The sequence below is a fragment of the Gossypium hirsutum genome, chromosome A09, assembly GCF_007990345.1.
Source record: "Gossypium hirsutum isolate 1008001.06 chromosome A09, Gossypium_hirsutum_v2.1, whole genome shotgun sequence".
In the NCBI taxonomy this organism is placed as follows: domain Eukaryota; kingdom Viridiplantae; phylum Streptophyta; class Magnoliopsida; order Malvales; family Malvaceae; genus Gossypium; species Gossypium hirsutum.
In genome coordinates this window covers 2,705,956-2,766,903 of record NC_053432.1, presented here as the reverse complement: position 1 = coordinate 2,766,903, position 60,948 = coordinate 2,705,956, and the positions used below count along the sequence as shown (strand labels likewise).

Sequence of the window (60,948 nt, the reverse complement as noted above, 5' to 3'; positions counted from 1 at the left end):
AATCACTTAGATAATATTTGAAAAGTCACCTAATAATTGGATTTAAGTATACTTGTAATTACACGTGGGTTGCATGTTTGGGTGGTAACCATTATAATTTGTGAGTCCACCGAATTTGGTTTAATTGAAGCACCAAAATACATTTTCCAATTATTAGGGGAAGGTGAGAATTAAAGTAATTACGCAGGTAATTTACACCTAAATCCAATTATCCATATGACTTTCCAGAACAAAATAATATTTAATATTTTAACTTTATCATTTCAACTAAAATCTCATTTGTTAATAACATTAATTTTTAATACTAACAAGCCTTGGTGCAGCATCTGTAATATCTCAAACTCGGCCTAAACATTATGAACGGATCTTGAGAGAATTAAATTAATTCGTTTAAAAGCTTTTGACTTAATCAACTTTGTTGTGCGTTTCAAAAACTTAAAATTTCGTAGTACTCTCACAAATATTTAGGAAAAACTTAAGTCCAAAAACACTTATTTCAAACCTAGAATTTGAAAGTATCAATTTTGGCAAATCATTTCCAATTAACTCTAACTTTTGCTAAAAACTATTTATTTACAAAAAAAAACACCTAGGTGATTACTTAATTATGTAGTAGAAAACTTTCAAAGTTTCAATTTTGAAATATGAATCTTAGTTTGTTAACACGTGTACTTTTTTCAGTTTTTACATTTAAAAATAATAAATACTGATGAATAAAATCAAAACCAAATCAAAGCCCAAAAAATGGATTACAATCCCAAAATTCCAGATCAATTACTAATGTAAATCACCATATTTAATTAGCCGAGAAAACAATCAGAGCTCCCGCGCACCGTTCAGTCCTAAGTATGAATATCACTTGAAATATATTAAACAAACGAGTAAGCTAGAAGCCCAGTGTGTGACTTGACACCACAAACAAAATTTTCTTGTAACATACACAAATATAAATACCAACACAAAATTTTACTTATAATGTTCACATATACAATATCATATCAGAATGTCAGATTACCAGAAACATATATCAAACCAAAATGTCATATTTCCAGAAACATATACTAGATTAGAATGTCATATTTTTAGAAACATATAATATATCAAAATGTTATATCATATCAGAACAAATCCTACCCCATCCAACTACACACCAGCTCCAAACAACCAATCACACCAAATAGGACTACAAGAGCTCATCCATCCAATCACACCAAGTCGTGGTGGTATACCACTTATGATGGTGCAACTAAGCTACCAGATAAACATTGTAATTATTGTCAAAATTGCAGTAATATTGCCAGAATATACTTTCTCCATCATATCAAAACTCACCCCAATGCCCATGTATAACAATAATAACATACATACATATCACATGAACAGTACGACATGCATACTTAACCATATCTTACAGATCATAACATATCATAGCTTATACTAACAGTTATTCCACATACCAGTGTCATGCATGTTTTTGCACTTAATATACTTTCAGAGTTATCAGAACACAGATCACATATAAGTTTTTCAACTACCTTAACCATATCACAAGTAACAGATATCACATTTCGAATAATATTTAAGCCAAATGGACCCTATAGAAGGTCTAATTACTCATTTCTAAGTCAAATAGGCCTAAATAAAAAATTGAAAAATGGGCCCACAAGGCCTGAATAGCAAGCCTGTGTGGCCCACATGGCCTACCTAACCTACCTGTGTGATCACACACGTCCATGTGTCCCATTCAGCCTACAAAAATTGCCCTTGTAATCACACAAACCTGTGTGCTCCACACGGCCAACCATACGCCCATGTGGTGCACACGGCCGACCACACGGCTATGTGACACAGAGTAGTTTCGAAACAACCTCTATTTCCGAGTTTTTCTAAGTTCTAATCGAAATTTCAGGTTAGAATCATACACCTGGTGTTATTTCTGATTGACCACACAATAACGCACTTTGAATCCTATATATGAAACCAAAACGCATTGATTAGCAAACATGAGTTAAACCCAATACTAATACCGAAGCTTAAATTTGACAAACACTACTTAGAAAAATCAGTCCCCGAATTGATATTAACCCCCTTACCGCGGAATTGACAGTAACTCCAAGCCGTATTTGACTACCAGAAGAGTTGATGTTTCACGAACTTTACCTAAAAGAACCCAAAACAATTAAATTGAATGTTTACAAGAACATCATAAATTCCTTAACACAATAATAAAACTGAATTAATTCACCTTACCAACAAAGAACACACTTACGAGACTTACATTAGATCAAAAATACAAATTCCTCGCTCAGAACTCGGCACCAAAATGATGATTCGCCAAAAAAAACAATAATAGGGAAACAACAATAGATGAACAACAATAGAACTTGAAAATCTGAACCAAAAAAAAAAGAAAAAAAATGAGGGGAAGGAAGAAAGAATGCCAAAAAGAAATTTACAGACACAAAAGAAAAATGGATAAAATAAAAAATGGGAAAAATAACGTAAACAAAAATGAGACAACAGATTAATGGAAAGAGTGGGGAGAGATTTTAAGGTTAATTCAAAACTACCCACATCCCACTAAATCACATCAACTAACCACCCATCAGATTCGCTTAAAGTTCAAAATAAAATCAATTTCCACTTTGCACGCTTAAGGACTCGAACACAAGATCAAAAGGGTAAGCTGAAGCCTTACCACTGAACTAGCAGGCTCATTCTTGTTTACAATCAAACAAAAATAATTTATAAACTAGATGTTCAAAAATAGGGTTTTAGGCAAAATTTAGCAAAAATGCAAGGCAAATAATTCAAACTCAAAACTTCTTACACACAAGTATAACACTTAATCACTGAACCAAATCACTTCACTTATTATAATTTCCACAACCTTTACTCAAAAACATGATGTGAATTGAATTGAATTAAATTGAACATAGATTGTATTAAATTGAGCTAAATTTACTCGTATAGATCCAGATAGACCAAATACGGAGCTAGATCGAGGTAAAGAAAAAGTAACGGATTAGTAGCATACAAGTTCACGAACATCGTCGAGGTAAGTTCGTGTAACTAAATTGTATATATTTATATGATTGAATTTAATATTGTGTATGTGATTGTATTGTTGCTATGAATATGAAATTAATATTATATCTAACAATGCCTGACAAACATCAAGTCCCGATTGAATAAATGAAATTCGATGGATACCTGATTTCCCATATTTGTTGTGGTCCTGCATATGTTGCGGACACACTATAGCTTGAAAGAGCGTCCCATTATTAGCCCTCTTGAGCTTTCCATTATATGGTTCTTGCGAGCTTCCCGTTAATAACTCTTAGAAGCATCCCAATCGATTGTGATCCTGCATGTGTTGCGGACACGCTACAGCTCTTATGAGCGTCCCGTTATATGGCTCTTCATGAGCTTCCCGATTAAAGGCTCTTTGTGAGCTTCCTGATTAATGGTTCTCCAGAGCTTTCCGATATGGCTCGCTTGAACTTCCCAATACATGGCTATCCGGAGCTTCCTGTTTAATGGCTCTTTGGAGCTACCTGTTATTGGCTCACATGAACTTCCCAATTATGGCTCTTATGAGCTTCTCATTATATAACCCGGATAAGCTTCCTATTTATGGCTCACTTGAGCTTCCCAATTATGGCTCTTATAAGCTTCCCGTTATATAGCTCGGATAAGCTTCCTATTATATGGCTCTGATGAGCTTCCTATTATATGGCTCAAGAGAGGGCTTCCAGATTATATGCTTTAATGAGCACTTCAGAATATGAATTGACGAATTACAGATTTATACACTTCTTGTGTATTATCGTGTATCCATCAATATTTTAAATGGTTCAACGGAAAAAGTTTTTATATAAGTTAAGGTGAATTTTGAATGAGATATTAGCTGTATACACCTGAAATCACATGGCAATTTGATATTTGATGAACTAATCCGTGATTCTTGATATACACATGAAATACATGACTAACATGTTGATGAAGTTTTGTGCTTAGGCTATTAGCCAAATTGCTTGGATGCATTTTGTATGCTTACCTTAAATGTAAAAAATTAGTAAGTTTATTTCCTATTATACAAACTTAATAAGCATTAAATCTTACTCTATTTTATTTCCTATATTTTTTAGTAGCTCGAAAACTCGTTAAGGTTGGAAGCTGGTCAGAGACACATCGCACTATACATCAGCTCATTTCAGTATAAATAGTAAATTAATTTTTTATTATAATGGCATGTATGGGTTTAAATAGCCAATGTTGGCATATAAATGTTTTAGTTGTAATTAGCCATTGGTATGGCTTATGATGAATGTGTTTTGACGTGTATATATATATAAGAGACAACGTCATGTTTGATATCAGTGTTAAGTATGAATAATTGATAGTAAATTTCATATGTCTAAATGTATTTTTGGTCAAATAGGTAAGTTTGGATATATGGATTTATGAAGTAATATGTCATGCATAAGACTTGATTTTTGGCTTGGTTTAAATGGCTTGGATTGGTTTGTGTATGTGTTAAAGCGTTTATGTAGGTGGAAGACTAATTGGGTGAGAAAAGTGGCCTATTTTTGTCCACACGGGTAGAGACACGAGCGCGTTTCTCAGCCGTGTGTGACACACGGCCTAGCACATGGGCGTGTGGTTTGGTCGTGTGTTCCCTGCATCTTTAAAATTTAAAACAGAATGCTCAGGACTTTTCACACGGCCTGGCACACAAGCATGTAACTTGGCCGTGTGACCTCTACACCTACACACGGCCTAGCACACGGGCGTGTGACTTGGTCGCTTGACCTAAGTCAGAGAGTTACACAAGTACAGACACGGGCTGGGACACGGTCGTGTGCCCTATTTCGAATGCCCACACGGCCTGTGACACGGGCATGTCTCTTGGCCGTGTGAGCCACACGTCCTGACCACACAGGTGTGTGTATCCTGCATCTAGGAAAAACTTTGAAATATCGCGAAAAAATTCTTTGAGTACCCGGTTTAGTCCCTACTTGTTACTAATGCATATTTTGGATCTCAATGGCTAATTTAAGGGATAACATAAGTCATTATGAATGATTTATGATATGAATGTTAAATGTTATAAAATATTTGTATTTGATTTGTAAATTCCAGTAATGTTTCGTAACCCTGTTTCGGCGATGGATACGAGTTAGGGGTGTTACAATAACATTATTGGGAGACATGATTTTTTAATATAAAAAATACCAAAAAGTAATGGTGTCTATGGGTCGGGCCGGGCTGGGCCCAACCAAAATCTTAGGGTCATTTGTTAGTCTCGGCCCAAAAAATGAATTTAAAATTTTGTCCAAGCCTAGCTCTAATAAAAATGCTAAATCACAGGCCTGACCCGCTCGTATTATTTATATATATATTTAAAAATATATAATACATCAAATACACTAAAAATATTAAAATAAATGTTTCCCAACAAATTGAAAATAAATTAAAAAAATATGTATACTTAAATAACACTAAGATAAGTACAACTTAATAAGCATATGCCTCTAAAATAGTAACAAAATTAACAATAAAACAAGATTTATACAATATCTAAACAATAACAACAAATAGTAGTAACAAAATAATGAAATGGTAACAAAATAGTGAGAAAATGCAGCAAAATAGTAAAAAATAGCAAAAAAAAAGAATTTTTTTTTTACAAATTCAGGTCGGGCCAAGCCGGGCTTAAGCCTTTTTTTTTGTCCAAGCTCATTTCTCAAACTTATATTTTTACTCAAATTCTCCCACTCTTTGAACGAGCCTTTTGCCCAACCCATAAACAAAAATACAAAAAAATAAACATTATTTTTAATAAATATATTTATTACATAAAATTTTCATTAAAACCCTAAATTTCGAAATGAATTTAACAAATTTATATTCAACCAATAATATATATAATCAAATAAAAAAAGTAACATTTAAAAACGTAATTTTTTTTTGAAAGTTAAATTCTTTTATTAAATCATATATAAATTTATATTAAATTTATCCAAGACAATTAAAGCCAATTTTACTTTTTAAGTAACATAACCTTTATTTATTTTTTTTGTTTTTCTAAGGAACAACAACAAAGTTGAAAATCAATGACTCAAATTAAATTCCTACATTGCAGTTTTACTAAGCCAAATCTCTCTCTCTCACTCTCTCTCCCTTTCTCTCACCTAAACATACAAAACAGAAAAACCAAACACTTTACTTGCACCATGCCTTACCAAATCCAAACCCTCCATTCTGTTTATATTTCAGTTGCCTTCTCCCACCTTTCTGCTTAAACAACAATAAGTTGGAGAAGATAAAAGAGAGTTATTATTACTTGGCCTTTTTATATACCAAAAAAAAGAAAGGTATAACTTATTATTATTAGCATCTCTTATCCAAAGTGCTGTTTTTCTTTTTCTTTCTTTTTTTGGGTTTTATAAGTGAATATATAATATGGGGTTCACTAGGTTTCTTCCAAACCAAACTGTGAATTCTAAAGTTTTGGCACTAGATCTCACCTTTTATTCTCCTCCTCCTTTGCATTGGTAGGTTTTCTGTAGGTAAAAAGTATAGTAGAAACATGTATTAAATATGTATTAAATTATCTAGTTATTCCGTTAATTATATTTAGATTTGGAAGGTTTTCTTTTATTTAGTTTTGATCGTATATATGATCGACTGACTATTAATTACATGCATAAATAATATATTTATGCATATGAATGTTTATGTAGTTAATAAAATCTAATTGACTACTAATGATATAGATTTGGATTGGATTTCAGGGTTTTTGTTCTAAGCTTTTTTATTCTCTTCTACTACATATTTGATGGCTGCGGAGAGTGTCGGTTCATCAAGGACACCGGAAATTTCCGGGATCAATGGCGGTAATTCGAGAAGGAGCTCGTTATCATGTCCTTCTAACAACAAAGAAAGAACACTTTCTCTTTATCGCCGAGCTTCAACCGGTTCTTGCCATGATATCTGCAAACCGAAGAAGAAACATGAATCCGAAGAGAAGGCGCCTAAACTTCCCTTTCAGAAAAGGATCACAAAAAAGGCGTTCGATGAACCAAAATTGTTTGAGAACTTGGAGTTGCCACCCAAGAAGAAGATCGTCAAGCCGGAAACGTCGACCAACTCACCGAGTAGAAGCAGTTCCGCTGTAAATAAAGTTGTTTCGATGAAAGAAAAGGCGTCAATGGCAAAGGTTAGGGCCAAATATCCCCCTAATTCTAGAAGGCATTCCATTGATACCACTGATGTTGTTAACTTTGAGGATAAAAAGACATCTATGACAAAGCTTAAATCTTCACCAAAGTTGAAACCCGACGTATTCGATGCCGGTAAAGTCGTGAAACAGGACAGATCATTACCTTCGAAGAAAGTTCCATCAAAAGCTAATGAGAGAAGTTGTTATAAACGTTCTATTACTTGTTTGAAACCGAAAAATCAGGCCGAAAGAAAGAGTGGAATCGATGATATGAAGACGGGAAAAAGGAATGTAATAAAGGAACTTGCAGCATCACAAAAAGCTTCTTTAACGGGAGCTACGAGCCTTATTACAAGACAGTACAGGAATTTGAAAGTTGTACCTAAGCAGAAGGATCGGTACAAGGTCGAAAATGGCGAAACCGAGCAACTTCTCGATGAACACGACACGCTCCAGGAGAAAACCTTGTATGTTATCAAGTTGGAGACAGAAAATATGATGTTGGAATCCGATAAAAACGAAAATTGTGCTGCTGAATTGTCTCCACCTATTGTAGATGAATCCGGATATGCTGTGACCAAAGTTGATCATGACTCTGTCACTGAATACGGTGAAGATAAAACTGTAAATACGGAAGCTGCGGACAATTCGGGCAATAATGGTCCGTTGCGTCTCAAGTCCGGTCGAGGAAGAGAAACCGATGGTGACACAAATGACATTGTTTCAAGACACAAAGATGTGCAGGGGAAGATAGATGGAAAGAGTTTATTCAATAATGTGATCAAAGAAACCGCGAATAAACTTGTCGAAACCCGGAAAAATAAAGTTATGGACATAGTTGGTGCATTCGAAACCGCAATTTCTCTTCAAGACTCGAAACCGTTATCGAATGTTGCCAGTTGGTGAGCTAAGGATGAACTTAAACAATCGATTTATAGTATGATATTAAGAGAATAAATTGGTTATGGAGCTTTGGTCTGATTTTTACCATCTTTGGAAATGGTTCATCTTGTATCATAGAGTTATATGAAGGGTTTGCTTTTGTTTTGGAATTTATGCTATGTTGTGTATCATAAGTAAATAAAATAATACTAGAAGTCAAAATTTTTGTATAAAAGAGTCGAGATAAAATTATAAAATTTTGGAGGGAATAATACTAAAAATTTATGTTTAAAAAGTTTAGATTTAATAATTAACTTTCACAGTCTAAAAATGCAATTATTCCATTTAATAAAAGTTTAACAATTTTTTTTTAATGTTTTAACTTATGGAAAGGACTAAAATAAAATGTTCCCGTCTAGCCAAAGCCCCTTTTTGTTTCTCTCTAACAATGTCCTTGAATCTAATAATTTTTTTGGCATATTTAAAAAAAATGACGTTACGGTAAATCTAAATTTAATAAAATGATTTTAACAGTTTTAATAGATCTCAAATTTTGAAATCTGAAAAATAAATAGTCTAAAATTTTAAAGTAATACTACATGGATTAAATTCAAAAATTATGAATAGTATAAGGACTGATGGCATATTTTAATCAAATAAGTTTATGTTTTAAAAAATAAATTAAGAAAAAATCAATAAAAATAAGAAAAACAAACAAGTTCTTGAGGTTGAGAAAATGGAGAAATGGAACAGCCAATGAGAAGGTGCCACCGAAGCTAAAAAGATCAACTAAAATCCCAAAAAATTCGTTTCGCCGAGAGGGCTTTAGAATCTTTTTATACAGTATATTACTTTGTCATTTTACCGCTTTAGGTCCCGACAACTAACTGTAAAAAAACTAAAATCTCGGAACACTACAATTTTCCATCCCTTAAAGCACTTCCAATGATTCAATGCCACGTAATAAAAAGCACTCCAGCTAAAAATATTTTACATTTCAATAGATTGTACGTGGACTGATTTAATTGGTCGTTGATGCATGAAGGAATATGTTAATTCTATGATTAAATTTTCTAAAAATATCTTCAAGTATTTTCCCCTTCGGTTCTTTCTCCTAGATTCAACACTAAAAGCAGCCCTTCTTTTTGCTTCCTCTTCATTTCCCTTTCTTTGCCATTTGATTTCTTTGGGAGACTACTTTTTTTTCTTTTAATTTTATATAAATACCCTTTTTTTTCAATCATTGATTGAAACCCATTTTGAATTTCTCAATTAATTTTTCTTTTCAAAAAAATCTTGTTTATTGATTCAATTTTTTGTGTTGGTTTTTTTTTAGTATATGCTGAAAACCCTAATTTATTTTCTTCCTTTATTTTTTCCTGCAGATTTTGGTCTATATGTAAAGTTCCAAAGTCTATACTAAAGAGGAAGCTTCGTTCAATTTAAAAGTGAGAGAAAGAGCTTTGCCTTTGATCTTGCATTTTTTTTTCTTTTTACATTTTTGCTTTTAATGGTGTTTTTTTTTTCCCTTCAATTTAAATTGTGGATTTTGGAGAATTTAGTGAAGAATTGAGATGGGTTTTGTTTGGTTTTAGTGATTTGAGCTCAATTAGTACATTGGCTTTCATATTGAAGTGTCTTCCTTTTAGATCTTACTTTAGTAAGTTAAATGGCATGCATTGTTGTATTAAATCTTAAGAATCTAAGTTAAGTTCTTTCATTAAGATATGCAAACATTTGTAAAGGTAGTTATTGATAAAGTTTGTTTATGGAATATGAAGATTTTTGAAGTTGAAATGGAAATTTTAGTGTAATAATGATGGTTATTATAGCTTATTCCGAGCTTTCTTGTTCTCGAAATGGATGTTCTGAGGTACTAAAATGTTGCGGTTAACAATGATGTCTTGTTGGTTTGTACAAAACAGGACATATGATCATTGTTTCTTTTGCACGTATCAAGTGGGGGACGATACAATGATTATAACGAAGCAGTATCATTGCGTACACTCGTCTAGTTGTCAATGCACGAAAGGGCATCTAAGTGAAGATGTGATTTTTCTAGTGTTTCAACAATTGAATTGGAATCCCAAGTTGATCGCCGCTCTTTCGTGTGTATGCAAATGGTTCGATGATCTTGCTAAGAGAGTATTATGGAAGGAGTTTTGCAAAACAAGGGCCCGAAAAATGATGCTTGATCTGCAATCTTGTGGAAGTCACAGTGTTGATGGGAACTGGAGAGCACTCGGAAAGTTGCTTATTTATTGCTCGGGATGTAGTGGTGGTCGATTGTTCAATAGTATTCAAATCCCAGGTCATTTTGTTTATAGGACTAGGTTCTCAAGGACATCGGGGAAGAGTTTCCTTTTACCACAATGCAGAACGGATGTTTTATATGTGTCCGACCCTTGTGAACATCTCGACCAAGGGGATGATGGGGATGTGGGATTTTTCCGAGGTGTGTTCAAGTCATTCATGGTTTCAAAGGTTCGGAGGATGTTGATCGACAGGGGTGCCCAGCTTCATCCAACAGCGGTGTGCCCCTATTGTAAGGCAAAGTTGTGGAACATGTTACAAGCTAATATGGTACCGCTGACTGCAAGCTGTAAGTTAGGTGCTTACGAGGATTCTGTTGAGTATTATGTCTGTCTTAATGGACATATGCTTGGCATTTGCACCCTTTTACCTTTGTCTGATTCCGAAGAGGCATCTGAATCAGAGTGATATGTTGAATGCAAATCCCGTAATCTCTCACAGGGAGATTGTTTATATTGTCATTTGCAGATAGATCTCGTGGTGGATTAGAGACAAGATCTTCATGTTTTCCGGACCTGAAATCGAGCATCATAGCTTGGTCTCTACACTCTGGTATCTACTAGAATGAGTTATAAGCTAAATTGCTCTAACCATTTGCTTTTTGAATTATCCACCGGTTAACACAAGCATGCTTTTGTACATTTATGTGTGGCTTCTATAGTGTTTGAATAGCTGATTGGTATCAATAAATCATTGAGTTAATGTTTACATGATTTATTCCCTTCTCTGTGTACTCATCTTGATTTTGAGGTTGTTTTCCGCAGACCTCCGGACCGGATTTGCAAGAGCCGAGAAAAGTGGTTTCCCGATTTTATCAAAATAGTAGTTTGAGTTTGAGTTCGAGTTAGACTTGAAATTGACTTTATAACTTAAGATCTCAACATAAAACTTGTGTCATCTTAATCACTCTATGCTATAATTGGGATAAAGTACCATGGTGTCCTCTTAAGTAATTAGGAAGCATCAGATTGCATTTTATTCCTCTTACTGAAAAAAATGGTAAATTAATATTTATACGATAAATTAAAGAGTAAATTGGTTCTTTTTATTAAAATTTACATCTATTTGTATAGTTAAAAATGAACGTCACTCACAAAATAACCAAATTCCTCATGTTGAGATCAATTTTTAATAGTAAAAATAGATTTTAATGGAAATATTTTAATGAAAAGTCAAATTATTTTATTAGACGTACTTTGAGTAAGGCTTAGTTTAATATTACTTTCTATTAGTGATTTTAGGCAAAAAAATCACTTTTGAGTAAAAGTTAAAATTTTCTACTTCTACTTTTGGCTAAAAAAATATTTTTATAAATTATTTTATTATCTCAAAAGCATTTTTGAAAAACTCAAAAGCACCTTGTTTGCCAATATTTTTATTTTTAAGTATTTTTTGTCGTACTTTTTAGAAGCAATACTAATCTAATCTTAACTTGTGGATTTAATACATATACTTTAATCTGTTGTAGTCTCTATACTTTAATTTTCAATTTAGAATTTGAAAATTTTAATATTAAACTATGGTTGCATGCATTGAAATTCAAAAATTATAACCATTCAGTTGATGAACGTGAACTAAATTTATAATTTTGTACACGATACAAGACTAATAACATAATTTAACCAAACAGATTTACTAAATTTGACCCAAATCCTTAATTTACACAGTATAGGGCTTGATTGTAGAATTTAACCTTGTGATAATATTTACAAATAAAAAATTTCATCCCACCTGTAAAACCAGCCCAGTTGATACTGGGTTACTAAATTAACGTGATAGCAGCTAATTTTGAGTTTTGACAGCCGTTATTCGATTTTTCATTTTCCTAATTGCTCAGAGCCTCTTAATTTGTAAAATTACGAATCAAACCATCACTTTCAACTAATACATACATACAATGCCCATAAGCCTAATACTGAGTTTTTAATTTGTAATATTATTATAATATTTGGGGTTATGGTGGTGGTTTCTAGCTATATATATCAAGCAGTTGATAAATCCTGCTTAGAATCTGCTGTTTCTGCTTCAGAGTCCACCCCTGATATGCTCATCCTTCCAATATTAACTGCATTGATTCAAAACTATGGAGTTAGGGGTTTTACCTGGCAACTTCAAGCTGCCATAAAAGTTTACATAAAAACAAATAAAAGGCAGCAGCAGATATCCAAACGTTTTACAGATTGATCACAAACAAGAGGTCGTTTCAGCTAGAAGTTTCAAAATGTTGAGGGGGCATCGGCTTTTTTAAAATAAGTCTTCAAAGTGTAGTCCTCCAGGCAGTCGATCCGGTCCGCCAACAACCGAAAATATTATCTCTGCGAGGGAGGGTTTTGTTTTCTGTGCTCTTTTGAGAGCCAACGTACTGTGAGCGGCTGCCCTGAGGGCCTGGCCTGGTTCACAGAGCCAGGGGCATCTCGACTGTACGTGGGTGTATGGCCACCTATGCTCAAGTGGTACCATATACCCCAACAGGTGACCTATATGACATAGGTTAAGGGTTCGAATTCCACCAAGGGCAAGACACTCATGTCATTTCTTGGTAGGTGGTTATACGCCCATGTACAATTGAGGGGCTCCCGGATCCGTGAACCAAATCCTCAAGGCAACTGCTCACGGCACGCTAGCTCTTCCGGCAAAACCCTCTCAAGAAAGACAATACCTTTGATTGTTGGGGGAAACCGGATCAGCTGCCTGGAGAACGACACTTCCAAGACTTTTCCCTAAGGAGCCAATCCCCCTCTAAACAAACAATATGGAAAATGAAAATGAAGACTTAATTAGCTGAGGTTAAAACTGAAGTTGCCATGAAATCTAAAACATGTTGCCAAGTTCCATGTAGACAAATTGCAGCATTGTAAACAGGAGTTTCCCAAGGCCAGATTATTATTACATACCAACAGCATCAAGTCCAGATAATTTAGGCATGAACTGCTTTATATGTTCTTCAGCTGCTTTGTCGGATTTCAATGTCTCACACTCGAATGAGACCAATATCTTTTTCTTCAACCATATCCACAACATCCTTCTCCCAACTGTAACAAATATTAATATAAATTATACCCCAAAACAAGTACACTTCAAGAAAGTAGAAACCATGAACATTCCAAATGCATGTTTAGGGTTTTTAATTTTCTTATAAGCTTATTTGAAAAGCGTATCTAGAGAATGATAACATATCATATAAAGTCTACAAGATACAACCAATAAGAATGTAAAAGAATGCCACATTTATAACATTAGACATGGATAACTAATAGTAAAAGTATCATGCAGGCTCTTATATTAGGGGTCGAATTGCATTTTGCCCCTTTTACTAAAAAAAATGGACAAATTAGTCTCTACACATTAGATCAAAGAGCAAACTGGTCTTTCTGTTAAAACTTCCATTCATTTCTACTATTAAAAATTGATCCTTGTACATTTACATGAGAAACATGTGGTATGTCAACAACATCAGTTTTTAATAGTAAAAATAGATAAAAATTTTAATAAAAAGGGTTTACTCTTTGATCTAATGTTCAAGGACTAATTTACTCATTTTTTGAATAAATGGTACAATATGCAATCTGAATCATAATTCATGGGCCTCCATGGTACTATTACCAATAACTAACCTATGTTATTTGGACATGGGATGAGTATCGGGTACAAATACATCCCCATATAGATACTTAAAATTTTCTAACTTTTTCATAGAAAATCATAATCCGATATTCACGTCTGAGTATATAATGAATATAGGCGTCGGGTACATATACTTTTGAGTTAAATAAAGAGTTAGAGCAACATAGTAACTGAATATGCTACTTCGACTCAAGGTAAAAGTTACATAAGGGGTACAGGTTATGTATCCTTAAAGGTATACTCGATTTCTTTTTTTGCAAGTTTTGTGATATAATTCGAGGGTTATACACTTATACTTATGTCCAAATATATGTTTGATATGGATACTTAAAAAGGAAAAATATTGAGCCAAAGAATTGTGTTTTAACGTTGGCTTACCCATGAGCATGGCTGATGTTGTGGAACCGAGCTGCATCATGCCCTCTACACTCCACCACCACAGTATGATCTTTCTTATTCTATCATATACTCAAACTAATTAGAGAAAAACTGAATAGATATATATATATGGCAAAAGTATTCTGTACTAGGAATTAGATTGCCTTTTGCGCCCTTTACTCAATCATTTTTACTGTTAAAAACTTATCCTCTGAGGTACACGTGACACTATGTGATTATTCCGTCAACCATGCCAGTTTTTAACATTAGAAATGGATAAAATTTCTAATAGAAAGGACTACCATATATATATATATGCACACGTGTGTGTGTGTAGAGAGAGAGAGAGAGAGAGAGAGAGAGAGAGAGAGATTTTGTGGAAAAGATTCATACATTGTAGTCTATGATTGTAAGCTTGATCAAGCGGTAATCCTCACCCCTGCTGCACTCCATCTCACAAGCCAACTCTTTAATCATGGAATGAGAGTTATAGGAGCAGTGCATAATTCCAAATCAAAATGATTTAGAAAAATTCATCAAATTAAATCCTAATGTTATCCAAACTCAGGATGAATGTTCAAGATATGTGCTTGACATGGATCAAATTTTTTCAAAGTTTCCTTGAGGATTTTACTTTCCATGTTGAAATATGTGTGGGACATAAATGTGATGTCATTTTAAAATAAAAAAGAAGTGTGAAACATAACATTGATGATATCCATTATCCTACATCTCAACCATCTGCTACTTCTAGTATATTTTTGGAGGCTTAATGAAATGGCTCTAGAAAATTAAATTACACTCTCCATAGATACTATACATGCCCCTTTTCAACATTGCTTTGTGGCATTTCAGATTAAAAGCTGCATTGCACTTTTTATTTATTTTTCTTGGAAGTATCCGAATTTGACATCCATCTCTAATGTATATTCGAACATAAGCATAGAGATAAAGGTAGGTTAAAACTACTTGAAAGGTCCCTGTATTATAGAGATAGACCAATTTAGTCCTTATACTATTAAAGGAATCAAATAAGTCCAAACTGTACTGTAGAAAAAATTTGGAATGTTCTATATTCCAATTTCCCTTACTTGATTCCTTTTAATAGTAAAAGGACTAAATTGATTCATGTAATAGTAGAGGAACCAATTGATTCACCTTCTTAGAAGTGTAAGGCAATCTAGCTGCACTTTTGCATTACACAACTTAAGTTACTAATAGACATTTGCGTAACTAATGAACCAACACAAAACAAAGCAAAGGGAATAAAAGTACTAAACAAGCAATTTAACCCTTTTTTTTTCATTGGTGAATTCATACAAGCCATTTGGATGAATATATAGAAAAAAAAACTGATTTATACATGAAATTATTGAAAACCAAAAAGAACCCAGTTATTAGCAAGTTGAAAGAGAAGCAATGAGGATAAAACAAGAAGTAAAAAGGAAGTACCTGTGCCATGAAGACCATAACAGATAGATTGAGGAAGCTGAATAAAATGCCCTGAAAGGGACCCATTCGGCAATAATGCTATTGATGCTACTCCTTCCTTTACTTCCTTTGATTCTACTCCTTCCTTTACTTCCTTTGATTCTTCATCTTTTCCTTCTTCAAAATCATCTAAATCCCATTAATAAAAAAGGTAAAAAATCAATTCTAAAAAGAATAAATAAAGAAGCAAGAAAAAAATAAAATATACCCATTTTTGTATAATTCTTTGGAGACTGGAAACTGTTTTGTCAATATTCATTATTTGTAGGGTTGGTGAAGAGCTTAATACGGTGTGTTTCAAGAGCCTATCAAAGTTATGTCGTGTTGGTTAGGTTCTGCTATTAATCCCTACACTTTACAAAAGTTGTGGATTTTGTCCCTATACTTTAATTTGATCAATCTTATTTTTTTACTTTCTTGGCCAATTTTAGTCCCTATATTTTTTGAATTTTAAAATTTTAGTATTCATCCAAATAGTATCCAATCACTAGTCATGTATTATGCCTACAATTACAGATTTAGTATATATTCTCTAATTGAGTCGTTCTATATCTCTACACTTTTTAAATTTTAAAATTTTAATCTTAACAGAAAAATTTGTGTTAATCTATTAAATAAATTTTTAGTGAGTACCATGTAGCACATATGATCAAATATTTAAACAAATGAATTTAACAATTATCATTTGTTGTGAACTTAAATTTTAAATTTTGAAAAGTAAATGGACTAAAAAATATCAAATTAAAGTGCAAGATTAAATTTACAACTTTCGTAAATCATAGGGACTAGTTAAAGAATTTAACCTTTTTGTTATTATCTTTATCATTAAAAAGAATTGAACTTTCTTTCAGCTCCCACCGCTGGCTCCGAATGGTGTATCTTTAGAATCCCATAGATCTTTTTGCAGGTAATTGAATTTCAAGCTTTAAACTTGAATCGGGTCTTCTCCATTTGCTTATATAAGCCTCAAAGTTGAATTTTTTTGTTGTGTTCATGCCAAAATAATTCTCTGTTTCTGGTTTCAAGCTTCAAACTTGAAATGGGTCTTTTCTATTTTCTTATGTAAGCCTCAAAGTTCAAACTATTTTTCGTTTTTATGCCAAATTAATATACTTTCTTGGTACAACAAATAATGGTCTATTTGTTAAATAGTTAAGATGGGGGGTTTTGCTCAAGTAATTTGAGTATTATTTAGTTATGGGGGAATGGTTGAGGAATTCAGCCTCTTTTGCTATAATAGCAAATGGGTTTGGATTGCAGTTTCATTCATGTAACCAAAGTAGAGATACTGTTTGCTTTAGGTGTTCTAATGGCAGCTTCAATGGCGGTTTGCCTTTGAAAACTCACAAAAGGCTTGTACTGAAATGTAGGCTAAACATGGTTTTGGTGCCAGTTTATGAATATGTTCGATTTAGTCCTTTTCCAATGAACATGCCAAGGATCAATTCGCAATTCAAGTCCACCAAGATGGGTAATAGAGTTAAAGTACTGAATATGACTGCTAGTTTTGAATCTGAGTTGGATTCTAGTCAAAATTTGCCTTCAACAAGTTCAAATGGGAAGGACCTTGTTTATGATAGTAAGGTACATTTTTTGGAAGAAAGGAATGAAGAGGAATTATCAAGAAGAATATTGATGCTTAGTAGGTCTAACAAGGTTAGAAGTGCATTGGAATTGTGTAAATCAATGGAGTTTTCGGGTCTTAAACCTGATGTTCATGCATATAATTCTCTTCTCTCTTGCATGCTTAGAAACGGGTTACTCAATGATGCTTTGCGAACTTTCGAGTTTATGAAGAACAATAAAGTCATTACAGGACATACTTACAGCATAATGCTGAAAGCTATTGCTGATACTCAAGGTAATGATGCAGCTTTAGATATGTTTGCGGAATTGGAAAGGGACTCAACACTGAAGAAAGATTTTGATATGGTTGTTTATAATACAGTTATATCGATTTGTGGAAGATCGAATAATTGGGTTGAAACCGAGGGGTTATGGAGAAGAATCCAGGAAAATGGTTATATAGGAACACAAGTCACATATTCCTTGCTAATTAGCATTTTCGTTCGTTGTAATCAATGCGAATTGGCAATTGATGCTTACACTGAGATGATTCGAAACGGAGTCGAACCCCGTGATGACATTATGCATGCTATGATTAACGCATGTGTGAAAGAAGAGAAACGGGATTTAGCGTTATCTATATTTCAGAAAATGTTGGATGATGGATTGAAACCGAATCTAGTAGCTTGCAATGCATTGATTAATTCACTTGGAAAAGGCGGAGAGATCAAATTAGCTTTTAAAATCTATGATATTATGATATCTTTAGGTCATAAACCAGATGATTTCACATGGAATTCATTGCTTGGTGCTTTGTATAGAGCAAACCGACATGCCGATGCTCTTCACCTCTTTGAAAGAATAAGACAACAGAATGAACTCATAAGCCTTCATCTATACAACACCGCCTTAATGTCGTGCCAGAAGCTTGGTTCATGGGATAAGGCCTTACAGCTTTTATGGCAAATGGAAGGTTTGGGATTGTCGGTTTCGACCACATCGTATAATCTTGTCATCGGTGCTTGCGAGACTGCGAGGAAACCGAAAGTTGCATTGCAAGTTTATGATCACATGATTCATCAAAAGTGTGTTCCAGATACATTTACTCATTTATCACTAATAAGAAGCTGCATTTGGGGATCTCTTTGGGCTGAAGTGGAAGAAATTTTAGATGTAAGCTTACGTTTTCAATGTTTCGTTGTTTGAATGAATTTAGTGGCATTTTACCTCTTTTACTCATAAAAAGGACAAATTACTCTCTGTATGTTAGATCAAAGAGCAAACTAGTCTCGTGTCACATGTACCAGTTTTTAATAGTAAAAATGAATAGAATTTTCAATAAAAGGGTCAGTATGCTCTTTCATCTAACATAAATGAACTAATTTGTCCATTTTTTGAGTAGAAGAGATAAAATGCAATCCGATTCTTAGTACAAGAGCCCTCGTGGTACTTTTATCGAATTTAGCTTGTCCTCGTTTACTTAATCTTCAAGCAATTTTTCACTAAATTTGGTGTTCAAAAGTCATTTAGAAGAAGGGTGATCTAAGTACCAATCCCAATTGAATTCTAAAGCTTGACATTTTAACATTTACCTTCTTTCTCTTTTTGTGATTTACAGGGACTTCCACCAAATGTATCTCTTTACAATGCTGCTATTCAAGGAATGAGTTTGAGAGGCAAAGTTGAATCAGCAAAGAAGCTGTACTTCAAAATGCAAAAGAATGGTCTTAAACCTGATGGCAAAACAAGAGCTTTGATGCTTCAAAACTTGCGAAAACATCGATTTAAAGCGAAGAAGTTGACCTGAGGCCGGATTTTTCTCCGGTTATTCATTTTTTGCGTCCAACATCCATATCTGATACATATCCACACATGATAGCAAAAACAAGAGCATTGATGCTTCGAACTTCTGAATGCATCGATTTAAAGATCAGAAGTTGCCCTAATGTAACTTCGATCTTTTTTTCTTTTCTGAAATATTCTTGTCCGATGCATATTTAGATACGATGACAAAACAAGAACATCGATACTTCAGAACTTGCAAAAAGACCGATTTAAAGCAAAGAAGTAGCCTGGTTCTTCATTTTTCTTGATATATATCCAGATATTGGTACGTAAATATGGCAATTTAAGGACTTGAATACATGTTTGTATCTGATACTTATGTAGAGAGCTAAGAGAAAGATGATCTGACCGTAGAGTTTTGTTCAGAAATCTCATGGTGTTAGGTTTATGGGCATTGTATGCATGCATGTTTGTATGTTTTGTATTAGATGAAAGCAATGGTGGAGCTAGAAATTTTTTTTGAGGGTTCGGAATTAAATTATATACTTTCACAATAGTAAAAATACAATTTTATTATTTTAATAGTCTATATTTTTATAATTTTTAAAGTGTTGAATTAAATTTTTATCATTTTAAGGGTTAAAATTTTTAAAATTTTATAAAATTTTATCACAAAGGCACTTGATGAAAACTATTAAACAAAGAAGTGGTTGTCAAAACTGTTAAGAGTTAAATCATTATTTGGGTTTAAATTTGACAATAATTTTTATATTGGGGTTTGAAATTTTCTTTATTCAAATTAATCCCTAAATTTAATAATTTTTCTCACATTAAGGTTTGAATTAGGTAATTATTTTCATATTAGGGTTTGAATTTTTTTGTCCATGTTAATCTTGAACTCAACATTGTTTTCACATTGGACTTGAACTTTAAAATCTTCAAAAAATATCAAGGGCTAACTTAGACAAAAAAAAACTTTAAGTACTAATGTGAGAATAATTATCAAATTTAAGGATTAACTTGAAAAAAATATTCAATCCCCAATGTAAGAACAGTAACTTAGTTCATGGACTAACTTAAATAAAAAAAATTCAAACCACAAATAGCTACCAAATTTAAATACTAAAAAATGATTTAACCCCTAAATTAATACAAATTATCCTAGGAATTTAAGCCAATAACAGTACCATCATTATATTTAAGGTTAAAATATACTATAAGTCCCTATATTTTTCGTAAATTTAAAATTAATTTTTACACTTTTATTCTTAGAAATTTAATCCTACTTTTTTAGATTTCAAAATTCAAACTCAATCTTTAATTCTTTTAAATTATTTTATTAAATTTAAATTTATTACATCATGTTTTTTACTTCCATTATTACTGAGTTTTTTTTTTATTTCAAAACATTACACTAATCAATTTAACAAGAAAACTTAATAATATTAATAATTAGACTAGAATTTTGAAACCTAAAAAATAAAAAAAATACAAGCCACAAGAAAATCATCACTTAAAAGAATATATAGATATAGATATAACTGTTGATTTGGGACTTACAGAGAATTCATATACAATGCAAAACTGTGTAATACTTACACCATTTAGGGAAAAGAAACTTAAAAAGTTATTCACTTTCAGACAGTTTGTGATGAAGCTTCTCGACTGCCGGTTGCTCAAGTATCCAAATCATTGTCTGAGTTTCTTCCAACTTTCAGACAGTCTGAGATAAAGCTTCTTGACTGCCAGTTGCTTGAGTATCAGAATCATTATCGAGTTTCTTGAAGACTAGCTTTTGCTGGGGGAGTTGACCATTTGCGAATGCAGTTAGCTCGGTGTCTACTAAGATCGTATCCTCATCTTTGAACTCTCCTCTCAATATGCCTTTGGCAAGTTCGTTTTCAACGTTCTGCTGAATCACTCGTTTCACCGGTCTAGCACCGTAATTTGGATCATAACCAAGATTTCCGAGAAGTTCAACGGCACTGTCTGTTACCTGAAGTTTTATTTTCCTATCTGCAATCCTATTTTGCACACGTTCCAGCTGTAAAACAAATATGGATACGAGGTTAAAGCGGATAAGCACAGATAAATGACATCATCGGCTCAACGGTGTAAAAAGGAACCGATAAACTTACCTGTAATCTCACAATACTGTTTATTTGTTCGCGGTCCAAAGGTTGGAACACTATATACTCGTCAACACGATTCATGAACTCAGGTCGAAAGATAGCTCTTGCAGCTTCCATTACCCTCTGCTTGATAGTTTCATAAGCTAAGTCTTTAGGTGTGTCTTCGTCCGAGTTTAGAATGTATTGTGAACCCACATTCGAAGTCATAATGATGACAGTGTTGGTAAAGCTCACGGTACGACCTTGTGAATCAGTGACTCTCCCATCATCCAAAATTTGAAGGAAAACATTAAATACATCACCATGAGCTTTCTCAATCTCATCAAAAAGAATTACAGCATAGGGCCTCCGGCGAACTGTTTCCGTCAGCTGTCCTCCTTCTTCATACCCAACATAACCAGGTGGAGCACCTATAAGTCTTGAAACCGCATGTTTTTCCATATACTCACTCATATCGATTCGAACAAGTGCTTCTTCCGTATTAAACAAGTAAGATGCAAGTGCTTTAGCTAGTTCCGTCTTCCCTACACCAGTAGGACCCATAAACATGAAACTGGCAATTGGACGACGGGGATCTGAGAGACCAGCTCGAGATCGTTGAATGGCCTCAGCTACGGATCTGACAGCAGGATCTTGACCTACGACACGTTTATGCAACACTTCTTCTAAATATAATAGTTTCTCCCTCTCAGATTGTTGAAGCTTGGAAACCGGTATGCCAGTCCATTTACTAACTACTTCGGCAATATCGTTTCCGGTAACTTCTTCTCTTAGCATCGATTTTCCAGATTTCATATACTCATCTAATTCTTTTTCAGCTTCAGCAAGTTGGCGCTGCAAAGAGTTCAGACTTCCGTACTTCAGCTCAGCAGCTCGATTGAGATCATACTCCCGCTCGGCCTGCTGAATCTCAACATTGACCCTATCAATCTGTACCGAGTAAAACAGTTAGTTGACTACCTCTCAAGGACAATAAACGGCAAAATGTATGGTGGCTGAAAATAAAGCTTTTTACCTCTTCCTTGATCGACTGAATGTTTGTCATTACAGACTTCTCATGCTCCCACTGTTCAGTCAACTCGGACTGTCTCTCCTTTAAGAGCGCCAACTCAGCTTCAAGGCGGCTCAGTCTATCTCTTGAAGCTTTATCAGTATCATTTGTGAGAGACAACCTCTCCATTTCCAACTTCAGTACCGAACGATTAATCTCATCGAGGGCAGTAGGTTTTGAAGTGATTTCCATTTTCAATCTAGCAGCTGCTTCATCAACTAAATCAATAGCTGCAAATCCAAAAACCATATATTAGTCCACAAATACAAGCATCGCCAACTCAATAATACCTGTTTATTTATGTTCGCTCATATATTACCTTTGTCAGGTAAAAATCGGCCACTAATGTAACGGTCAGACAAGATTGCAGCCTCCACGAGTGCACTGTCAGAAATACGTACTCCATGATGAAGCTCATATCTCTCACGAAGCCCCCGGAGTATAGAAATTGTATCTTCTACTGTTGGTTGATCAACATAAACCTGCTGGAAACGACGTTCCAGGGCAGGATCTTTCTCAATGTATTTACGATATTCATCTAGAGTCGTTGCCCCGATACATCGCAGTTCTCCCCGACCAAGCATAGGCTTCAACAGATTGCCTGCGTCCATTGCACCATTGGTGGCACCTGAAATAGAATACCATTTTCCACAGTACACAAATCACATATTATCAAATATTGGATAAACAACCGATAAATCTAAAAACACAATGAAAGCCTTACCTGCCCCAACAACTGTGTGAATCTCATCAATGAAGAGGATAATTTGGCCTTCTGAATCAGTGACTTCTCGAAGTACAGCCTTCAGTCTATCTTCAAACTCTCCTCGATATTTAGCCCCAGCTATGAGCGCACCCATGTCGAGTGAGATAAGCTGTAGAAAGAAACCGGTTTATTAGCATCAGCAACATTGTGATTCGAACACCCACCCCCACCCCCAACCTGGGTTTTCTTCCTGGAAAGAAAGGGCTAGATAACTTCACCTTACGGTTCATCAAAGCCTGAGGGACATCCCCTTGAACGATTCTTTGGGCAAGCCTGTTAAAAGACAGAATGATAATGTAGATAATGTAGAAATTAAGCTAACACTAACTGCAAAATGCTAATTTCTGCAAATTGACTTATGTTGGGACTTTTTTTTTAAGGACCAATGTCTTACCATCGGTATCCGACGCATAGCTAGATACAGATTTGGGAATATGATCTCTAAAGACTGAATACATAGACGTCTCTTAAAATTTTGAACTCTTAAAATTTTGAACATATCCATGTCAGACCCAAACCCAAGTCCAAGTCCAAGTAACATAGCATATACTGAAAGTTCACGGTCTTGTTTCATTGCAAGGCCATTTACAACTATGAAGCTGAATCTTAAGTGCTTACCCTTCAGAAATTGCAGTTTTACCGACACCCGGTTCACCAATGAGCACAGGGTTGTTCTTTGTCCTCCTAGAAAGGATTTGAATGCACCTACGTATTTCATCATCTCTTCCAATAACTGGATCAAGCTTTCCTTCTCTCGCCATTGCTGTTAGATCTTTCCCATACTTCTCCAACGCTTCATACTTTCCTTCGGGGTCTATATTCGAAGTCGAAACGTCAGGAAAACAGAAAACGTGCAGATAAACCCCAAGAACAAATGAGCAACCAAAAACACCAAAGCCTCAAGAAGCAACGTTATGACATTGAGAATTGAGTCAATCCCATAATCCACTAAAAGGCACCGATATACGAGGATAAACAAAAAGGTCATACCAGTCATCCATGTGGGTAAAAAGAATATGATTCAGACTCAACAAATCAAAAATGTTGAGACATTTTTGCACGAGACAAATGCAAATGGTTTGGTTAATAGGATATAAAGAAAGAAAGGGGAAATTCTGTAACCTTGGTCGGTAACTGACTGACGTCCCCTAATAGATTCTATTGCGGATTTCAAGGCTTGGTTGGATATCTGGAAATCCTTGAACAACTGCTTCCCGAAACGCCGATCTTGTGTAAATCCAAGAACCAAATGCTCGACAGAAACAAACGAATCCCCGTACTCCTTTTTGTACTCTCTTGCTCGCTGGATCAGTGCTTCCAAATCACGTCCTAACATTGAACCAGCAGATTCACCCAAAACCTAGTAAAGCAGAGAACAGATATTATCAAAAAACAGCACTACCTAATCCACAGATGAAACTAGGAAAACGGTGAAACGTAGAGGCAAGCAATGTAGTAAAGTTCAAGTATCAATTGGTTAAGGTTAGATACAAACATATGTGAGAGGAGTTACCTTCGGCTGGCGTTGGATGAACTTATCAGTCGCTTCAAGAAGGCGAGTATTGTCAACTCCGACTTTCAAAAATATTCGCCGAGCAAGACCGTTCTTCTGCTCCAATAGAGCTTTCATCAAGTGTTCAGTCTCCACTATTTGATGCTTGTTCTCTTTAGCCACATCTGGTGAAGAAACAATGGCTTGCCAGGCCATTTCAGTGAAGTCCTGTTGTGTAATCTGTCACAACATCCCAACCCCAACTCAGCAAAAAGAATTCACAAAAACAATTACATAATAAAGCAAGCTACTTCACACTAAGTTGACTAAGCCATATTCAAAAATGGATACGAGGATATAATCAAGATATCTCAAAACACATGAAAATATAAGAAAACTATTGAAAATTCTTGAGGGGGGTCGGCTCTCTTTCTGTAGAAGTCTTTGAAGTGCTGTCTGTGAAGAAACCAATTGAACCCTCAAATAATGAAGGTATTATGCCCTGGTGTCTATACTTGGTTTTAGCCCCGGATTTGTCTCTTTACTCCGAGGAAAGCACAAAGGGATTCAAGTCGTTTGGCAGGAGCGTTAATCCATGAAAGAAATGTTTAGCCTTTAGTCTTGGTGGGTTTCGAACCCCACCAAGGCCAAATGTTAAACATTTCTTTGGTGTACTAGAGGCACTCCATGAATCCGTATGGCTCTCCTCGGAATAAGGAGACAAAACCTGGGATTAAAACCGAGCATAGACATTCTAGGCACAATTTCTCCACTGATTGAGGATCTGATCCGCTGCTCGATGAACGACAATACTTCTCCCGAAAGAGGGCAGACCCCTCAACAAACATACTCGTAACCAACAATTACAGACGAGTACTAGCATCTCTACATACAACATTCGCACTGAACCAACGAAAATCACTGAAGAAGCAACTCAAAATCAATACAGATTCAGTCTCTTTAACACTAATTAAACTAGAATTATTAAAACAAATCATGTTTCTCTACTTAAAAAGAAAAAATCCAGACGATGCATCTAGAAATAAAAAAATAAAGAACTATCGGCTACTAACAAGCCTACCTTCCCAGTTGAAGCTTCACAACGAACAACGAAAGGCCTTGAAGAAGTCCTTGAAAACCTCTCAAAAACCCCATTTTTCCTTAACTGAAGTGGTTTAAAGGATTTCAATGAATTGGGTTTTGAAGGAAAGCTCAAAGAAAGGCGTGGGTGAGTTAAAAGGAGATTGTTTATATTAGAAACAGAACGTGTAGCACATAAACTGAAACCATTAACAGACGCCATTGAAGTAGTAGAAGAAGAAGCCGCCATTGTTGGACTGATTTAAGTTCAGATTTCAAAAAGATGAAATAAGTTGAAATGAATTTAACAAAAATAATCGATGGGCTTTGCGTGGAATAAGGGGGAAAAAATGAACTTGTAGCGTTCTAGTTGCTGTCTCTCGGCTTTTCTCGAAATCCCTCGGTTTTGGTTGGTTTTACTCTGCGTTTTCTGTAGTATGGGGATGTCGTTTTAAGAAATGAAAGTTCTGTTCGGACATATATAAGGTTTAAGTGGAGAGAATATCGGTAATCATCTATGTTCTTACACGTGGCTCTTATTTTGTGGATATGATGAAATATAATAATTATTATTATTTATCATGTTTTATAGATAAATTCATTTTTTTAAAAATTATGTATAATTTTCAGGGATTTCAAAATTTAAGTGCGATTATACATAGTTCTAAAATTATTTTTTTTAAGTAAATTTATTACTGAATTAATGATCTAATTAAAAATTATATTAACTCAATAAAATATTTAAATATAATAATAAGTTATTTAAAATTCTCGTGTTTTATATAATAAGTAAAAGATATTCATAAATAAGGTATTATTATAGAATTTTTCAAAATTTTGAAAAAAAAATCTAATTGTAATACAAGTTTTGTGTTTAACTGAAATTTTGAAAGGAAAAAAATACTAATTTTTATTTAAATAAATATTCAAGCTCTTAAGGTTTAATTTCGTGAGAAATTACTTAAAATGTGAAAAGATTTTAAGATATTAAAAGTATAATATTTTTAAATATATGTAATAGACTTATTTCATATAGCAGGCAACTCACTTGTTGTAGTAAGTCTGACCCAATTTGATTTAGGATTAGGAAAAGATTTTCATTTCCCAATATGTCTCGGCCTAAACCGACCTAAATTTGATTTATATAGTAAAAGTAATTTTAAATTTAAGTTTAATTATAAAAATAAAAAAATTAATATAAAAATATAATTTTTTATTAATATTTAAATAGTGAAACGAGCTAACAGGTTAGGTAGAGCTGACCAAAAAACAAGAGCGAGTTTGAATTTTTTTAAAACCGGGTTGTAGCCCAACCCAACATCTATATGTAAATGATAAAATATTTATTATTAAAATTATGAAATTATATTTTATTATTTAATATTATATAATTATTATTTATTTAATCATATAAATATTTTAAGGGCAAATCTAAATATATATATTTCCTATTCAAGGTAACGTCATATCACTAAAGAACTGTTATTACTAAGGAAAGTAAATGGAGGGGTAAAAGCTATTTCATTGAATGAGCCATTCTTCCAACCAAACTATTGAATTTCTATTCATCGTTGAATAAGGAGGGAATGAAATAGTCATTCCCCCAACCAAACATGATATATTGGGTAAATACGGAACGAAAATCTCAGATCTTTAAAATTTAAAATTTAAAATAATTCTTAAATCATAAAATCATAGATAAATTCTTTTTCAGAAAATAAATTACGCTTTTCAAAAGAATAAGTCATTTTACAAAAACATGTAAACAAACGAACCTTATATATTTGAATCCATTTCCCCCACTTTTTTTAATAAAACAATTTGATTTTGTTATGAAAAAATTAGCTTTCTGCAAATTACTTCTTTAATGAAATTTTTTTGTTGATGCAAGCACTTATTTTAATTTATAAAATAATTTACATAAATATTATTTATTAAAAAAAACCACTAAATTCAAGCTTACATCATATATTTAAAGAACTAAAATTAAGGCATACATCACATAGATCGCAAGTGCTGGGATAATGATAAAGCACATTATCTTCTTAAAGAGAAATTTAAATTCGAATTTTAAAAACGACATTGTTGAGAAGAGTAACTACAAAACCTCGAACATAGACTATAAAACGAAAATAAAAAATATAATAAATTTAAAAGAGAAATATTACAACTAAGAAGACGTAAGTTCAATCCCAAACCTAAAAATTTTAATTAAAACCCTCTGCCCCGATATGAATCTATAAGAACATTTCAAGTCGAAACCCCATAGGTCCGGATTATTTTGCCATCCCTAAGACCAAGCCAACATGGAACTTTTCTGAACAATGGTGGCATGCAAAAAGGAACAATTACTAAGGCAACAACTCCATCTCAAACTCTCACAACATTTATTCTTGGTAAAACTATGAACAAAGACACAAATTCGAGTTCCGAGTCGGGTTACACTATCAAAAAGAAATGGTAATGTACTATACAAGGGAAGATGATTCTGAAACATAAAAACTCCGTGAAAACGCATCCTACGAGATGTATTTGGACATGAAATCCGAGATTAAGTTGCTTGATAGCAGCAGAGTACAATTTATGTGAAAATAGAACAAAGTGAACAAAATGGATGGACAATCATCAATTACACATATAACTTGTAGGGCATAGACCAGCAGAAGGAAAAAAAACAAAACAAAACGAAACAATCATATGACCTATATGATTACTGTGCATGATGCCATTGCCAACCACCATCATCGATCCGCAACTTCAGTTTCGACACTCTTCATCTGAGGAAAATTTGTTTGCATGTAACTTGGTCTAGAGTACTAGGGCGTGACTCCGACAAGGGTATGCTCAATTACATGTTGAACATACGCGTCAATTATAACTACTTGGGGAAAAAATGAAGAGTCTGAATGACATAAAATTAACGGACCACCTGAAAATTATGTTGTCCCCTTTCAGGTTGCAGATTATAATATGACACACAAACATTTGTTCTGCTTCGGTTGGCTTATTGCTTTCTTCTCTGCTCATTGGTGAAAGATAACAAAAGTTAATTTAAAGGAACACACACAAAAAGCACCATCAAAAAAGTTCCAAGTTCAGAAAAGGACAACACGAGAAGGTAGCATGAATGCATGGTTGGTTTCAGCCCAGAACCTAATACTATAAACAAGAAATGGCCAAGCAAACCAAGTTTTCAATTTGACCTAAAAAGCAGAAAAGCTCTACCAGCGGGAAAAGTACCATGATTGCCCTTATACTAGGAGTCAGATTACATTTTGCCCCTTTATTCAAAAAATGGGTAATTTTGTTCCTATATGTTAGATCAAAGATCAAACTAGCCCTTTCTGTGAAAAATTTCATCAATCTCTACCGGTAAAAGCTGGTGTGGCTACCAAAATAACCTGATAGTTATACAAAATGATCACATGTACCTCATTTTGATGTACATGAACCAATTTTTAACATTTGAAATGCGTGAAACTTTTAACAAAAGGACCAGTTTGCTCTTTGATATAGAGACTAATTTGTTCATTTTTTACATAAAAGGGACAAAATGCACTCCGACTCCTAGTACAAGGACCTCCATGGTACTTATACCCTCAAACAGCAAATTTGAACAATTTCTGAACAAACAGGTTTTCCCTTTTTAACCTAAAGAGCATTATCACAAAATGACAAAAGGAAATAGATGTTTATTGCTTGTTATGGAAAAGGATTTCCACTTATATATATATATAACCTTAAAACGATGAAATCGTTACCGCTTGTTATGAAAATTTTCATATTATCATTTTCGAAATCCTACCTTTCTCCAGAGGAGGTTGAACAATGACATGCATAGTCGTCACCCCACCAGGAATACTGCAAAGAGGGCTCTGGCATTCTCCCAATGTTTTGTTATTCTCCAGTATTTTTCCTGCACTAATTAGCTTGACATCTTTCATTGTCCTTGGACCATTCTCCTTCTCTGCCAAAATTAAATTCGTATATTTACACATGGAATTTTAGTGACTGAAAAAAAAGAGCAGAGATATCTTGTAGTATATAGGAATGGTTAATGCCATTCAATCAGAGACAATTTGTGTGCTTTACTAAAACGCTGGCTGCTGCATTTTACGGTTTTCCTCATGTGTCAAATGCAAGGTAAACCAAGAGCTAGATGGCAGAACTTAGCTCGACCTAAGCTTTTAGTTGAATCGAGTAACTTCAATTTACAATTAAAACTAACTGCAAATACTTCCATATGCTGACAAAATATACCAAAAAAACGCAAAGCACCTAAGAGCGAGAATCGAGAAAGAGAAATTGACAAATTTCTAGATCATCTCAGCTTGGAATTAGACTATAAAATATTCAAAAAAAGTGCCTCATAGTGTTCGAAAAGGACACATCTAAAAGCCACATTTTCCAACAGAAACCCTATGATGCAATGAAGCAAGCCAAAAACCTTATAATATGTCAATTTATCTGCCGACTTCTTTGGATAACTACAAACATCATTTATCAAAAGAAAAAAAACAATGAGTTTACTGGGAAAAAAAGCCCAAAAACATTCTTAATTCATATATTGTAGCATGTTATCTTGGTTGCCTTGGAAATATTTCATTCATAAAGCAACAATGGTAAGGTAAGAATACCATGGAGGTTCTTGTACTAGGAGTCAAATTGCATTTTGCTCCCTCTATTCAAAAAATGAACAAATTAGTCCCTGTACGTTAATCAAAAAGCACATTGATCCCCTGCTAAAAGGTCCATCTCTACCATTAAAAACTGGTCACCGTATGCCAAAATGAGGTATTCATGACACGCCACATATAATGGTCTGGTTATTCTACCAACCATGCTGGTTTTTAATTGTGGAAATGGATGAGATTTAACAAAAAGGACTCATTTGCTCTTTGATCTATTGTATAGGGGCTAGTTTGCCCAATTTTTTAGTAAAGGGGGCAAAAATGCAATCTGGCTCCTAAAATAAGGACCTTCATGGTACTTTACAGCATTTCTAATCAATTTACTGATCAAAGAATGTAATTTTGTCCTAAGGAAATAAAGTACAATAGAATTATTCTATTTTCTTGAGTCGTTTCTCTCATCTGAATATTAAACCCACAATACAAATATACTATACAAATTTCGGAAAGCAACATCATATGGAACAATGAAACATCAAGAAAAAAACAATTAGATGAACATATAGAAGATACAATATTCATTTGGATTTAATCAAACACCAAATAGTACAAGTAAACTATCCAAACTTTGAAAAAGCAATATCATGTTTCATGATCCTATACTTTCAAACCAAATAGAACAACAAAACATGAACCAATAAAGGTAAAAGTACCATAGAGGCCCTATACCAGGAATCAGATTGCATTTTGCCCCTTCTACTTAAAAATTGGGTAACTTAGTCCCTGTACATTATATCAAAAAGCAAATTGATCCTTTTTGTTAAAAATTTCTTAAAAATTGACTTGATTGATGGAGTAACCATATAGTTACCACATGTACCTCAAGCTGACATACAGATCAGTTTTTAACAGCAAAAATAGATATAATTTTTAACAAAATGATTAATTTTTGCCCATTTTTTAATAGGGGCAAAATACAAATTGACTCCTAGTTTAGGGGCCTCTATGGTACTTTTACCACCAACGAACAATTAGACGAAAGGCAGATAGCATATACAGTATTCATTCGGTGTTAATCAAAGACCAAACTGACCTTTAGGCCACTGAGCAAGAACACTTTCCTTCAAGGTTGAAACACTGGTTGCAGCAGGAAAGGTTTTAGGTCCAATATCTGATCCGTCAATCAATCTAAACTTGATTTCTAGTTGATCTTGGACGCTATCCATCTCCAGAAACTTTAAAAGACTTCAAAATCTGAAACCTCGAGATCTTTACTTAGGCCTTTTTCTCCTTAATTGTATACAAAAAAGCTCAATATGGATTGCTGTAATAGATACCAAGAGTCCTCTTCAAGTACTTGGTTTTCTCTATTTCTCAACTGGAAATTCTGCAAAATTGAATCGCTTGACTCAAAGATATATTTGAAACAGATATACAGGCAATATATTTGAAACAGATATACAGGCAGTCTAGTTTAAGAAGGTATGTTAAAAGGCAACAACTTAAAAGAGAAAACCAAATAAGCAATCATCCACCAATAACAAAAGAATAACAAATCTCCATATTGTAGTCTTTTAAGATCACAAAATTATTTTCTCCAAAATCAAAACAAAATTAGAAACCTTGATGGGTTATCTTACTTGAGCCCAAACCGGACTGTGTCGGTTACTTTTTGCTGAAAAACTCCTAGCTTTGAATAAGAGAAAAAGAGAAACCGGTAAAATCAGCAAATAAGCAAACACCCACCAATAAAAAAGAAGAACAAATCTCCAAACTATATAGTCTTTTAAGATCACAAAATCAGCTTGAAATCCAAAATAGGTCACTCGAATAAACAAAGAAGTGAAAAAGCTTGATGGGTTATCTTACTTGAGTCCAAAACCGATCTTGGTCGATTTGAAAATTTCAAGAAAATGAAGAAAAGAGTCGCTGCCGCTGCTTTGATATACTGTTTTGATCATATCAAAGTCAATAATGAAAAAGAAAGAGAGAGAAATAAGACGAAGAAGAGATCAAATGAGAAATCTCCTTCATAATCGAGGCTGTTTCGGAGTTTTCAAAGTCTTCTAAATGCATGGTCAATGCTTCCATTCTTGCCTTCTCCTCCCAATTTCCTAAGACAACGAAAATGGACAGATTTCTTTCTTTTCCTTCCTCTCCTTCACAAGGAATAAATATTAAAAAAAAACCACTTTTTTAGTTTTTTTTAAAACGACCACTCTAGTCCCTCTCAATTTTGATATTAAGCAAATTGGTCCCTCTTAAAAAATCAGAACAATTTATTGCATGTGGATTTTGAAAGTGAGAAACTAATGACAATTAACCACAAAATTAATATTTTTCTTCAATTTTAGATAAATTTGACTGGTATGGTAACAAATTTAGCTCTCATAATTTACATATTCTATTAATTTGGTCATAATTTAACAAATTTAGCCCACAATATTATCATAAATATGTATATGTTGAGGCTAAATTTATTGAATTTTTTAGAATCAAGAATAAATTAACAAAATATGTAAATATTTAGTGCTAAATTTTTTATTATACCAATTGAATTATGCACAATTGATAAAAGACATTAACATCGTGATTAATTGTCTTTTATTACTCATTTTTAAAATTGACAAGTTGCTCCAATTTTTTTAGAGGGACAAATTTGCTCAATTTTAAAATTAAGAGGGATTAGAGAGATCTTTTTCCTAGTTTTTTAAATTACAATATTATAAAAAAATTTATGACTCAACTATGAAAAGTTACAAAATAATTACCCAACTATTCACTTTGATTTTTTTTTACTAGTTGGCTAACAATGGTAGCTTTTTAAATTCGCATAACAAATTTAACTGTCAACATTTATAAATTATATTAATTTAGTCTTGATTCTAAAAAACTGACCCTCAACATTTATAAATTGTTTAATTTGATCTCTCTTTTTTCACTTATGTTTTTCCTTATAACGTTGAGAGTTAAATTTAAAAGAATGAGAAAAGATTAAAGTTATTATTTTTAAATTTTGGATGTTTCTATTATTTGTATATTTCCAATTAATTTTTGCTGATAAATTTGTTTTTTAGCTCTTTAGGTGAGAATGTCACCAAAAAAAGTAAAATTACAAAAAGATCAAATTACGCAATGTGTAGTCGGTTAGATTGTTTAGAATCAAGGCTAAATTGGCACAATGCATGAATGTTGAGGGGTTAAAGTTGTATTATGCCAATTTAAAAATCTACCACCATTAGCCCTTTGGTGACCAAAAGAGAAAATATTAAATAGTTGGGTGACCATTTTGTGGCATTATTTGATTGGCCACTAGGTTTTTTTAACATCTGTTAAAAGACTGAAAAACATAACGAAAGCATACTTCAAATACTTAATTTGAAAACAGGTATACTTTAAATACTAAATTGGACCCAAAAAAATTTACTTACCAAAATGAGAAAACGAGTATATTTTAAAAGTTAAATCGTGAATTAAGTTTTTTTATAAGCCACACTAATTTTCTTGCTTTTGGAATCTATTTGCAAATAGAGCAAAAAAATGCATATATGATTTAAATTTTATTTGCAAAAAAAAAAAATCATTGAAGCAATAGTATTCTATAAATGTATTGGTGTATATATTCAACATATATAAAGGAATAATAACTAAACCTAAGTTGTATTTTTAATCTAAAGCAACAAATACAAATTGGATCTAAATATTTTTTTAGAGATATAGACATTGGCCACGAGTTTAAGGATTGAATTTATTTTCATAAAATTAATAAAACAAAAGTCATAAAACATAAAATTCCATATTTCAAAATAAAGATTAATGAGGAATATAACTTAATGTCATTGTAACATTTGTTTAATCAATTTTTGTGCATTTCATAATTGAAGCGCTTCATAACACTATATTAATATAGATTATCAGCTATAAAAATATCAGTTAATTAAACCTCAATTCTTAACCTAATGCAATGAATATAGAACTGTTGATACATGATATCAACGAAGTTGGAGAAAGAGGAGGGGATTGTGATGAAGAAGGTTGATTCACACACGTCAAGGCCGAAAGTCGAAAAAGTAGGAGAGTGGAAGGGAGAATCAAGAGGAGAGGATGATGGCTTGGCCTTTTAGGCTTTGTTGAAAGGAAAGGAGAGACCCCATTTCTATGTAGTGCTTTAAGGGTATTTATAGGAAATGTGATGGTTCCTAGGTGGTCCCCTCTTGAGGACAGTGCACCTAATAATAACAGATGGCTTAACAGAGGACTCAACTGGGTGGTGAAGGATAGACAGTTCCTTTTGTGTGGGGGTTAGCTAGTCAGTAAATGACCATTTGAACGGTACAAGGTGGAGGGTTGCTCACGGGTCTCTTCAATTGGTTTTCATTTTGCACGTGTCCTCATCGGGATAAAGGTATAACAATAGTCCTCTCCCCAGTCGAGAGGTAGGTTATAAAGTGACTGTGCATCGAGACCATCTACAAGTTGCCCCTACAATGGTAGTTGTTGCAAATGAAGCAACAGGACGAAAGATGCAATTATTAGCTTGATGATTCGAGAATGTATGATGCCTTGCAAGGTTATTGAAATTCATGTCTACCCATTTTAACAATGTGTTGGTGGATTCCAAAAAGAGTATATATAGGGGGTTTTAGTGGAACCTACGTTATGGTCAACATTCATGTCTATAAAAATTGTCCCTGCTTTCCTAGTCAAAGGAAATGTTATAAAATGACCTTGCCTGAGACGAAAAGCAATGGTAAGATTTCTATGCCGTGAGTAAGGTTAATTTGGTTTAAGTAAAATTTGTTTGTATTTCTTCTTACAAAAATGGTGGTATTTTGTAAATATTTGGAATTGTTAAAACTAATATCGATAATGGCAATATAGAACGATCACAAAGCAGAAATAAAAGAAAAATAAGATACACAGATTTTACGTGGAACCCCTTTCGGAAAAAACCATGGGCAGAGGAGGATAAATTCACTAATGTTGAAAACTGAATGATTCAAGAGCAGTTTCGATCCTCGGCCTTAAGCCCTACACAGATCCCCTAGTTTTACCACTGTATTTTCTTTAATAAGAATTTGGGTCACACAACTCTAACAGGAATTGTGCTTACATCATAGGCATTGCAAATGTTTGTAGGTATTTAAAATTATGCTAACGTTGAAGGTAAAACGACCATTCAAAAGTAAGCTTGTCTCGAAGGTGATAGCAACCATTCGAGATTATACAGATGTAATAAGATGAACCACCACTTGATGAATTAATCCTTAGTGGAATGAAAGTGAACCCTTAGTGGAAAGGTGTGAGAACTACAACTTGGGTGGTTCCGTGGAAGGGTACTTTGGGAGGTAGTCGTGGGAAGGTACTCATGGGAGGGTACTCGTAGGAAGGTATCGTAGAAGGGTACCGTGTGTCGATTTTTGAAGATGCACCTCACCTTCGCGGAGAGCAACTAAACGATTCACAAAGCGGCTCGAATGTTAATTTTTGAAGATATGCCTCACCTCAGTAGAAAGCCATTGAACGGTTCATGGAAGGGCCCAAATGTTTGCCTTGCCTCAGCAGAGAGTTGTTGAATGGTTCATGGAGGGGCCCAAATGTTGATCACAGGTTGATCACACTACCATCAGCTCTCACTGCTCAAAATTACATAGAAAGTAACAAATGTCTTACTCCCACACATGAGGGAGGCTTATGGAATCATTTGTCGATCACATTATTGTCGACTCTCGCAACCAAAAATCACGTAGAGAGTGATTTTACTCCAGCGAACCACAATCATCAACCAAATTTACTCACTTTAAATTTACATGATTAATGTCATGTTGACCTCTCCTATATTGAGCAAAACTACCAAATAAAAAATGACAATATAAAAAATTTTATGAAAATAAAAACTGATTTACCACTTGATGAATATGTAGAATTTTAAATATAATATAAATGTAGGCGGTAGATATGCCCACTATGGATTTCTTTTATGAACTTTTAGCCTTTTTTTTTTTTGCCATATTACGCCACTATCTTTTCTTTTATACATGCGTACCGATACATCTCATGGGAACAATCCGTGCTCACTAGCCATTCGTGGACACTTTCTCTTACCACCATATATATATATATTATTCATATGGAGGGAACCCCTCGTAGGTTCTTGCTTTACCCTATATATTTATTCTTTTAACAAATAAAATATACACATACATGAATTGGAAATTCTGTCTTTAGAGGTAATCCTTCGTGGGGCCTTTTTCTATTCTTCTCTATGTATACTTGCTTTTATGTAATATAATATGCATACTTTATATGCGTATAGGTGGGAGGTTAGTAGCTCCCTATATTCTATCATCAAAATTCATACAAAATATATACAAGTTTGGGAATGTTGAACACTCTCATCGAGTTTAAACTCTACCGTAACGCCATCTTCAATTATATATATATTTTTATAACACGTACATATGAAGAACAGATAGTGGGTTCATACCCCACTTTCACTTATGATAATGTAATTCAATATATTTAAATTTATATTTTTTTATATTAATAGTAATACCGATATTAATTGAATTAAAACTCAATCGATCGTTATTTTTTTTTTAATACCTATATACATGCAAGTGAGGGTATACCCCCAATTGGACCTTTTGTTGGTCTTTATCACTTGTTATCATTTCTTTTTTCTTTTTTTTTAACATATAAACATGGGAAGCTAACCTATCATTTAACAATGCTTGGGTTCATGTTCATCTCTACTTCAAATTTATTTCTCTTATATATGGTGACCCTTCGTGGTTTCTTTTTAACAACTTTTATTATTATTATTTATAAAATATAAATACATGCATGTATGTATGTGACCCTTCGTGGGTTCCTTAAACCCCGCTTCATGGGATTGCTATTGCTATTCTTCTATTATACATGTATGATTAATATGCTTGTATGTAGATGGAGGGTGTAGCCACCCTATGTGCTTCTCTAACTCCGTGGGACACCTCCTGCGGGAGTCTAGCTTTAATTTTTTTTTTATTTAGATAAAATATAAACGAGATGGGTGGGTGTTGGACACCCCGATGAGTGAAGCATATTATACACATGACATTGGATAATATATATATGTAAAGGAAAAGAAAGATCTGACCTGCGATAGGGATGGTGGGTTAGTGAAAAGGAAATGGAGGGGATGTCCATTGAGTTTAGTCATCAACTAAAGCATTCTAAATTCTAAACATATCAAGCTCACAACACAATCAAATAAGAAACCAAACAGCATACACGATCCAACCATGCATTAACTTAAGGATCATTGTGAAAGAGCTCAAAGAAAGCAATTGTAGGGACGAAATTATACAAACCAACAAAGGAAAACTAAAATGAAAAATGCAGGGAATGAAGCAAACAGCGAAAAAGAGGGGAAAATGAGTGATGGAGATGGATCTATTATGTTCTTGGCTGGAACAAGCTAATTCAATCTATGCTCACCGCACTATTGTTGATATAAGATATCAACAAGGTCGGTTCACCCACGCCGAGGCTAAGAGTCGAAAAAGTGGGAGAGTGAAAGAGAGAATTCAAAAACTCATATTTAATTTAAACATAATATGCAGAATGAATATAGAAAAAACCATATATATACCCATCTTAATAACAAATAGTATCAAATACAAAGTATGTAATTGAAATTGAAATAACATTAAATTGCTGTTAGTTGAAGTGAAAAATCATTAAAATTTGTGATAATAATATATTTAGTAAAGCTAAAGAAACCAACCAATTTAAATTTAGAAGAAGAAAAAAGAGAAAGTAAATCCAATATTAATATATATATATTGACAGGGGCGAAGCCAGAAAATTTTTTTAGGGGGCTGGATAAAATTTTAATTTTTTATAGTTTATATTTTTATAATTTGTAAAGGATTAAATTAAATTTTTATAATTTTAGGAGGGCTAAAGTGTAATTTTACCTTTATTAATTTAAAATTTTTAAAAAATTTCAAGGACTTAAAATGAAATTTTCCATTTTAGGGGGCAGGGGCCCATGCCAGCCCCTGGCTACGCCCCTGTATATTGATACATATATAATAATAGATTTATTTCTTTGAATAATCCTAAAAATATTTTGTTTTTTAGTTACCTTTTCCTTTAAAAACATCAACTTACTATTTAAATTTTTTATATACATTTTGTGCATATAAATTCTTGGAATATAGAACTTTTTTAGAAGTTACAAAATGTTAAAATAAAATTAATAAATTATTAAAAATAAAAATTATTAATTAAGCATAAATAAATTCATTTGGACATAAAATAGTAATTTAATCACAAATAATTAAAATGGAACAATAAATTTTAAATGTTGAGCCCCAGTCAAGAGGTAAGTCATAAAGTGACCTTGTCTCGAGACCATCACTACGTTGTCTCCACAGGTGATAGTTGTTGCAAATAAAGTAGTGGGTGACAATTTGGAATGGGTTACGTTTAAAGGGTGATGCGACCTCGGCCGCATCATGTTTTGAAACAATTCGACGACATCGAGATTGGCCCAAACTCGAGGAGCTTAAGTGCAGAACGAAGCTTTTAATTGCAGTTTGTTAATTTAGTTGATGGAATAAGGACTTTGATTTATTTATTTTAGTTATTATAATATGATACTTTAATTATGTCTTGTTTATTAAATGCATCTTTAATTAATGTTTTCCATTATTGATCTACATCTTTTAATTATGACATGCATTATGTGTTCTGCATTTAATAAAGTCATGCATTATGTAACTTCCATGTTAATTAAAGTTTGCATCTTTTTAATGAAGTCGTGCATTAAGTAATTCATTGTTCATTTAGTTTATATCTTAATTAAACCAAGCATTTAAGCATCCTAGTTGTTAAATATGTTTGAGTTTGTTTATATAAGTATGTTATTTAATTTGACTGTTATTTTTTTAATGCTTAAGTTTTAGTGTATTTAATTTTTCTTAAATAAATTGATTGTGTGATTGTTGTAGGAAAGTCCAAAAGGCTGGTCACATAGCTACAAAAGGGCTGTTTGTTTGCCAAGAAGAATCAAACGCTGTCACATTCAATTAGCTGTCTAGTTTTGGCATAAAAGAGTATGCATTTGATCACTTAATTGCTGGTGCATATTTGGAACACCTTTTGTGGGTATTGAAAGCACTCAAAGCTCATAATGGTGACATTTCAAATGGACTAAGAGTGACTCTTCAAGTCTAATCGATTTATGCACTCAAAGCTAGTTATGGTGCCAATACACAAGCATTAAGGCATTTGGTTAAGGGGGAAATGAAGGGACATCAAGCAGCACATTTAATTGACCATTAAGCCTTCATCAAGTGAAGAGGCATAACTTTTCAACTATGCATGAATCAAGTGAAAAGACATGACTTTTTGGCTGCCCATTAAGAGTTATAATTGAATTTTAATATTTTCTTAATAGCTGATATGAATGTTGAATTTGAATAGTCATAATAATGCCTATAAACAGTTTGTAAGAAAACATTGTTTTGGGGAAACTTCTTTTGCCAAATTTATGAAATATTTGAAACTTGTGAGAATTCAAATTTCCTTGTTCTTTTTGGGATTGATCTGACTTATCAAGTTAGGTTTGTGGCGTTTTATCCTTCCTTTCTTTTTCGAACTTATCACTGCAAAGTGTGGCATTCGTTATACCTTTGGTTCCTTTCTCGTTAGATAGTGGGTCAAGGTTTATTTGCTGATTTTACTTTTCATTATCCATCTAAGTGCTTACAAGTCTTAGGTCAACAATCTCTATATTGTTGGTTTAGCCTTTGCCTTTGCCGAATTTCCTCTATCCATCTTCCAAACTCTTTGAACCTTTGTTTGAACCTATCTTCTATCCATTTTCAGCCTTTTCTTGTAACAAATCAAACTTACTCAATTTCTAGATTGGGCACACACATCAACTCGAAACCACATCAACCGAGTTCGTATCAAAGGGCGGATAGTCGTCAGTGATAAAGGGAAAGTATAGGGAAGTGCTTTTACTGGTTGAAAGGTGAAGAGAGGAAGAAACCCCCCAAAAATTCACTTTGTAGTTCGATTGATAGTTATTAGCTCGATGATTCGGGAATATACAATGCCTTGCGAGGCTATTAAAATTCATGCCTACCCTTTTTAACAATGTGCTGGTGGATGGTATTTTTATTCGTAGTTGACTTGTATAATTTTTGCTTTGTGATTTAACGGGTGGTATGCCCATTAACTCGACAATCTGAGAATGTATAATGCATACTCTTACTAGTGGTGTAGTTGTCGATTAAAGGATATGAAATTATATTTTTGGAGATACGCCACACCTCTGTGAGAAGTCGTTGAACAATTCATGTAGAGGCTTGAATGTGCTACCGTTGGCCTGTGGCTTGAAATTATGCTATGGATACATGTCGTGTGTATATTGTGGATGCAACTATTGACAATGTAAAATGGTAGAGTTTCAAGCCATTCGTTAGCAATATAAAATGTAAGAAGTGCAAACTGTTTGTTGTCTATGTATAAGGTCTTACCATTGTTCAAGGGCACGAGTTTTTAGGACAATGATCCTGCCTAACTCATAGGCCCGAGCTTACGAGAGATATTGTTTGGCTCAACAGTTTATCAAACACATCATTATTTTTATAGAGTAGTAGTAGTTTTTTTTTTTTTCTGGATGGAGTATTTTGATACAAATACGTGTTAAGCATGGATAAATAGTTGATAACATTTTGGATTATTATTTAATACACTAGCAATGTAGTTTTTTTTTTAACTTCACAAGTGAGCTTAAGAAACCATCATGTGTCTTATTTATTTAGTTTTTATTTTTTAAAATATCAATTAAGGACACTCAACGGTTTCTTACGTCTATTTGTAGAGTTAAAAAAACTCCACTACGAATGTATCAAATAATAATCCTAATATTTTATTATTCAAAAAACCTAATAAATTATAATTATTAACAAATACTTGTGCTATAAAGACGTAATGTTACTTATAAAACAACAAAATACTATAAAATTATATCTTATTAAAACATACATACATATGAAAAGGTATGTTATGAAAAGACTTCTCTATAGTCATTTCAACAAATTTGCTTGGAGAGCATTGTTGTATATTAGCGCCATGTATATATATATATTCTATGCACCTTAAAACCATCATAATTTACTAATATTATTTTTGTCTTATTTATATTTTTTTTTGTTCAACTGGTAAAAAAGTCTAATTTTATTAAAAAATTAATTAAATCCCTCACGAAAAAGACACTCAATTAAAATTTTAAATTCTCAAATTGTATCAATTAAGCTCTTTGAACAATATTTTTTAGCTTTGACCATAATGTCGCTAATGTGATAATTAACAATTTTGATGTGACAATTTATATTAACAACAAATGTTGACATGGCACTTCAACTGCCACGTTAGTAAAAAAATAAAAACTATTTGAATTTTTTGTCTGGAATAAAATTAATAAAATTAAATTTTATTTATATATTTTTTTGAGTATTTTTATATACCCTAAAAGGTATATTAGAATTAAAATATTGATACATATCTCATATTTTTAAAGAAAAATAATTTTTTTATATTTTTTATATTTAAAAAAAACTAAGTTTGTAATGAATTTCTCCAAGTCCAGACATAAAAATGTTAAATAGTTTTTCTTTTTCTTGTTGCTAAGATGTACTTTCACATCAAGGTCATTAATAGTCATGTCAGAAATAAAAGTTTTTTGTAAAAAACTTATTTAATGCAATTTAAAATTTAAAAAACTTAATTAAATGTGTTTTTACAAAAAGGTTTAATTAAAATTTTTACCAAAATTCAGGGACTTTTTTTTTTCACCTATTAATCCCTTATTTTTCTAACAAAGTCCTCAACTCTTAGCAGCGAAATTGCTACATCTGAAGTCGCTAGCTACTGTGGATGTATTTTGAAAACTCCATCTCCTGTCGGCTGCCTTCGAAATAATTTAACAATACATTTAAAATCAAGTAGAAAATAGCTGATTCAAAAATTTTAATCCTAATTAAAGGGTAATTATTAAATTTATTAAGTTATGCTATTTTAAAATTTTAATACATCAAATATATCATTTCAGATATTACTTACAAAAAAATTAATTGCTAGATATAACGTTTATCGTTTACATTAAGACTGAAATTTTGAAATTCAAAAAATATAGAGATTAAGAATGATCCAGTTAGGGAATATGGGCTAAATTTATAATTTTATACATAATATATGACTAATAGCATAATTTAACTAAACATATTTAACTGCTACCATTTGGCTACGACTAAAATTTCAAAATTTGAAAAGTCAAATTAAAGTATAATTACTAAATCCACAAGTTATACAAAATATAGGGCCTAACAGCAGAATTTGACCTGTTTCTTTTCCAAATATAAAATAAATTAATAATAAATAAATAAAATATTGATTGTTATGTTACAAAGTGAAAGAATAGAATTCCATGCCCTATGCTAATAATGGAAGTCCTTCCTACAAAATGTTAAAGATCTCTTACCCAGTTTTCATTGGTTAAATTGCTCGAAGGGTCCTTCACTATAGGTTTATGAACAAATTAGCTCCTTTACTATAAAAATAAGCAATTTAATCTTTGTACATTTAATTTTAAAGCAAATAGGTCAAAATTGAACATTAAAAGATGTTGATTCATCATGTTTTTAAAGTGACTTGAGAGAAGAAAATGAGCAATTTAGTTCTTGTCCTGTTTTAAATGTACAGAAATTTTTCTTTTTTTAATAAATGTCACTTTAAAACACGACAAGTCAATTAAATATACAGGGATTAAATTGCTCAATTTTATAATAAATGGACTAATTTAATCTTCAGCCTAATACAAGGACCCCAAACAATTTAACCATTTTTCATTTCACCTTGACTTGCTAGTGTGTTGTTCCGAGGTTATTTAATTCTAGTCCTCTAATTGTTTAACTAGGAGTCCATAATATGGCAATTCCTAACAAAATCATTGGAGTAGTTGACATACTTGGTCCAAAATGGCCGAAGATGCTCGAGGCCGATCGGCAGCCATGGTTTTAACTGGCCATTGTAATGAATAACGGCTGCTTTTTTCACGTTCTCAATATCGGTTTTACTCTGATAGCCTAAGCCAAGCATATGCCATGACGGGTCAATTGGATGAACATGACCTTTAAATGCAATCAGAGCGGGTGGTAGAGTTCCAAACTTCCACAATGTCAGGTTTGAATCCAGGTTCTGCCACAAAAGAAACCAAACAATAGGGTGAAACATGCTGTTGTTTACCAACAATTTACTATAAATGCTGCTTACCAAGACCTGGACCTGACCGATCAGTTCAACTAATTCTCAGTTCAAACAGTCAAACTGTCAAATAAAAAAGTTGAATTAACCAGTCTGGTCGGCAAAAGTACTATGAAGACCTCTATATTTGGAGTCATAATAAATTTTGACCCCTTCACTTAAAAAATGGGCTAATTAGTTCCTGTTCATTAAATCAAAGAGCAAACCAACTCTTTCTGTTAAAATTTTCATCTATTTCTTCTATTAAAAATTGGCGTGATTGACAAAATAACCAAATGGTTTCATGTGGCAGGCTACGTGTGCCTTATGTTAACGTATAGGGACTAATTTTTAACAATAAAAATGGATGGAATTTTTAATAGAAAGACCAATTTGCTTTTTAATCTAACTTACAAGGGCTATTTTGCCCATTTTTTGAGTTGAAGGGGCAAAATACGATCTGACTCCTGGTATAAAGGCCTCCATTATACCTTTAACTAGTCTAATCAGATTTTTTTAATCCATGAAAGTACCACTGTCCACATTCATGTGTGACAAGTGAAAATGAGGATATGATCTATAAGTATTCAAAAATACATAAAAGTTTTAGAAAAATCCAACCATACTCGTGTTGGATACAAATTGGTATTCAAAACTCACATCTGAGTCCAAGTAACATACAAAAAAGCTAGGTAAAAGTACCATGGAAGACCCTATATTAAAAGTTAGATCGCATTTTACCCCTTCTACCCAAAAAATGGCAAATTGGTTGTTAAAATTTGTTCTGTTCTGTTAAAATTTTCATTCATTTATACTGTTAAAAACCAGCATGACTAACAAAATAACCAGATGGTGATACGTGGTGTGTTATATGTACCTCATGCTAACATGCACAAATCAGTTTTTAACAGCATAAATGGATAAAAATTTTAACAAAAGAAGCAATTTGCTCTTTGAACTAACATACAGGTACTTAATTTGCCCATTTTTTGAATAGAGGAGACAAAATGCAATCCACCTACCTTTACCAAAGAAGTTGCTATTTGCTAACAAAGAGACTAAACACAAGTCAATTACGGTCTACTTTTAGTTGGCATGTGATAAATTACCTCTTTAAACCAGTGATGATACGTCTCTATTATATTTGTCTTCCTCCATGCACGAAGATCAAATATATTCATCCCATAAGCCCATGCACATTCATCAGGATCTAAATGCTTAGCTATAATAGGATGGGAAAAATTGAAGTAGTTTTTGAAACGTTTGGACATCACCCATTCACCTTCGCCTTTACAAGTTTCAACAGCTCCATTTACTTTTCCGTGCAGATCAATCTCCAAAAGAGGAGACAAATCACATTGAATTACAACATCATCATCTAAAAATATCACTTTCTCAAGGTCCGGAAACAGCTGTTCAAAACACGTAATCATAACATATATTTATGAGTATATGTAAGTGAAGAAATAGGTTAAAAGTATTATGGAGGCCCTTGTACTATGGAGTTGAACTATATTTTGCCTCCTCTACTCAAAAAATGGGTAAATTAATCTCTATACGTTAGATTAAAAAGCAAATTAGTCATTTCTGTTAAAAATCTCATCTATTTGTATAATTAAAAATTGGAGTGATTGATGGAATAACAAGACAATAATATGTGATGTGCCGTGTGTATCTCATACTAACGTATAGGAACCAATTTTCAACAACAGAAATTAATGAAATTTTTAACAGAATGATCAGTTTGCTCTTTAATCTAATGAACATGAATTGATTTGCCCATTTTTTGAGTAAAGGAGGTAACATGCAATCTGACTCCTAGTACAAGGGCCTCCATGGTACTTTTCCCGAAGAAATAGTTCTAGACATAAGTAGATAGATACCTTGGGTAAATATATTCGAAGATGGTTGAGTAAGGATATGTACTTTGGACTTCGAACCTCCAATTTAGAAGCGAATTTTCGAGTAGTATCAGAGAGATTTGTCTCTGTAATATGACTGCCATGATAGTAATCTTTTATGTCGTTATGATTGTCTACGACGTCAAGCAAAGGAACATTCTCTCTAGTTAACCAATCAAATTGATGAACACCTTTCACTTCAACTATGGCAGGGGATACGAGGTTTAATGCAAACCAAGAATGCATAGCCGCATAAGTTTTCTTGTCTGTGATGATGTGGAAGACGATCTTGCTAGGTTCTAGTGATGATTCGACAGCAGAGGTAACAACTACCGAAGCAGCCAATATGTTGTCTGTTGACAGGATAAAGTGGTGGTAAGAATTGTTAGAAACCAAAGGCAGAAGCTCAGGAAAAGGCAATTGTCTACGTGCATGAGCATTGGATGAATATTCATTAGTTAAACGTAAAGAAAGACAATGGATGCCTCTTGGAATGGAACTTGCTGCAAAGTGTTTGTTCATCAACTCTGAAAATCTAGATTCCATTATTTCTGTTTCAAGTTTCATTATCTGTGCAGAAATGATGAACACTAATTAGGAGGTAAACCAAACTTACAAATATACCAAATAAAATATAAAAGAATCATCAAGAAAGAGTGGTCGGAATGGACAAGAACAGTAGAAGTTTATCCTATTAAGAAACAAAGCCTAGCATCGATTCAGGTTTCAGTAGATAAGCATCATACATAGTGAAATAGTTGGAGTCTAATTTTTGGCACTTTTTCTCACAGCATCAAGTCTCTATGGTCTTTAAATTTCTTCCCTAAAATCATTAACACTAAAATAAATAACTGTATAAAGATGTTATATATGAATCAACTTAAATTGTTTGCACTTTTTCTTTTTGTCTACAAACTTATAGGAACTAAGCTGCATGAAACATTAAACTTCAAAAAGATATATTTGTATTTAAAATAACTACACCAATTTTTTAGCTTTAATAATGGACATCATCTCTCCCAAAATCCTTGGGATTAAGGCTCAGTAAAATCTAATTTATTCGAATGGTAGATATATTTCTTAAATTATTTTGCCAAAGATTTGCAGCGCTGAAAATTGAAATAGAAAAACCGGAGAGAAAACATAACAAAGGGAATAGAATGAAGAAGAGAAAGATAAAAGATCCAATTAGATAATATTATAAACGGTAAAATTACCATGGAGGCCCCTGTACTAGGAGTCAGATTGCATTTTGCGTCCTTTACTCAAAATATGGGCAAATTAGTCCCTGTATATTAGATCAAAGAGCAAATCAGTCCTTCTTGTTAAAAATTTTATCCATTTCTGCTGTTAAAATCCGGCGTAGCTGACAAAATAACCAAATAGTTACATGGGGCATACCACATGTACCACATGCTGACGTATAATGACCAGTTTTTAACAATAAAAATGAATGAAATTTTTGACAGAAGGACCAATTTGCTTTTTGATCTAATATACAGAGACTATTTTACCCATTTTTTGAGTAGAGGGTGCAAAATGTAATCCGGTTCATAGTACAAAGGCCTCTATAGTACTTTTACCTATTATAGACATCAACAAATTAACAACTTGAAGCTTTCACAATAATAGTTCCATTTTTCATCTTTGTGAAATCATCTAGATTCGTTTCATGTTAGATTCAATTTAATTTTCTCTAAGTATTGCCTGATATCCTGTTTGTTTTTGAAGCCAAGGGAAAGATAGTAAAATGCAAAAGTACCATTTAAGTTAATCTTCCATCTAGATTATGCATGCTTCATCGACACAGAGTTAAAAGCCTATAAAACCACTTAAATAAAACAAGCATTTAAACCTAGAACTTCTTGGTCTAACATAGTGACAAGAAAATTTTCCAACACCTATTCAACAACCAATAACAGTAAAGTAATGAACCTTAGCATGATAAAAAAAACAGTAAATTGAGAGTAACTATAATTTATATAAATAACAATACCGTTGCTCTTAACATTAATGCAAAGGTCTTTGCATCGTACTGGTTGTTCTTCATATCAGAAACAAGATGACTAAATGAATCCGGAAGCTTTAGTCCTTCTGGGATTTCCTCACTGTTTACTTGATTGAGAATCATATATAAGTCCTTAACTAGTCTCTGGCGAACCACCACCAAAAAAAAATCAACTCAAGTTGAAAATCATTACTAAATTTTTACTTTAAGAGCAAATTTAGAATGCATTTACGGCATCTAGAGAACATGATACTTACTCCTGAATCATCAACTCTACCAAGAATCCTTGGCCCTAATCGTCTACCTAAACAATCTGCACAGCGTACAAGAAAAAAAAGGTCATGGTGGCAATGAGAGCAGAGCTAACTAAAAATGTAACTAAAGAACATGTTCGATAAACAAATTATCATAGTAAAATAGGGCTACAAGCAATCAATTTCAAGCATCAATGAGGGTGTTATTATATAAGTTTGACTCAGCCGGTTCTTATAGATTCCTATGGTAATATAAACATTTTTAAAACCTAGAATTGAGTAAGCTAATCTGTATAAATCAATTGGAAAAGAACTCAAACAGTGATAAAGAGTAAAAAATAACAAAAATAAGAATTCAATAGAAACATGACCATCAACTTGGAATCCTACAACTGAAATGTAGACATCAACATCTCGTCCTATTTCGGCCGGGAGTGGTATTCAAGTAAAGCCCTCCTAACAATGACGACTCCAATATTCAAACTTGGTCCAAATGCCTAAGGAAGAAGTCCACTTCCAGTTCTTCCAACCATTTGTTGGTGTTGCACTCATGTTTTATAACAATGCAAATAACTTTTTCAACTTTTAACACCAATACACTATATTGTCAATAGCATACACTACAAAATAAAGGTGTATGGACCAAGGAAATCATGGAACATAGCAACTTGCATATTTTGATTCAACTATAATCCAAAACATTCCAACATATTAACGAACAAACTCCAAACCAAATCATATCCAACACTAATCGAAAAAAGATGGAAAAAATGATCATATCCACGGAATAAAATAAAATCAAGAGCAATCCCCTACCACCACACCTAGTGCAAAACAAAATCAGTTATCAACAAAATGAGAATCATGATAAACCGAGATTTCAAGGAAAAAAAAGGGTCTAGCATACCAACAAAACTAACCTGAAATGAAGATATTAAAAGAACAAGCATATTAGCTAATTTGTTCATACACAAACTAAATCAAATTGGCATTATAATATCAATCAAATCAAATGCACAACCAAAAATACATTAATAAGTTGACAGTTAGAATAATTAAGATTACAAGAATGGCCTAAAAGATAACAAAAGTAGTATATCAATGTACCTCTCACCCCCATTAAAATGCATAACAAAAAAAAAAATACAGATCAAATCCAATAGTAAAGAAAAAACAAAAATCATAGAAATTAAAAGGGTACCAAATGAGGAGCACTTGTCGACACCTTCAAGAGTAAAAAAAGCGGTTAGAATGAAGCTAAAAGGTAGCAAGAAAGTGAGGATCAGAATGGTATGGAAAAGGGTCCTATACGAAATATGTGTAGCAGCCACCGTGATCTTCATCAAGTCAATAAACACATTGTTGTTTGATATGGTTATAATTCTCATGCTAAGCGAGACTTGAAGCTGCATCCTTGTCTATGCAGCCCAACTTCCGCTAAACAAATCTTCTCCACTCTCTCCAAAAACACACCACCTTTCCTATAGTTATCAAAATCAATGGTAGCTCCTCCACAATATCGTTCTCTGTTCTTTTCTATACCCAATTCTACCCCAATCACCATCGAATCCAATTTTTTTTTCTCTCTTTGTTTTCTGACTCAATATTTGTTTTCCTGGTCTGGGTTTCCTTTAAAACTTTCTTTTCTTTTGGTCTTTTTAACAAACACCTCCATTGCATTAAGTGTTTAACGTCCACCAAAAAAGGGGGGTTTTTCCTTCTTCATCCCTCTTTTTTGGAAAAAGATTTTGGATCAAAGAATCAAACTAGTTGTTTTGAAATCTGGGTTGTGATTATTTAAGCTTTTAGCTTGATTATATTTGCCTTCCAATGGCTCAAAAAAGAAATGAAAGAAGAAAGGAGGACTGGGAAGTTTACATTTTTGGGTATAATTTTGAGTTCGAATGAAAGCTTTTTATTTTTTTAATTAAATTTCTTTAGAAAAAGAATAAATTAATATTTAAACAAAATTAAAAATAAAAATTGGGGAAAATGAACCTTGATTTTGGATTTTATGAGTCAATAACATGTAGGGTGAAGAAAAGGTGGATGGTAGAGGATAGAGTGAGCATTATATTTTCTCCTAATTTTATGGGGAAGCATTTGCTTTATATGTGGATGTTATTTTCTTAATTTTAGTTTTTTTTAGGCTTAATTCATGGTTTTATTTATTTTATTTTGATATTTATATTTTTTATTTTAATTAAATATTTAAAGTACTAAAACATATAGTTTTTAATTTAATTATAAATGAATGTTAAAAAAGAACGTACCAATCACGTGATATTGCATGGTTAATTCGTTTTCACTTGAGCTTCAGATTGATTTTGGCTTGAGTTCCTTATTTTAGAGTCTTTTTGGATGGACATTTACTTCTAGTACGATACGTTAAGTTTTCTTTTTGTCTCACATTAAAATATCGCTATAGTATTTAATTTTATCAACATTTATATTTTTACACTAACCGCAGATAAACACGAGATCCTTAAAGAATAATTTGTGGCAGCCCTTTAAGCTTCCTTTAATATTTTTTCTTATTTTGGTAAATGGCTCTTCTGTTAGCTAGGTTTTGAAAGTGGGTATGGGAAAATCAAATTATTTTCCTATTTTTTCTATATGTTTTAGTTAGGTGCTAGGCAAACAATTTGAGGGTGAGTTTAGATGGGCAGTGCATTTAGTTATGGTTAGTGTAAAAATAACAATGGCAATAAAATTAAATATTGTAACAATACTATAGCGTGAGACAAAAAATAATCTAAACACACCTCACTATACCTAATCGCCAATCTAAACTTACCTTCAATCTTGAAATTAATATTAAAGCACCATGAACAAGAAGTAGAAGATGAATTCAGATTTTTTTTTAATTTTAAATATTTAATTATTTAATGAAATTAATAGGTTCTATTTTGGGATTGGGATGATAGGAGCAGATGAATTTTGATGATGAGGAATGAAAAGTTAAAATTAACCAGATGAATATTGATTTTTCTTTTTTATTAATATTTAATTATACATTTTTTTATTTATTTTATTTTTAAGATTTTTTATTTATTTATTTTATTTTTATAATTATTTTAAGGTTTATATATATTTAATAAAAAAAATTCTAAAAGCAACACAAGATACACATTTTAATTGGCTATCAATTTTTGTTAACATCAGCTAAGAAAATGAATTAAAAACAATAACTGAATTATAATTTAGGTATTAAAGTTTCTGTTCCGCCCAATCTAAAAAATGAGTCTAAAATTCTACTCAAGCTCAGTTCAGATTAAAAACGTTAAATCCGAACCCGATTCGATCTGCCAGTATTAATTTTTTTAGATTTTTTAATATAAAAATAAATTTAAAAAATATAATACATCAAATATACTAAAAATATTAAAATAAATGTTACGCAACAAATTGAAAATACATTAAAAAAAATTATTTTACTTAAATAATATTAAGATAGTTGCAACTTAGCAAGTAAATACTTCTAAAATAGTAATAAAATTAACAATAAAATAAGGATTATACAATATTCAAACAATAATAATAAAATGGTAGCAGAACAATAGTGAAATGGTAGCAATACAACCTGAGGCCCAACATGTTAAAAAAACAAACCTTATTTTTTATCTAACCCCATTTTTCAAACATATAAACCCCAACAGAGTCACCTAGCTTTTTCTTTTCATCCTTCTTAGGGCTAGTTGGGCAATACTTTTGAAAAGTGTTATGAGAAAGTGCTTTTGAAAAGTTTAGTTTAAAATTTGAGTGTTTAGCATTACTGTCAAAAAGTACTTTTGAAAAATAAAATGTCCATTTTAGACATGTTATTATCAAATAACAAATATCTATTTAAATAAAATTTAAATTAGTTAATAATATTATATTTTATTAAGAATATAAAAAAATTATTATAGCTTGTTGTTAATATTTTAATATATGAAATATAAATTTTAAATATTTTTAAGTAATACATGTTAATTACTTATAAAATTTAATTAGAATATATAAACTACATTTTAAATATTTAAATATAATCATTAAATATTTGTAATTAGTATTTTAAAAAATATTTTTTTATTTTTAATTAATGATTTTAATTTTTTTATTTTTAATTAATAATTTTAACACATTTGTAATTAAACATCAAGAAAAAAAAAAGAAAAATAGTATGTTATTGGAGGAGTGAAAAAGTAATTAAGCACTAAAAGTGCTTTTGGGAAAGGAGAAGCTAAAAATTTTAGTTTCTCATTTTCAAAGTGCTTTTCAAAAGCACTTCTAAAAAGCCAAAAATTTCATCCAAAAGTAACTTATTCTGTATAGTTTTTTCTTATAATCCTTGTTCTTATAAGACTTTCTCTAAAATATGTTTTCCTACTGCAACTCTCTTTAGAACCTACCTAGCCTCCATTCTCCTAATGGGCATGTGTATGGCAATTTTCTTTTATCTTACCATTTACAACATGGGTTTTGAAGCTAGGGTTAGCCTTGCCCTTGAAAAGTATCATTGTAGGTAGTAGAGTATGAATACATTTACAGTAGATTAGATGTGTTCATAGGTGAAATTGACATTAGACATTATATTTTAGATATATTCTAAAATTTATTTAAATTTGTTTATATATGTAAATAATTAACTCAAGTCCATTTTAGTATTGTCCATATTCTTTTTAAAAAAAATAAAAATTATATTTATATTATTTTTAATTTGATTTAATAAATTTATATATTTTTTAATTTATTAAAATTTTATATATAGCCATATTAACATTTTTAATGTTTATATTATATGAATAAATTTTGTGTTATAAATTATATAATATAAAAAAATAACATAATATAAAACATCACAAACTTAAAAAAATAAGTCAGGTCGTGCTCAATCATGCATTGAATGTTCAAGCTTAAGTCTAACCTATATTTTAAATAAGCCTAATTTTTATGCCCAAGCTCATTTTCGAGCTTAATATTTTTATGAGTAAAATATTCAAATAGTCACTTTTGTTTACCTTAGGTTACAGTTTAGTCACTTGTGTTTGAAATGTTACGTTTTAGTTAGTTACGTTGTCGTGTTGTAACATTTTAGTTACTAAGCTGTTAATTGCCATTGACAGTGTAATGATAAGTTGATGTGGCACGTTAAATCATCACTTCAAACAAAAATTTTAGGTTAAATTCTACAACTGGTCCCAATATTTTTTCATTTTGAGCAATTTAATTTTTTTCCTTTTATGTTCTTTTAACTTTCCCTTTTTTTTTCATTCTCTTCTGTTCCTCTCTCTGTTTTTCTCTCTTCTTTATTTAAAATTAATCCATAAACTCGTCTCACTCAAAAAAATTAAATTATTCAAAAAAAAAGTATAGAGACTAGTTTTAACAAATGAAAAACATAAAAGAAAAAAAATTAAATTACTCAAAACGAAAAAATATGAGAATCGATTGTATAAATTAACTTAAAAATTTTGTTTAAAATGATTATTTAAAGTGTCACATCAGTTTATTGTTATACCGTTAACGATAATTAATGACTCAATAACTAAAATATTACAACACGATAACGTAAGTAACTAAAACGTAATATTTCAAACATAAATAACTAAAATATAACCTGAGATAAATAAAAGTGACTATTTTAATAATTTATCCTATTTTTATTTAAACCATCTTAAATTTCAAAAGCAATTTCAAAAGCAATTTCAAGTATAGATGAATATCTTGATCCATGAATAAGTATATATAGATAATGCACCTTTTGCATCATTCAGTGGTCCAATGATACTTGAAAGCATGGCCCAGATGGCTGCAAAAATAACACATCGAGTGTCCAAAAAAGTGATGATGACAAAGCTCACAAAGTGAACATGTTTCGTGGGGTTGTTTATAGATTCACACTTTTTTCCTATAGTATTAATGAAAACATGAAAATAATTTGAATTATGCATTCATACTAGACCTGCTCATGGTTGGATTATCCTGCCCGGATTGAAGATTCGCCCGATTTGTAAGATAGTTTGGGCAAAAATATAGGCCTGAAAAATGGGTTTGGACAAAAAAATGAGGCCCGTTTAAAAAATAGGTCAAGCCTCGGGTAAGGTATTTTTGGCCCAGCCCAGCTCGAATTCACTAAATGACAAAAAATTTCTGCTATTTTTTTTGAACGTTATTTTCCTATTATTTTCTCCCTAGTTTGCTATCATATTACTATTAGTTGCTCCTATTTTGTTGTTATTATTTGAATATTGTTAATTTTAGAGGTATTTGCTTGTTACGTTGTATCTATTTTAGTGCTATTTAAGTTTACATATTTTTTAAAATTTATTTTTAATTTGTTGGAAAATATTTATTTTGATTTTTTTAGTATTTTTGATGTATTATACATATTTAAAAATTATATAAAATAATATAAAAATAAATACAGGTGGGCCGGGCCGAGCCTGAGTTTTAGTATTTTTATTTGGGTCGGACTTGGGTATAATTTTAGGCCCATTTTTGGGCCCGACTGGGCTCGAGCCCAATGAATGGGCTTAAATTTTTAGTTGAGTCTGGCCCGAACCCGGCCCGGCCCATGAGCACCTCTAATTGATACGATGAAAATCACTTCTAAACTAAATTAGAAAACTTTAATAGTATAAGGATTAAATTATAAATTATTTTTTTATTGAATAATGGGTAAAAATATAATTTTAACCAATTAAGAATCTCTATTAAACATTAAATGAGAATTATGGAATTTGAGTCTATTAGTAACTATTGATTGCAAGGAATTTGTGCTTAGAGGCATAAAAGGGTAAAATGGTAATTTGACTCGTAAGGGTAGTTTTGCTTTTTTTGAAAATTTTATGATGGAATAGTATATCAACTATAAATTTGATAAATGAGATTTATTGAATCATTGTTCATAATAGGGATTCGGCTCGAAAAAATAAAAAAAAAATTAATTTTTGAGTTAACCGAATTGAGTTATTCGATTTTTTAAAGTCAACTCGAATAAGTAATTTGAGTTTCGAGTTTGAGTCGAGTTGAACTTTCCAATTCGAATAATTCAAATAAAAGATTGGTGTAAATGCTCATTTAATTCCTATTCAAATTTAAAAACGAACAAATTGATCTCCCTCAACAAAAATTTAAAAAAAATTCAAAATGATTTATTAAAATCCAAATAATTATAAAAATTCCAAAATTTATATTTAAAAGAATATAAAAAATAAAAATTCTAAAGAATATATAAAACATTTTAAAAAAATCTAAAACAATAATTTCGGGAACCTAAATAACTAAATTAACGATTCAAGTTTATCATACTAAATTTTCTTTTATTTTGCTTTGAAAGAGTTGTCAAATATCTATAGTTTCAAATTTATATCCTCCAAAATAGAATTAATTATATGGTAATAAGATGTTAATTTAACATGTTTAATTTTTTAAATTTAATCCGAACAATTTTAGTTGATTAAAATTGACTCAAATTTTTTTTCACTCGGCTCGATTTAAAAAAATATATCCAATCAAGTTAAGATAATAAATGAAACTCATCAATTTAATTAAATAAAAAATATATACTCAATTCGAATAAATGCTACCCCTAATTTACAACCGTCCAGTGACCAGAGCTTCACGGCTTCATCGTGGTTCAGCAGTAAGAGCTTCATTACCATTCGGCAGCAAGATCTTATCCTTGTTCATTACAAGGAAACAAGAAGAAAAACGGTCAATTAACCAAAAAAATCAACCGAATTAATATTGATTCAATTTGATTGATTTTATCAATTAAAATCAATTAGATCAATTTTAATGTATTCAAATCAATTAAATTAATGGTGAAAAAATTTGATCGAATTGACCGACCAAACCAGTTCAACACCTCTAATCCATACGTGAAAACCTTCTAACTCCAAGAAGACTTGATAAAATGATAGCAGCCATTCTTGGTTAGATCATTGACCAAGATTAGAGCAGGTAAAGGTTAAAGTATGGCCCAGCACCAAATCGGATTCTTATTCTCATGTTAGAGTATCCATAAATTTGCAGGTCCCTCTCAAACTTCAATATCTATCTCAACTTGTTATTCTCTCTAATACTAAACCAAAACAAAGACAATTACAAAATGGTCCCATAAAGCCATAAACCAAACCCAAACGCAAACCCCCAAACCTTTGCCAACTCCAATCTTTCTATCCCAACAGAGCCTCTCCTGTCCCTAGTCATAAGACCCCATAAGCCACTGCCAGTGACTGCCCTTCTCAAAACCCTCAAGTCATGGCCTGCCACCACCACCACCACCACCAGCACCACCATACCTCCGCCACCTGCTGCTCCACCTGCTCTTGCAATCAGTGCTCCCAACCAGCACCGGCTTCGTCTCCATATCCCCAACAGTCTGACCATCTTCTACAAGCCCTTGCGTCTCTCCTTCAACCCCAACAAAATCATTATCTAAATCAAACCCATCTTCTAAAATCATTCCAAGATCAAAAATTTGCCGCTAAAAACCATCACTTTAATCAAAAACAGCAAGAACAACCCGACTTTCTCATATCTTCACTTGTGAGCCGTATCAATGCTCTTGAATCATCACTCCATAGCTTCTCCAAAGCCTCAAGTTGTTCTTCTTACCCTTCATTTTCACTTAAAGATGCAGCTGCTCGTGTAATCCAAACCCATTTCAGAGCTTTCTTAGTTCATAGATCAAGAACACTTAGACAGCTCAAAGATCTCGCCTTTATCAGATCAAGTCTCAACACTCTCAAGCTTTCAGTTTCCAATAATATCCATTTTGATCCCCAAGCTGTTTCTCAAAAAGCCATGGACTTGCTTCTCAAACTGGACTCTTTTCAGGTATATATCTATATTTGGTACTTGAAATCTTGGTTGACTATGTTTCTTTCTTTTGGATTTTGAAATATGGGTTTTTTTTTATAGGGTGGTGATCCAATGATTAGAGATGGAAAAAGGTCAGTTAGTAAAGATTTGATTCAGTTTTTAGAATATGTTGATGGGTTAGTTTTAAAAAGGCATAAGCTCCTATATAAGAATGCAAAAACCATTAGGGTTTTGAGAAATGGTAGTAGTAAACCTAAGGTTTTAAGGTCCAAATCTGGTGAAGTAATGGAGAAGCTGAGAGACAGAGTTGAAAAACTTGAGAGGTTTTCTACCATTGAAGAAAGAAATGATGTTGTTGAGCTTGAAGGTTTTCATCAAGGTATTGATGAAGCAGAGAATAAAAATAAAAATAAAAATAAAAATGGTGAGCTTTTGTTGAAAAGGCAAGGGATTCAACCAAAAGTGAAGAAAACTGTAAGCTTTGCTGAAAATGGGAATGTTTATAGGATTATTAGCAATGGAGATGAGGTTAATTCAAGTGGAGATGGTAGTTTAACCGATGAGAGTGTTTCGAGTGATGAACGTGGAGATACAATGGAGAATCTTGTCAAAGAAAGTGAAGATTTAGTTGAGAATTTGGAGGAGGCAATGAACTTGAACAAACAGGCAAGAAGTAACAGTGTTGAGGACTATCAGATTCAAGGTGGTGATTTTGTGTTTTCTGCTCCATTGCCTGTGAAGATGGAATCTAAAGCTGATCTAATGAAGAAGAGGAATGGTGCGCTCAAAATTGTTTCATCATAGATATATCACCGTTATGAAAGATTAGATCTTTATTGGATCTTCTTCTTTCATATCTGTCATTCTAATAGTTAGAGTTCAGATTGATGAGTGTGAGACTGTTCCCATGGAGTTTGTTCTGTGAATCTCAGGTAATATATTTTTTCACTCCTATTGAAGAGGGGTTGGTTTGACTTATTTTTTGTAACTTTGCACTTGATTGAGTGTTTAATGTTAGCTGAACTTGGAACTGTCATTCTTTTCTTTGTTTTGTTGTCTTCACTATAATACTCCCATGTCAAATGGTATGCATATATGCGTGTGTTTTCAGCTAGTGGGATGGAGTTCTGGCTTCTTCATAATGTAGATATAATTTAGTTTGGGGTTAATATACGTAAGAGGTACTTAAACTTGGCAACGTATATCTACTCGGTACCTAAACTTTTTTTTGGACCTAATCTGTAAATTTGGAAACTGTAAGCCAACTTGCTACTCTTTTTTAGGTACCTGATTAACTCTATTAAAATACATTAACATAGCACTGATGACCAATATCATGGTGACATGTGGCAGCTTCACATTTTGTCATGTATAGTTTTTTAAGTTTAGGTACCAAGTATGTATAAGTCGTCAAGTTCAAGAACTTGTGTATACATTAACCATTTAGATCTTGTTGTGTCTATTTCACTTGATTGCACCGCATTTACAATTATCCGCCATGTTACTCAGACTCAAAGTGTTTTTCTTCCAAGGTTTTCTATGTACTGGAAGGTTGAATCTTTACATTCCTGTTTGAATATGTGTCAAACACAAACTTGGGAGAGAAGTCGAAGCAAAATAGCTTACACTCGCAAGTGTTGGTAAACGACTCATGTTGTCTCGACCTTTCATTTTTGTTTTTTTTTTTTTGGTAGATAAAAAAGTAAATTAACTACAGACCAGTTGCAGCACAAGTAACCGCATACTGAGCAACATGTGTTCTAACATAGTCGAACATGGGTAGTATAGATGATCTAGTTCCAAATGCATGATCTTCAAGAGTGACCTAGTTCAGTCTCTTAAGACTTGGTTTTGGATGAACTAGATAATTTAACAATGAATTTGCAAGCCATTTGTTTTGAACATAGAATCATGGCACTTGCCATCCAAAAGACAATGTTGAGGCTAATATTGTATTCCTAGAAAAGCAAAAACAAGTGAGGATAGGCTGAGCAGGTGGTGAACTTAACCAATGGCATATGGTTGGTGGTGGCTGCATTCTCAAGTTTGTGTGCATCGGTGCTCTCTTTCTTAGCATTCAAAAATTTTAATACACAAGATGTGAGCTCTTCCCCTTCCTCATACAAAAGCCTTCGGCTTCTTCAAATCATTGTGTATTATTCGTTTATTGTAATTTAAATTCTACCATCTATTTCCTTTTTCGATTATCTAACTATTCGAAAATTTTGTTGGTCATCAACAGGAAAGATAATTTGCTATTTTTAAAATTGGCATAATAACAATTTTATCTTATTTAAAAAATATTTACATATTGTATAATTTAGTTTTTTATTTTTTGTTATATTTTTATTTTTATTTGTGACATTGAGGGTTAATTTTAAAAGAATAAGACAAGATGAAAGGTTTTTAGGTGTTTTCGTTTTTTGTATATTTCCGATCAAATTTAATTCATAGATTTGTTTTTTTTTTACTTTTTAAGTGAAAGGGAGTCGCAAAGAAAAATAATTTTTTTGAAAAAAAAAACAAATTGAAGAATGTGTAAATATTAGAAGTTAATTTTTTTAGAATTAAAACTAAATTCACGCAATATATAAATGTTGAAGGTTAAAGTTGTTATACTAACTTTAAAAGCTATCACATCATCTATCCATCAGCCATTTAATGGTTTGTGCCAGAAAAGAAAAAAAAATCGATTAGTTGAGAGTAGGAGTGAGCGTTCAATCGAATCGAGTTAAATCAAGTGAAAAAAATTTCAGTTAATCGAGTTTATGAGTCCTATTTTATCACTCTAACTCGATTTGAATTTTTTTTCAAATCAAGTGAAATTGTCTAAGTTAAATTAAAAAATTAAATATGTCAAGTTAAAATCTTGTTATAATATAACCAATTTCATGTTAGAGCAAAGGCGAAGCTAGAAAATTTTTTTAGGGGGTCGAAATGAAATTTTAATTTTTAATAGTCTATATCTTTATAATTTTTAAAGGATTAAATTAAATTTTCATAATTTTAGGGGGTAAAGTGTAATTTTACCTTTACTAATTTAAAATTTTAAAATTTTCTAAATGGTCGAAACAACAATTTTTCATTTTAGGGGGGCCGACGCCCCTACTAGCCCCCTAGATTCACCTCTGTGTTAGAGCACATAAATTTAAAACTATATATATTTGAAAACTTTTTCAAAGCAAAATAATAATAATAAAAGAATAATTTAGTATGATAATTTTGAATAATTAATTAACTTATTTAGGTCTCAAAATTATTACTCTAGAAAATTTTTAATTTTTTAACTTTCTTTATATATTTTTATTTTTGGAATTTTTATAAATACTTTAAATTTTAAAAATTATTTTTGAATTATTTTGTAATTTTTGTTGAGGGTACTTATACCAATATGTTATTTGAATTTAAAATTCAACTCGTTTGGAACTCGAAACTCAGATTACTTATTCAAGTTTACTTGAATAATTTGAATAACTCAAAATTTAAAATTTTTTTATTTTTTTAATCGAATCGAGTTTTGCTCACCCCTAGTTGATTAATTATTTTGCAACTTTTCATAGTTGATTGAAAAAAAGTTACCAATTGTAAGAAAAATTATTTTATGAACCCTCCTTTCCACATCATGGACCTTACCAATTAAAAATAAACATATCATCTTTTTTTTTTCACATCATCCATTATCACTGTTTATCAAATGTACATATGATGTGGAAAAAAGATGATAGTGTTTATTTTTAATTAGTAAAGACCATGAATGATTAGACCTGCTCATGGGTCGGGCTACTCGGCCCATGAATGATTAGTAAAGATGACGGTGTTTGTTTTCTCCCTATTTTACTACTATATTACTATTAATTGCTCCTATTTTGTTGTTATTATTTGGATATTGTATAAAACTTATTTTATTATTAATTTTGTTATTATTTTAAAGGCCTTTGTTAATTTTATTATTATTTTAGAGGTATTTGCTTGTTAAGTTGCATCTATCTTAGTACTATTTAAGTCTACATATTTTTTAAAATTTATTTTCAATTTGTTGGAAAATATTTATTTTGTTTTTTTTAGTATTTTTGATGTATTATATATATTTAAAAATTATATAAAAATAAATACTGGCAGGTCGGGCCGGGCTCGGGTTTTAGTATTTTTATTTGGGTCGGGCTTAGGCAAATTTTTAAGCCTATTTTTTGGGCCCGGCCCAACTCAAACCCAATGAATGGGCCTAAATTTTTAGTTGAGCCCTATAA

At 32.2% G+C, this 60,948-nt stretch overlaps 8 protein-coding genes across 16 annotated transcripts; 4 read left to right on the top strand and 4 right to left on the bottom strand.

Moving 5' to 3' along the window:
• Window positions 1-6,844: 6,844 nt before the first annotated feature.
• On the top strand, window positions 6,845-8,134 carry LOC121206743 (uncharacterized). The gene has a single exon (XM_041077825.1). The coding sequence runs from the start codon at window positions 6,845-6,847 to the stop codon at window positions 8,132-8,134; it is 1,290 nt and encodes a 429-aa protein (XP_040933759.1).
• A 1,030-nt stretch (window positions 8,135-9,164) lies between these two features.
• Window positions 9,165-11,131, top strand: LOC107888558 (EID1-like F-box protein 2). The gene is made up of 2 exons (XM_016812712.2): window positions 9,165-9,558; window positions 10,036-11,131. The coding sequence occupies exon 2, from the start codon at window positions 10,085-10,087 to the stop codon at window positions 10,829-10,831; it is 747 nt and encodes a 248-aa protein (XP_016668201.1). The 5' UTR covers window positions 9,165-9,558; window positions 10,036-10,084; the 3' UTR covers window positions 10,832-11,131.
• Window positions 11,132-12,040: 909 nt separating this feature from the next.
• Window positions 12,041-16,176, bottom strand: LOC107888557 (uncharacterized). The gene is given in 7 exon segments (XM_016812710.2): window positions 12,041-12,488; window positions 13,318-13,427; window positions 13,429-13,455; window positions 14,426-14,505; window positions 14,819-14,892; window positions 15,878-16,045; window positions 16,125-16,176. Coding segments are annotated over 7 exon segments (546 nt in total). The 5' UTR covers window positions 16,129-16,176; the 3' UTR covers window positions 12,041-12,405.
• Window positions 16,177-16,782: 606 nt separating this feature from the next.
• LOC107888556 (pentatricopeptide repeat-containing protein At3g29290) lies at window positions 16,783-19,790 on the top strand. Its single transcript, XM_041077628.1, has 3 exons — window positions 16,783-16,823; window positions 17,287-18,655; window positions 19,101-19,790. The coding sequence occupies exons 2-3, from the start codon at window positions 17,294-17,296 to the stop codon at window positions 19,287-19,289; spliced, it is 1,551 nt and encodes a 516-aa protein (XP_040933562.1). The 5' UTR covers window positions 16,783-16,823; window positions 17,287-17,293; the 3' UTR covers window positions 19,290-19,790.
• A 990-nt stretch (window positions 19,791-20,780) lies between these two features.
• Window positions 20,781-26,241, bottom strand: LOC107888555 (chaperone protein ClpB3, chloroplastic). The gene is made up of 10 exons (XM_016812708.2): window positions 25,790-26,241; window positions 24,730-24,948; window positions 24,339-24,576; window positions 23,835-24,030; window positions 23,435-23,489; window positions 23,175-23,325; window positions 22,770-23,078; window positions 22,415-22,680; window positions 21,406-22,329; window positions 20,781-21,311 (listed from the first exon to the last, which is right to left on the bottom strand). Exons 1-10 carry the CDS (start codon window positions 26,036-26,038, stop codon window positions 20,982-20,984), a joined length of 2,937 nt encoding a protein of 978 aa, XP_016668197.2. The 5' UTR covers window positions 26,039-26,241; the 3' UTR covers window positions 20,781-20,981.
• A 1,911-nt stretch (window positions 26,242-28,152) lies between these two features.
• On the bottom strand, window positions 28,153-32,568 carry LOC121206605 (membrane-anchored ubiquitin-fold protein 2). 5 transcript variants are annotated; one of them, XM_041077626.1, is made up of 5 exons: window positions 32,289-32,568; window positions 32,042-32,109; window positions 31,513-31,806; window positions 29,594-29,755; window positions 28,153-28,807 (listed from the first exon to the last, which is right to left on the bottom strand). In XM_041077626.1, exons 3-5 carry the CDS (start codon window positions 31,643-31,645, stop codon window positions 28,752-28,754), a joined length of 351 nt encoding a protein of 116 aa, XP_040933560.1. In that variant the 5' UTR covers window positions 31,646-31,806; window positions 32,042-32,109; window positions 32,289-32,568; the 3' UTR covers window positions 28,153-28,751. The 5 variants fall into 5 exon arrangements, with proteins under 5 accessions (XP_040933560.1, XP_040933557.1, XP_040933561.1 ...); XM_041077623.1 differs by having other exon boundaries at window positions 32,060-32,109; XM_041077627.1 differs by having other exon boundaries at window positions 32,042-32,105.
• A 10,273-nt stretch (window positions 32,569-42,841) lies between these two features.
• LOC107888552 (probable galacturonosyltransferase 14) lies at window positions 42,842-49,929 on the bottom strand. Of its 5 annotated transcripts, none has more exons than XM_041077620.1 (7): window positions 49,089-49,928; window positions 47,891-47,946; window positions 47,622-47,777; window positions 46,111-46,195; window positions 45,608-45,978; window positions 44,834-45,136; window positions 42,842-43,679 (listed from the first exon to the last, which is right to left on the bottom strand). In XM_041077620.1, exons 1-7 carry the CDS (start codon window positions 49,297-49,299, stop codon window positions 43,395-43,397), a joined length of 1,467 nt encoding a protein of 488 aa, XP_040933554.1. In that variant the 5' UTR covers window positions 49,300-49,928; the 3' UTR covers window positions 42,842-43,394. The 5 variants fall into 5 exon arrangements, with proteins under 5 accessions (XP_040933554.1, XP_040933555.1, XP_016668192.1 ...); XM_041077621.1 differs by having other exon boundaries at window positions 45,608-46,195; window positions 47,622-47,733; window positions 49,089-49,112; window positions 49,199-49,928; XM_016812703.2 differs by having other exon boundaries at window positions 45,608-46,195; window positions 49,089-49,112; window positions 49,199-49,927.
• A 5,895-nt stretch (window positions 49,930-55,824) lies between these two features.
• On the top strand, window positions 55,825-57,737 carry LOC107888551 (BAG family molecular chaperone regulator 8, chloroplastic). Its single transcript, XM_016812701.2, has 2 exons — window positions 55,825-56,716; window positions 56,801-57,737. The coding sequence occupies exons 1-2, from the start codon at window positions 56,138-56,140 to the stop codon at window positions 57,503-57,505; spliced, it is 1,284 nt and encodes a 427-aa protein (XP_016668190.1). The 5' UTR covers window positions 55,825-56,137; the 3' UTR covers window positions 57,506-57,737.
• Window positions 57,738-60,948: the final 3,211 nt, after the last annotated feature.

Excerpts from the sequence above, each read along its gene's own strand:
- LOC121206743 (XM_041077825.1), top strand. The coding sequence starts at position 6,845 with ATGGCTGCGGAGAGTGTCGGTTCATCAAGGACACCGGAAATTTCCGGG.
- LOC107888558 (XM_016812712.2), top strand. The coding sequence starts at position 10,085 with ATGATTATAACGAAGCAGTATCATTGCGTACACTCGTCTAGTTGTCAA.
- LOC107888556 (XM_041077628.1), top strand. The coding sequence starts at position 17,294 with ATGGTTTTGGTGCCAGTTTATGAATATGTTCGATTTAGTCCTTTTCCA. Across the intron at positions 18,656-19,100 it reads AAGTGGAAGAAATTTTAGAT|GGACTTCCACCAAATGTATC; the intron begins GTAAGCTTACGT and ends TGTGATTTACAG.
- LOC107888555 (XM_016812708.2), bottom strand. The coding sequence starts at position 26,038 with ATGGCGGCTTCTTCTTCTACTACTTCAATGGCGTCTGTTAATGGTTTC. Across the intron at positions 24,031-24,338 it reads TCAGTCAGTTACCGACCAAG|ACCCCGAAGGAAAGTATGAA; the intron begins GTTACAGAATTT and ends CTTCGAATATAG. Across the intron at positions 21,312-21,405 it reads ACAGTATTGTGAGATTACAG|CTGGAACGTGTGCAAAATAG; the intron begins GTAAGTTTATCG and ends TTTGTTTTACAG.
- LOC121206605 (XM_041077626.1), bottom strand. The coding sequence starts at position 31,645 with ATGGATAGCGTCCAAGATCAACTAGAAATCAAGTTTAGATTGATTGAC. Across the intron at positions 29,756-31,512 it reads TCTTGCTCAGTGGCCTAAAG|AGAAGGAGAATGGTCCAAGG; the intron begins GTCAGTTTGGTC and ends TAATTTTGGCAG. Across the intron at positions 28,808-29,593 it reads TCAACCTCCTCTGGAGAAAG|AGAAGAAAGCAATAAGCCAA; the intron begins GTAGGATTTCGA and ends ACCAATGAGCAG.
- LOC107888552 (XM_016812702.2), bottom strand. The coding sequence starts at position 49,299 with ATGCAGCTTCAAGTCTCGCTTAGCATGAGAATTATAACCATATCAAAC. Across the intron at positions 47,778-47,890 it reads GTAGAGTTGATGATTCAGGA|AGACTAGTTAAGGACTTATA; the intron begins GTAAGTATCATG and ends GTGGTTCGCCAG. Across the intron at positions 46,196-47,621 it reads CATTAATGTTAAGAGCAACG|ATAATGAAACTTGAAACAGA; the intron begins GTATTGTTATTT and ends ATTTCTGCACAG.
- LOC107888551 (XM_016812701.2), top strand. The coding sequence starts at position 56,138 with ATGGCCTGCCACCACCACCACCACCACCAGCACCACCATACCTCCGCC. Across the intron at positions 56,717-56,800 it reads TCAAACTGGACTCTTTTCAG|GGTGGTGATCCAATGATTAG; the intron begins GTATATATCTAT and ends TTTTTTTTATAG.